The sequence below is a fragment of the Aphis gossypii genome, chromosome 2 (assembly GCF_020184175.1).
Source record: "Aphis gossypii isolate Hap1 chromosome 2, ASM2018417v2, whole genome shotgun sequence".
Lineage (NCBI taxonomy): Eukaryota > Metazoa > Arthropoda > Insecta > Hemiptera > Aphididae > Aphis > Aphis gossypii.
Window position 1 is genome coordinate 58,653,809 of NC_065531.1, and position 72,089 is coordinate 58,725,897.

Sequence of the window (72,089 nt, forward strand, 5' to 3'; positions counted from 1 at the left end):
TAGCACTTATTATTATAAAATTATATATTCAGGGCCGGATTTAGGGGAGGGCAACAGGGGCAACATCCCCTGGGCTTCCACAAAAGAGGGGCATCCACAATAGTGACTTCGGAAAAAAAAAAATCTTTCAAATTACAAATGTACTGTCACCCCGCCGTCCCGTCGAAAGTGGCCAATAGGATTAAAATAAATTTAACACTGATTCCCGATGAGCAATTCCGTGAAATTTTATAAAGCTAGCATGTTTGTATATAACCTTGAATTTACTTTGAAAAAAAATTGTTCATTTTATTTGGAAAATAATGTGGGACTCGGGGGCCCCCACTCCTTTGATGCCCCTAGGCCTCCACTCCTCTAAATCTGGCCCTGTAATATATTGTATGAGTTCTAAGAATCGTAAGCTCTTTGTGAATAATATGATATTATGATGATTTGGCCGGATCCATTTTCCTCCAAAAACGAGATACCGTTTTCCTCCACTAGGTAATGGGGCTTTTTAAGACACAATTCTAAATTGTAAAAGTTTATGATTTAAAATTTTAATATATAAAATAAATACCTACTTAATCTTCTCTAATTTTAAATTCATTCATTTAGAATCAATTAATGTGTTATTCTAGTCCCAACTCCCAAGGCAGTTTATTTTAAATTATTTTCTGACAAATGATTTATCAAATTTATAAACTGAAACAAAAAAATCGTTTTAAATAGTTTAAAGTCTTAGAATATATCTTTTACAAATTTTTATCATTGATTGTTTCACTGAAATGTTAACAATTTTTTTGTAGACCAAATTTTAAATTTTTAATGAGGCATTATACAGAATTTAGCCAGTATAACATCAAATTGTCTGGAAATAAATTTAATTATAACACAAAACATAGACACGAATATTATATAGGACGTTTTATTATTTTGACATATATGTGAACAATATACATAAGTATTGTACAAATAAATAATCTTAAGCGTTTAATTATTGCTTTTATACATCTAAAAGAATAAAATATAATATGTATTATACGCAAGTACATAACTAAATAATATATAAAAAAGTACCATATTGACCATCAGAATAGGTGAATATTAACATTTTCGAACATCAATAAATAAACACACAGGTATCTCTACATATTGTATCATCATATTACTAATCAATAATAATCAACAAATTATATTCGATTTGAAACACAACAATTAAACAAAACAAACACAAAGGCGCCAATTACACACCTATTATAATTTATAATTCATCACTGTTTTGAAATAAAAGCATCAGGCATGTATAATAACAAAAATAGTAATTAAAATTAAATGCTGGCAGAAAAGGATGTTGTAAGTATACATTTGTTATTCATTTTACAAGTCAACAGATAGAAAATAATTTTAAAATGGATTAAATTAGGTAATGAGAACAATTTGTTTCTTTAAATCATTTGTTAATATATTAAATATATATTATATACTATACTTGGTATTTGGTAAATAGATTTTTGAAATTTGACTTGTTTATTTGCATTTATTAAAAAAAAAACATTACAATATTTTTAAATTATTTTAATTAAAGACATCATTGTATTCTTTAAATTGAGATCGATTAGGTAAATGTATAATATTGTAAGACCACAGGAAAATTACTAATTCAGCATTATATTAAAGACTAAACAATTGGTATAATACAATCTCAAATTTATAAATCTAAATAATTTAAGCATTTAGCACAACAAATCACTAGCTATAACATTAGTATACACATTGTATGTCTTTTGACAACAATGTTGTCTCATTAAAAAAAATTAATTACTTTTAAAACAATCAGATTTTATTAATTTAATACAATAATTATTTCCTATTATTAAACTCCTGGTTGAGAAATAAAATCATAATATTATTGTAGATCAACCTTTTTAAAAATATGTTTCAGTATAATACTGATATCAATAAAACAGTTAAATTAAAAATGAACACAACAAAATCTGAATAAATTTATAACAGAAATAAAACATAATCGCTAATATAATTGGTTACAACAAATCATATTTAACTTGAATTATATAGGAAAACCAAAATATTAGCACATTGTGTAATTATGAAATCTATTAATAAATCTTATTTATCTATGAAACTCATTTAGTATCACTCACATTATTAATGTTTTTTTAATTGTATTACTATTTATTTAATCACATCTTACTTGCTATTAGAGATCTTTAACTATATTGGATAATTATAGATCTATGACAGTGACAAATAAATTATAGTTTTAAAAACAAACACTTTTTAAGCATAATATTTTATCATTTCTAAGTAAAATAATTTACAATTTTAGTAAACATATATTTACTTCGATAAATATGAATCATGAGTTAATGAATAATTACCAGATGATTGATAAACTTATTTATCTCTTCAAAAATAATACTCAACAATTCAATTAAATGGTTAGAACAAGAGCGTACAAAAATATAATACTTAATAAAGATTCATGGTTATTCGGAATTGTTTTATATTATACCCAAAATTTTTCATCTACTTAAATATTTAAGGTCTGTCACAACCTACTCCATAAATTACATTATAATTGATTATTTATGATAAAAAAATATTAATTAATATTTTATGAAATTGCTATTTTTACTTGATTATTAAGATGTTTTTAATAATAAAGGTATGTTTTAAGATATCATAAAACATATTTTCTACTTCATTATATTTTTGGCAAAAGAAAAATAAAGTTAACTTGAGAAAATACATTAACAAAACATGTTTTTTTTTCAATTAAATCTCTAAAACAATAATTTATTAATGGTTTTAGTTCATAATAACTAATAACTATCTAAACATTTTTGTGTAAGGAACTTAGGCTTTGGCCATTTTTATTTTATTTTAGGACTATGTGCATGTTCACAACTTAATTTAAGCATTTCTGGATAATATTAGGCTTAACTAAATACATACATAATTATATAAACAACAGCGGGTGTAAAAAATAAAATAATTTTAAACAATTAATAGATTAATAACATTAGTTATACAAAACTTAATAATTACAATATTCAGAGATATGTTATTCAAATTTTCTGATAGGTGTCTACTAAACACACTGTTTGTAATCTTGTAGAATATGTAACAGAACTTATGCACACATTTTAAATATATTATGATAAAATAGTTATCAATTTTTAAACTAAAATATTTAAATCATATTAATTTATTATTATATTATATTATTAAATATAATAATATTTTTTTTTTACAAAAAGCAACTGCAATCAAATTTAACTGAAATATGAAATAAAATAGTATTTAAGCTAATTAATTAAATTAAATGTTTAAAACAAAGTCAGACTTAAGAAGAGTAACAAAAAGTATAAAACACCATACTAAACTTAAATATAATATAAAATAATAAAGTAATTAAGAAATTAAAATATAAAATGTTGGTAAACAAGCACTTGAAGTTGTAAATTAACTCAAAACAAGTATGTTATAACTCCAACACAATTAATTGTATGGCAAGATATATTATAATTTATAGTTGTTTCAATTTTATTTTTAGACAAAGGAGACAAAAAATGTAAAAAAAATAAAATATTTCTTATAGAAATTATTGTATGTTTTTCAAAAAAGATAAAGTCTTTAATTTTAAAACATCTGATATGTGTTTTAAAATATTATGTATTTTTTAATTTATTGCAATTTCAATTTATATTAAACTTAAGCTAACCTAATTTAATCTTAATATTTTATGTTTATATGTATATTATTCTATCTAAAAATCATCTTTGGTAACGATTATCACTTTTAGTACAATTTAAATCTCATATAGATATTATTTATATTATAATGTATTTTAATAACCCCAAAGGTTGTGTTCATAAAATAATCTTATTTTTTTAAGTTGTTTTTTCTATTTTTAAGTAAAAAACTCACATGAAATTTTAAAACTAATCAGTCAAAACTTATAAGGTTATCGGGTAGTTTAGTATCAGGTTGGTGTACTGACTGTGCTGCATGATACAATCGTCTATACCATTGTAAAGCTGTATTGTCACTCTCAGCTCGAAACTTATAAGTATTTCCTAAAACAATAATACATTTAGTAAGTTAAATATATTACTTGAATGTACAAATAAATCAAGTTGAAATATTTACTTTGATCAGGATGCTTGATTAAAAACGTATCTGGATTATCACCAAGACTTATAGTACAACCTTTTAACGGACAAAGCTTGCATGGCTCTCGTTTAAAATCATTTCTATTACAACTGTACAATAGAAAATATTATACACACATGTAAATATTTTGTAATCATACACTTACCCTTTAAATGACTTGGGTGAATAATAAATTAATACCGATGCCCATAGTTGTATCCAATATCGCTGCCAAGTTGTTACAGCTGGTTTTCGTCCATTTTTCAAAACCACTTTACGCCTTAAACAACTTTCTAAACTTATTTTATGCGCTCCTTTCAATGTTCTATTTAAACATAAATTTAATTACATCTCAAATATACATTTTATTCATTATCGCAATAATTTATGTTACTTACTGAGAAGGTGATAGATTTAAGTTAGACAGATCTAATGTATTCTCTTCAATAAGCGAGTCATCGAGTAAATTCCTTGAGTTTACAGTTGACAATATTCCTTCATCAGACTTGTGGATCAAGCTAAAAAAAAAAGTTTGAATTAAGAAGATATAAAAGTAAACCCATTAACTCAGTACTTTATTAGAGTATAAAGATAACATATCCAATAAAAATATCTAATATTATAAGATTTTTACAAGAAAAAAGTGCATTAATAAGGTAGTTAAGTAATAAATTCATAAGCCTCAATAAAATTAAAAATAACTTATTACTAATAAATTATTAGTCATTAAAAGTTAGATATTTATAAAGTAACATTTATTATAATCACTTTATAGCATATAAGCTTAACAGTTTTTTTTTTTTTACTGCTAATATTAAACAACTAACATATTATAAAGTTAATAGTTTAATACATTAATTTTTTAAATACTTTAAAACAGTTAAAAATACACTGTCACATCAAAAACATAAAATAATTAAGTAATTACTATTATTGATGTTATATTATGAATACTATATCATAAATACATGTACATTGTAATATATAAATAAAATAATGATAAACTAAGAATTTAAAGTAGTAGACTATTTTATTTATTTATTTTACTTTTTAAAAAATATCTAGTGTTTAACTAAAAATTACACATTGAAAAGTATTTTAATAAACATTAAATTATTATTTTACATATAAGATATATATTAAAATTATTTTGATGCTTATACCTAAATAAAATAGTTAATATGGACAACTGATTCTTAATTTATTTGTTTATTTTAGTAATGTAGGAAATTAATTTGCACATAATTAGTGACAATATCTATTATGATTAATAATTTTTATTAATATAGAAATAAAAATATAATATTGATAATATAGTAAATACTGTTTTTCTTATCAATTGGCAAAATTATATCAATGAAATATGAAATGTGACTGAATGTCTATACATATATAATCAGTTCTAATGGAATGTTAATATTGTGTAATCAATTCATAATTAAACACAAATTAAACACTTTTAAATTTAATTTCACCTTTATATTGAACATTAAATATGACAAGTTTGAGTCAATATTACTTTTTAATAAATTAGAAATAATAATATTGTATTGACATTGAGTTTTAAAAAATATAAATATGTACTGTAAATGTTTAAAGATTATTGTCTGCAATAAAACAGGATAATTCTGAACAAAGAAATAAAATAGTTCATGATGTGTAAATTGAATAGTCATTACAATAGGAGTTATACATTAATTTATATTTGATACCATACATTTAATTTATTGACATACATATAATATGAATTAATGTATCAGTGTCAACTGTCAATAACACACATTGTAAAATATAGCTATTTAACTCTTAACACCAATCAATAGCTTAATAATCTACAATTATTTAAGAGGGACTCAACTAAATAAAAATTGGTGGACTATTTCCATTTATACAGACAAACAGAAACTAATAAACATCAACTATGAAACTATAATTTAAGCTACACAATGATAGAAATATTTGTTTAGAAAAAAAAGAAAATCTAATCAATTAAAAATATTGTTTTATTAAAAACGCCTAAATATGTTATAATTTTAGTTATACAAAAAAAAAATATGCAACCACACAAAATATAAAATAGTTTAAAAGCACATTAATTATGTTTTTCAGCCAAAAGCAAAAATAAATAAAAGCAATAACTATAAATTGTGATAACTGATAAGTCAAATAAAAAAATATGTGTAAAAAATCAACACTCCAAAACCTCACTGCTTACCTATTATTATTACACACTGCAGATTGATTCACAGGTTTTTTAAGAAAACTACGCGGTAAACTTGCACTGCGATATCTGATTAAAAAATAAATGTATTTTTAAAATGACTAGAATAGTCATTAACAACACATGAACAGTGGATTTTAATTATTAATTTTTTTTTAACTTATAATTGAGTGTTGATAATAATATTTAATCCCATATTTAGAGGCCAAAAATATAAAGTAGTAAGATTTAAGTATTATATCTAAATATCCGGGTATGCTTACTTTGAACAATTTGTTTTCTGTGGCTGTTGCTTGCACAAAGAAAATTTTCTTATTCTCATTAAGTCTGTTGATTTTGCTGGTGATAAACTCAATGAATCTAACAACACTTGATTGACAGATTCCTTAGAACCTCTAGAGTTTTCTGTTTGGCAGGATAAAGGTTCTAGCTTTAATGATAATCTAAACACAACATGACAACATGAAGTAGAAAAGTTAAAAACAAATTAAAACATAATTTAGTACACTGTAGCACATACTTGTATTGGTCATCTTGAACAAACTTATGCAGTTCTTCTATATATCTAATTGAATTTAAATAATCATTTATCCTAGAAGACCGAATCAAATGATCATATCGGCTCTGCTGCATATGTGATATTACTCTTAAAATGTTATTCATTTTCAGTCGCCTTGCTTCAGATTCTAACAAGCCAGTACTTTTATGAGGATGCGCCATATCAACATACACCAAATCAGTCAAAAATACACCTAAACATATACAAATATTTGTAGAAAAATTAATGTATATAAATATACCTTACATATTAATATATTATATTATACATTTATTATTTACCTAAATAAGGTATACATGGTAAACGTAAGGTTTCGAGATGATCCCGAAGATTCCTCCAGTTATTACATTCTGAGAAAACATTGGCTAATTTATCAAATGATTGCCGATCTTTCTTCGACACATTATTCCAGGATTTAGATAATCTAATCAACAATACAACACATTTGGAAATTGGAATTCAATCACTTAATGAATTAAAAACTCACCTATAAACTGATGCACTTTGAAGGGAGGAAATAACAGCAAATAATGAATGAAAATTATTAAGGTCATATAATTTTTTGGAGATCTTTATAAACTGAGTTATCAGATCAGCACGCAGTTTTGGAGTGGTGCCTTTCAATATTTCTTGAACAACCCAAAATGATACCTGAAAATTGAATATGTTTTTAAATTCAATCCAATATTCTTTGTTCAATTTTTTACTTACATGATTGAATTGCCTAGTAAATGCTACTACATTTGGTGCAACTTCTAATTTTTGCTTTTTGTTCCAAGAACATGAAGACAACTCTTCTGGGGATATTTGACTGAATATACTTAAATCTAATAATGTGAGTTGGGCAGCCCAATCTTCTGGAAGTATACCAGGAGACAAAACACCTTTAGCCTTATCAACATCTTTTTCATCGACCGGTGAAACACTATAAGGATGTTTTAATGTCATATTACAAGGAAGACTGTGAGTTTTACATTGTCTTGCCAAACCACTACAAAAAAATAAATAAAAATCATATTAGTACTCTATTTTACACAAAATTATTTCTCAACGTTTAAGTACTCATAAATTAACAATATATTTTATCAGGGGTGGCAAATATGAACGTATTCGCAAGCCACATGGGCAGATGCAATTATTATGCCAAGAGCCAAAATATTTACACATTTTTTATACTTTGATAAATATTAATTAACGCTTACCAAAAAATTAAAATTTATAACAATAGTAAGTAAATTTTGATTTGATAATGAAGATGCGAGTCACATCTGACTTTGACAAGGGCCACATGTGACTCGCAAGCTGCAATTTGGCTATCCCCTTAATATGTTATATTATATTATAGGTAATGTAAGAACGTTTAGATGATACACAAAACTAGAGTGTCCCCAAGTATTATGATATCAAATCACTTATTTATAATAATAATTTTTTAAATGTATTATTTATTTACCATGACATCATCCCGGTACTTGCAATAAAATACCAAATACAGTGACTGTGTAAAATTTGCTGTCCTCATACATTAACGCATTTAATTATATAAAATATAATTTTTTTTTACAAACCTTTTATTTATATTTTATAATGTTAAAACAAGTTAACCTGTGACGGCTGCAAGTTTTCTATTTCATTGGATACTTTATTGTTTTTATATCTCATAATCGAATTATATTGTTATAATTTAAATATTAAAAATCACTTTAATAAAATGTTCAATAAAAGAATTTTGTTTTAAATATAATTGTGTTTATTTGAAAATAAAAATAAAAATTATGTGTTTAAAATAAGGTATAAATCTATTAAAATAGTGAAACATATTACAAATATACTATATTCTATAAGAGTAATAGTAATAAATTATAATATTTTTTTAAAACATAATCATTTATACCCTATTACCCTATACAATTATTATAAATAGTAACTATTAAAAATATAAAATCTTATACATTTTATATTTACAAACAATCATGTCTACTTACCATGTTAATGTTTCTGAAAGACGTCTTCTATGTCTTTGTTCACACGACGGAGTTGAAAGATTTGATGGATGTTTTTTCAGAGAGTTGTATGTGGTTAATTTTCTATACTCTGTGTTGGAAACTAAGTGTTCTAATTTATCATCATCATCGTATGCCTTTGACTTTACTTTCTGTATACAACACAGCATTTTAAGAACTTTTATAAAAAATGTATTAAAAAAATTTGGTACAATTTGTAAAAATAATATAATAAATAAACCACAATTATTATTATTATTTTTTTTTTTTTTTTGTAATACGGTTAAAAAAATATATTTTAATTGCTGATTATAAGACAATTCAATACGAGATGAATTAGAATACTGAATAATAAAATAAATGTACACCGTTTGAATGCATATCTTTACAATAAAATTACTATGTTAAGTATAGTTAACATATTTCATATCAATTAATGATAATAAAACTGGGTATGTATAATGATATGTTACATATTGGTCATAGAACTAAAAGTATTTATTATCTTATTATTATAACAAACCTTTTTAACTTAGGTACCTAATAATAATACAAATTAAATTCAGTGCAAGGTCAACGATATTAAATGGATTCTTTTGCAATTTCATTATTTATTAAATAGAGAAAACGTTTATGTTTATCTAATTTAAAAAAAAATTATTGTGTTTTACATTAAATCTGTAAGCTTAAAACATAATATATGTCAGTAAATTAGACCGATTATTATAAAGTTTAATAGTAATAACTAATAAGTAATCATCAACAAAAGATAAATCCATAATTATTTTACGACACTGATATTTTTTAATAGCCACATTCCTATGTATTATAACATTCTGGAAACAAAGATAGTACAGAATATCCGTGAATTATTAATAGTACTTAAACCTACAATAAGCCATGTATGTAGATTGTAGGTAATAGGTAAGTACTCAACTAGTTTAGACAAAAAAAATAAGCAACACAACATAAAATCAAAGATTCTCAAAAAAATAATATAAAAAAACTATTTATAATATGGAATTCAAAATGAACGTAACATTTTCGTAAACTTAAAATTTTGTATTATGCACCTTATATATAATATGTATGTGTGTGTCTTATAACTACTAGTATTTTATTACTTCGTATTTTAAGTTAGATATAATGCATTTAATATGTAAACATCTTACAACTTAAAAATGACCACGCACGAACACAAGCGGAGTCAAGGGTTCATACCCCCCACCCCTACCAAGAAATATCATAAAAATTATTAAGCATATTTTTATAGAATAAAAGTGGTTTCTGTCAAAGAACATTTTGTTATATTATAAATATAAAAATGCACAATAGTCTAACCACCATCTTACAAAAAAATTAAATTTTTTTTTTTTGTATACGCCTGCAGTGACGTAGAAGCTAAAGGGTACTCTAAGTTATATAGTTGTATAAAATTTAAGAATCGATCAACGAACTGTTGACCTTTAAAAATAACTATAATTTTTATATTTACCTATTATAATAAATTTAAATATTCGTTCCAAGCACCAAATTTAAAAATCATGACTTACCTAACACTTCAATTGCCACATCATTCATTGCACCCATCTAATGACTAATGTCAAGGTTGCATACATTTATAAATGCATTTAAACATTACATTACTACTTCTATTGTCGGATTATAAAGTTTATATATATAATTATCCTTATTTTATATTTTATATACACGTTCTACGTTATTTTAAAATAAGTACACATATTATAGAATAATAACGACATTGGCGCAATGTTAACAAAGAGCTAAACATATGGGTCCATTTTTTTGGGAGGGGGGGCAAAAGGGTTGTAGCCTTTTATTCTTTAAGAACACATTTATTAAAATTTTTATTTTTTTGGAATATATTTTATTAGAACTTCTATGTATACTTAAGGACCATTTTATTATTAAACACTTAGATTTTCTATACCATTTAAAGAATATTTTTTAGGTACTTATTAATAATTATCAACCCGTATTAATCTACCTACAGGCATATTTTAGCAATTTTGACATATTTCGTAAAAATTTGAACTTTAAACACTTATAAAAAAAATTATGACTAACGGTTTTTGAATTTTTAACAACAATAAGAAAAACTTATAAGAAACACTTTGTTTTAAATTTGCAAGTTTTTTTTGGAGAAAAAAAATTTTTATTGACATTTTAAAAAAAATACTTACAAAAATCGAAAATTTTATTTGTCTATAAATAGCTAAAAAAAAAGCCAAAATATTTTAGAAAGTAATATTCAGCAATATTTAATATTGATAATCAATTTTTACAATAAAATTATCGTTAAAACAAAATTTAAACTATTATTATTATAAAATGTGACATTAAAAAATCTTTTAAAAAAGTCCATATTTTTGTCCGTATAGTTATGAAATATTAATTAATAATTATTAATTACAATTATTTGAAAGTTATGTAACGGTATATAAAAAATATCATAGAACAACGAACAACATAACGTGGTAGCGGATCGATATTAAACAATAAGTACTATTCTTTATTTATTCTGCAACAAGACAAACTTAGCTTATCTTTTTAAAATAAGAACCATATTATTCTTTTACTTAAGTTATTTATTTGTTTTACTATTTATCAAGTGAGTTTTTTTAAAAATATTGCAATACAAATCTGAAAAAGATGATTTTAGGATATTATTACACATAGAAATTTTAGTAATTTAGTTTATTACTGTTCTATTTTAAGTTTGGCCAACGTTTATTAATTATAAAATGTAATAAATAAATTTTCAACTATTATATTTTCAATCATTAGAGCCTCAATATTTTCTAATATACAAACCTATATTATCATGAACAATAATCTAATATCCTTATACCTTAGTACCTACTTAGTACTTGCTTAAAATTCAATAAATCAGAAACAATAATAGTTCACATTTCAATTTATAAATAGGTATATGCCTACTTACATCAACATTTTCAAAAAAACCATTTTCATCAAACAAATAAACAATAATTTTTAATAAAAGTAATTTTAATTTAAAAAAAAAAAAATAAATGTTCATCACACTACGCTTCTTAAATGATATAAAAATTAAGTGTTTGAAAATATGATACCTTAGAAGTAAAAAAATTAAAAAAAAAATACTTTTGAAAAAAATGGTGAGTGTGGCTTGGGAGTCACCTGTATAATCTTGATTTTTTCCGATCCACCACTTAAGTAAACGTTTATATACATTGTATATATATTAATATATTATATTATATACATATAATTAATTAATTCGAAATTATATGAATACTGACCCTATTACTTATTATTATATGAAATTGAAAATCATTTTTATACAATCCATCATATTATATAGATAAGAGCTAAGCGAATGAATAACAACAATATAGCCAATATAGGTGCATAAAACAACGGAAGAAAAATATAAATATATAATATTATTATGACCGAGGGTATTTTTCTTTATAACTGGTTTTTATAAACCGAGTGAAACTATAAATTATGAATACAGCTGACACGACAAAAAATATGCATTACTTCACGCTTAAAGAACATCATAATATTTAAACAATTGACTTTTTTTAGAAAATAATTCTGAATACCCGGCATAAAATAAAAACTATATACATTTTATCGTTTTATGACACCAATTACCAAAGTCTGAATTTCCGTAACGCTAGCCGATAATAAATTATTATTATTAATCGTTAGTAAGTCTAAAACGTTAAAATTAATTTAAGGCAATGGCTAACCATTGAATTAAAATAAACACAACCACATTAATATAATTTGTAATTGTGTACCTACACTAATGTTGAATTAAATTTTGATGTTTATAAAGTAATTCTTGATGAATTAAACAAGATACATTGAACTTTAATACGCTAGTAGATACTATAATTTTAAAACAATGTTTGCAGTATCCTGTATCCACCATTTGTATAAACGAATAATTATTATACATGTAAATAATGAAAGACACTACCTAGCAATGCTAGTTTAGCATTATTTAGATACCAACTAAACTTAAGTACTACTCATTATTATTTTAAAAATATACCTTAAAACATTTTATTATTATTATTATTAGTAGTAGTATGCTGAAATAAATTTTTTTAAATTAAAATCCAAAAAGTATAAGTATAAAATCTTTAAATAAGGGAATGAAAAGCCTATTATCTAACTATTACTATACCAAAGTGTACTAAATTACTGCTATAAAATAATAATATAAATATGCACAAATACACATTTCAACAAATAATTTCCCACATTTTATCTTATAAGGTGCCGTATCGGTTAAAAATAACACAACATACTACTATTGATTCCACAAGCCACTAGGCTTTTTTACGTTTTAATCTTATATTGTTATCTTGACTTCGTTAAAAGTTTATACGCGACTTCCATTCGCTCATTATAGCCATAAAATAATAATATGATTTGAATAAAAATATCAAAATATACAAACATTTTTGGAAGTTCGAACTTTCATACCAATAAAACACATTTTGTTTCAAACTAGATTTTAAGTTTACCCATTTCTTTCAAATATGTAATTGTATAAAGTTTCAAGTTTATTATTATTTTTTTATAGTAACATATTTAAATAATAAACAAATAAGTAATAAAAAAATTACTAATTAATTAAATTATAAAACACACATCGTTTTAAAAGCCATACTGAAATGATAATTAACAAATGGAAATCTTCCTCAGACATATTTGTTTTATTTTTTAATTTTTTTTAGTCCTTCAAACCTAGAATGTTTTATGCCTACTTTAAAAAATATATTATAAATCTCTTCTCATTGACAAAACAATATCCAAAAAAAATCTAAGAATAAAAATGATATTTTTTGATTTTTATATATTTCTTCTCGATTCACCTATTTTTTTCATTTTTGTTTTAAAAAAAGAAATATAGGTATAGAAGTACAATAATATGGTTTATATTTTTATACATTTAAGTATTTCTATCCTATAACATAAACGTAGGTATCCAGTATACAAACAAAATAGATAAAATTTTAAAAATATTAAAAAACACGAAACTTAAAATAATAGGTAGGTAGGTTAATATATTCTATTAAATTTGTGAAAGCGTTACCTCAGATACATTGAGCGAAGGGAAATTGTCAATAGAAATATCTCTGGGCATATCTGCATACCTCATCTTTGCCATAGATAACTAATATTCATTATACAGTCTGTAAACAAAAACATATCATTCCAATATAAAACTATAAATAAATTAACTTAAAATAAACATATTTCAATTATTTATTATTTACAAGAAATATTCAAAATCGCATATAAATCATAATAATTAAGGTTTAATTTTCTTATAAACTGAGAGAAAATTAAAACGGTGTTTTAAAAATATTATTTATTAAATCTTGTTGATCAAATTATAAGGGAAATACTTGCACAGAGGTTTGCTCAGTATTGAACCATGTATAATTTCTAAAAATACTTAAAACTGATTGATTAAATACATTTTTATTTGGATAAATTATGTACATAATATGTTATGAGGTAAAATATTCGATTTAACATTTCAGTTTATTTAATTGATTCATAAAAGCAAAAAAGTAATTGTTTTATTTAGTTCATAGCGAAGTTCATAGGTATATTTTAGGGGGAAAGTGTTCGATAAAAATATAATCACATATAGTATAAAGCATTAACACTATAAACTATAAAGGAAAGTGTAAACACCTTAGATAATATACAAAAACATGGTATACACAGTATAATGATAACAGGAAACTAAACCGGTGTAGTATTTGAAAAAAAATACTTTATACTAAATATTGTATATTAATAATCCACATCAATACATCATAATGAAGTATGAATAGGAGTGCCAAAGGTCGAACGACTATATTACATATAATATAAGTTACAATTACCTATAATATGAATTGTTATTCATAAAAAAGTAGTCGAAAATTTCATGTAGGTTATTTTAACCTTCAGTTATCTAACAATTTAACTTACAATTCTAACTAGAAGCTGGACAGTTTTTTTTTATTGACACGAGAACGCAAAGGAAGTATATATACTACAATTATTGTTTCTATTAAAATAAATTGAACTAACGGGCATGTGATATACGATGTAATTTACGTGTATCTATATAAACTAAAATATTATTTTTTCAATAGAATGCAAAAATAAATAACTAAATTAAATGTATTTTAATAATTACAAATAATTATAATTATTACATTGTATATTAGCCCAATCTAAATTATTACAGTAAATTAACTTATGGTCAGATTTAAAGATTTTCATTTTAACAAAAGTTATGAGCATTTTAAAATTATAAATCCACTTTATTAATAAAAATAACAGTAAAATGGTTTATTTTGAGAGGAAAATGTACTGTTATGATGCGTTAAATTGAAACAACACTTTCGAGTACCGGAGTACCTATGACGCTCTCTTAATCCCTTATTTTATTTTAATTCATTTTTTTTACGATGGTGATGCATTGTCACAAAAACTCGTAAAAATCAAATTTACTAAAAATAAAAAGTGCTTTGATACTTTACAATTATTATCATTTTATTTATTTACATATTAAATTATTATTATAATAACTTATTTTTCGTATTATTTATGTCAAACCAAATAAGATAATGAACGAACTACATCCGGTCATTCAGCATTGGTCAAATTTATTCAACCGTCGCCTATGCCTATGTTGTCAACATTAATGTCATATGAAACTGTTGTATAATCAATATTATAATGTGTACATAAAAACTGTATTTTTTTTTATGTTATTATTAACTCAGATTCCATTGAAGAAAAAAAATTTTAATTTCTTAATAACTATAAACTAATGGATAATAATTTCCACGTATTTAATCTCGTTTGGAATCCAGCCAATTAAATTATTTTGTCTAACTAAACCAATTCGATATAAATAACTTTCAATAATTGTATTACATCGACTCTAATAATAATAGACTTTTCTAGTTTTCCTCAATTTTTAGTGAAAACATAGTACAGTAAAAATGTTTCATGTACAAAAAAAAGCCGAAATAATACATTCTAAAATAAACACATTAGTACATTACCAAGTTTTTAAAGTAAAAATTTTTCTTAGATTTAACACAACATAATATAAGTAGAAATACAAATAAATACGATATTTTTTAAAACTTAAAATTGAATTATTTTAGTTTATTTTATAAAATTAAGATCAAGGCCATATTCATATTTTTTTGATCCCGTGATTTATTTATTATACACTCCATTCTAAAATACAATTTTATAAATTATACAATATGATAGGTACTCGTACACACTTTTTCCCCAAAAATATACTTTATAGTTTATACAGTATAAAGTATAAATGTATTAGTGCATAGTTCCCAAGGTCCAAACACCTAACATGTATTAGGATATATTTTAATTTGTTATTTACTTAATATATTGTTTTAAATTATTTCTATCTTCCAGAACTCGTATTTTCAATTCACGTGTATAAATATTACTAACAAAAATACTTGGATAACCATCTTATAGTTATAGATAAAACAGTAATGTCAAATTCATTAATAGTTCTTCATTCACGTACGGTCAATAACCCATAATAGTAATCATTTCCTTTCTGATGTCAATACTGTTATTTGATCTGTAAACGATTTGCAACAAATACGATGTGATGAGATAAAATTATATGATCGATTCTTATAAAACAACTATAAATATATGTTCTTAAAAATTGAACATAATATTATTGTACTTTTAACCAATAATCAATAGAAAAGTATAAATTAAAAACAATGATCGTAATTATTTATTTACCTATTAAATTATAAAAAATATTTTACACATTATTATTACTTTGCTGTTTTGTTTATGCAAACACTTGCATAATAATATATTTATTTGTATACTTATCTGAGTGATAAAATTAACATGTAATAAATATAGAATAATATGATAATTTATTTCATATCCTCATTGTAATAAAAACCTTGTAATTTTAATTTACATATAAGTATAAACTTTTAAGTACATTAAAATTAAAATAACAAGATAACATATTAACATAACGTGACAAATATGTAAAGTTTAAAACATAGTTTAAAATAATAATATATTAATTAATGTTATAATGTAGGTAATATAATATAATACTTATTTTTTTTTTACAATTGTAAAAAATATAAATAGATAGATGTTATGTATATCTAAATATCTAATTTTAACAAAATGAAAATTTATATAGTGATAAAATATTAAATTAATTACTTTAATCAAGCCTACTTAATAAACAATAGAACTATAGAAGACGATAATATGATGTAATGCAATAATCATTATATACCTAGGTGTTCATTTTTAATAAATAATATCTATTTAAAATTTAAATAGTATATTATAACATAATTTAAAATATAATATACATACAGTAACATACCCAACCGGTAGACCCATGGATACTCTGTTTTTAAACACTTAAATAGCTATTTTTTTGTCATGATTGCATTTTTTTAAACATTTACATTATATTACTATTATAAAAACAGTACAGGCTATAATGAACTAAAACAAAATGGAACTAAATGTTCTTATGTATGCCAGTGCCAAGTTGTATTAAGGTATCTGCTATCGGCACTCGTCGCCATTAAAACTACTTGTCAAAAACTCAATTTCTAAAATGTCATCAACTTCTTATTCTAATGCTAGAGTATTTGATATTAGATTGAATTGTACTGTACAAACAGTTCAGCTAATCATTAACTTAAACTTTATAAAATGTGTGGTACCTAATCAATCTAGTTTCCAAAGTTTATGACATAAACATATAAGTATAAAACATGTAGGTATTCTTGGATTAAATACTTATTTCTTCATTGATAAAATAATGGACTTATACTCAGAATACATAAAAATAAAAAATATGTTAAAAGCAACATAAGTTTACATTATCACAGTAAGAAAATATAAATATATACCTACCACAACTTTAGTTATTAAAAAAAAGATTTAATTATTATATAATTTTACAAATTTAAAAAAAAATTGTCTTATGATGATAGTAGGTAGTACTTAGTTATTACCTATAGCATAATTTAGTAGTTAGCTATTATTTTTAGCATGTAACTCGAATAATTTGAATTAGGGTAGGTTAATACTTACTACTTGGTATTATTAGTATTAACCATGAAGTACCTTAAGTATTTTAAATAATATCTGTAATAATATTTAAAGTTTATGAGAGTTTAATAGTGTTCTTAAAGTAATAAAGTCACATTAGTCATGATTAATATCAACCTCAGACGTCTATAGCCATGTTTTCATGTTATTTGCTGCCTTAAATATTGATTTATTTTTTTATTGATAAATGCCTAGATAGATCAATAGTAAAATATAAAACGTATGCGTCAAGCAAACACTAATATTTAATGAATCAATAATGAGCAAAACGGACTCCTTAAACAAGATTTAGTGACCAGCGATTGGTCCATTAAATATTATTATTATTATTATTGTATTAATCAATTTTTCATGCAACCCAGAATTCATTTATCTATCTGATTAGAATTATTTTTTCTTAGTTCCAATTTTTAAATTTGATAATATTCCATTACTTATAAGTATCAAGGTAAGTAGTCTATCTAAAATAAGTAATAAGTAGTTACTTTAAATAAACTTTGGTAATTAATATTTTTCATGCTTAAAATTGTAAATATGAGACTGATATATAAAGATGGAAGTATTTATAAGTAGGTATAACCAATAAGATAAATTATTAATTTATCTGAATATTAAAATATACAAACTAGGTATACCTACAAAAATATGATTTACATAAAAAAATGTACTCATATTTTGACAAATCACAATATTATATTAATTAATAGGTATAAATAGTGAGTAGTAGATATCATAGTAGTCTGTACTAACATTTTAAGACAATATAATAAAATAGAAAAACACATTTAATAGAAAACACAATATTGACGTTGGAAGATCTTATGTATAATGATAGTTATACTTTATTAGGTACCTAGTAATTCTGGTTGTGCTTAATAGTTATGATAAAGTAGCATAGGCCAGGTACCTATTAGAAATAATTAGTAAAAGACAAAATAACATTAAATATATCCGAACATTCTAAGATAAAGTGTAATTAGTGAAGTACTTAAATTAAATATACATGTTTAGATGATTTATTAATACATACACTTCATAATATCAACTAAGAGAGACATTTTATTTCTTTTAAATACGACAAAACAAGTAACCATCTATTTATACATAATTCAATAAAAAATGATTATGATTAATATTATGTAGTTGGGTACCTATAATTTATGATGGGTATTATTTCTGTTTACAAAAAAAAACAAAATTAACACTTAAATTCTAGTTTTATATTTGTGTGTAACCATGAAATGCATGGGAGCCCATAAGTAAAATTTTAGGGGGGTCAAAATAAAAAAATTCAATATTTTAAATATAATATAAATATTATTAAAGATAATAATAATATTATGGTAATATTTATTGAGCTACAAGTTTTTAATATTTTTTGTCCAGGGAGGGGGGGGGCAAGTGCCCTGTATTGCCCCTCCCAATGGGTGCCCATGATGAAATAAAACCATAAATTAAAATGAACAACATACTACCTAGTATAATAAAAGCTACAAATTATACATTACATTCTAAAATAATATTATACTAGGGTAAGTATCAGGTAATGAATAACGATATCTACCTAAATAAATAGTTACAGAACATAACACTAATATAACTACCTAGTATGGTATAAGTTTGATTAGTTTATATTGTTAAGGTTTTGTTTTGTTATCTAGTCCAATATTTGTACGACCCATAAAATAAAATGCATAGTAATTAGAAATATTCAAATTAGGTAGATAGGTAGTTCAGTAAATAATAGGTAGGTAAGTATAAGACGAGGTATAAGACCTCGTCTAATCTAACATAAATTTTAGCATTAAGCAGATGATTATGGGGAAGCACTGCAAAAGCAGTTCTCCTGTGATTGTCAGCTTAAACCAGAACAAATATAGATAAGTAATTGGTAATAATATATTATGTGGTGGGTATTGTAAGCATATGGGAAATATAGGTATAATATACTATTCACACTATACAACACATACAAATATATTATAATATATAAACACAAAAATCTTACAAGGAGTGGTAGTATAAAACAAGAATATAAAATACTTACGCGGTTGATAAAGAATGAAATGCCAGAGCGGGGGTCGCTTGGTATCCAAGGGTAGTTGTTGAGAAGTGTGGTGAACAATGTCGTGGACAAAAGGAAAACCGCGACGACAGGTGTGTTCTGCTGTACTCGTTTTTAATTGGTCGAAGCGGTCAAATATTTTCGTTGAAGTCGACTGCCAGTCGGACGGACGTTTTCTCACAGGGGAGAATCGAAAAACGACGAGACGCGATCCTGAGGAAAACAATACAATAATAATGACTTGAGAACTCGTACCAAGGCGTCGTAGCCTATCGAAAACCGCAAAATCGGAGCCAACAAAACGAGTGCACAGTGAGAAAGAAAAAACCGAACGTTTTAACTAGAAAAAAAAACGGCTCCGAAAGGTCCGGACTCGACCGCACTGTTTACCTGTAGTGGCCAACGGGCCCGGAATAAACGTCTGTCGTCGTTTCACGGCGTACTGAACGTCCGTCACCGGTGGTTGTTGTTGTATGTAATAACGATATTATATTATTGTAATTTATAACGTTAAAATATTTTATTATTATTAAATAATATTATGATAAACACACAACAGTGATAATAATAATAATAATAAATAAGTTCGAGCGCGCACGACGGGCGACACACACGAGTGCGGTGCTTGCCTACTGATCGGTCTGATCGTTATCACTCCGCCGTCCGTCGCGTAATCAGCATTTGGTCGTTCAGTCGTTGTACGAGCAGTAAAACGCGCAAAACACGCCCTCCAACGCGCAATCGGAACACTGCCGACTCGACCGACCGGCTGTCGTCGTCGTTGTGTATAATAATAGTAGTAATATTGAAAAAAAGAAAAATTTGCCAAAGCGGCCGAACGGCAGCTGCAGTAGGTCGCGCTCCACAAAACACAACATTTCGTTATTATTTTTATTATTATATGTTACCTTATACCAGTTATACCTACGTCGTTTATAGTGTATTATTATCATACATAACATATACATTACCCGTGTAAGCATTCATAATAGAAGACGCCGTGATTCACGGCAAAACCACTTTTTTTTTTTTTTTTAAATCAAATAATACGAGTTTTTATATTTTAATTTAATTTGTACTCGTATTGCCATTCGAATAATAATTGTTATCTGAATTTTAAGAGACCATATTATAGGTAATACCATATCCATTATTGGCGTCTTTAGAAAATAAGGTTAAAAAATAAACTATTACGTAAATAAATTGGTAAATTATAATATAAAATTATAGGTACCTACTTGTTATGTAAATTGTAATATTATAATATTTAAAATTTTACGTAAAAATAATAAACAAAATACATTACCTAATTAGTAAATAATCTAATTTAAGTTGTATGAAACTTTTTTAATTTTAATATACCTAACAAATCCATATTGTGGCATGTTTTGATAATATTATTCCAAGTCGATAATTTGTTGACAAAAACGTAATTAAATATTTTGAACTCTAACTTAAGTATAATCTAGTTAGTTACTTTAAAATTGTATGTACATCGTGAATTGTATTGTTACAGAAACACAATGGTTGGCTAACTTGGCTGCTGTAATCCCGAATACATCAACTATTTATTTTCTTTACAAAATACTAGGGTAAATACTCGAGTTAACATTTGATATTTTATCGATCTTATAGAATTCAAACGTCTCTCATCGAAGAATGTGGTAGGTACCTAATTATACTACTTTCACAGAAATTTGAATCAATTTAATTAATTGTATAATTCTTTTAAATAATAAACACAAACACGTTAAATATATACACTTATATACTATATAATATAGGCTATAAGATTATATTATATAGGCATCTTCATCACTCACTTTCACTCATAACATAAATATATTATGTGTATAAATTATAACATAATATAAAAATATCTATTTTATATTCTATAGTAATGTATTATATTAGGTAGGTTGTAGGTATGTAATGTATAGATTATAGATACAAATACGTTTTAGAATTCTTTAAAATTTATAACAATATAATCTCTATGACTGTAATAACAAAAGAAAAAGAAAAAAAACTTAAATAATAATAATAAACATTTTTTTAATGAGCCCGTTCTATTTCTACAGTACAAAATTTCGCTGAGGTCCTTCGATTTAATTATAATTCAAGTATAGTGAGTTCGAGAGCGCATGAGGTATAGAAATATCTTGAACCTTGATGTAACTTTTTGGAGTGGCCTATCTATACTTATATATTATAGTAACTCAAAAACTAAACTCAATGAATACCCAACACGATGTGAATTTCTGGAGATAAAGTACTTTTTTCCTATATTTCTGATACATGGTTATTAATTAATAATTATTTCTTTTGTTAAAAAAAATTTTGCATATTGTTAATAGGTATTTTAATAAATCATTTTTCATAAATGTTTCTTTTGCGTATAAAAATGTAAGACTAATAAAGGTTTATCGTAAGTGTGATTTTAAATTAATTTAATATTTAGTTTTAATTTTTGTCATATATTATTTTTCTATAAAATAAATATAAGTCGCTAATGCCATATGTATGTGACGTATTCCGTTTCTGATTACCTAAAAAAAAAATATCATGACATATTGTTATGTTTCTTTAATGAAAAAAATATATAATTTTACTATACTATATCATATTAGTAATCAGTAATTACTAATTAGTATTTTAGAGTTTAGTTCAGAGGGACAACATAATCAGGGAACCTCCATTGGTTTGTAAAATACTCATACAATCGTACAACTATAGTAAAATAATTAATAAATCATAGTATACACTTTTTTAATACACTTTTATTATATTAATACTATAAATATATACCTATTGCCGCTATTGGTTAGATTTAAAGAACGATTTCGGGTTCAGATTACCGTTCAAATTTCAAGGCCCTAAGAAAACAAGAATTTAAAATAATGTTATTATGACTTTTTACGAATATATTTAGTAATGCAAGCTGTTGCAGTATAAGAATCTATTAAAAAAATTGTATAACAATGTATTTGGAAAAAATTAAAAATAATTAGGTTGCTAAAAATTTTTTAGTCATCCTAGTATATAGAGTAGGTAGTTATGGGTAAAACGATTTATAAGCAATGACAACAGTATTGTTTCTAGCTAAAATCGGTTAAGAATAATAATTATATTGGGTTTTTTAAATTTATATTTGAAATAATAATGACATAAAACAATTCTTAGTTTTATCAAATGTCATTAAAATTAATGAACTATATATAATTGTACGTGTGCTTTATTTTTCCGTTTGTTTTTTATCGGTTACCTTGTATAATCTTTTAAGTTTTAATGCTGAATCTTAATAGTAATATTGTAAGTACCTGCAGGGTCAATTGTCAGTAATGTAATGAGTACCAATATTATATAGGTAATGAAAGAAAATGCAAAATTAGATCACAGATAGATTATTTAAATCTCATAATAATTTAATTAGGTAGGTCATAGGTATATACATAGATATTATACATACCTATACGGCTATACCTATAACAATAATATAAATATGTAATTAGTATTTATGATACAGAATTAAGTATATTCATAATTATGATAAAAATAATATTATGTACCAATTTAATAGTCATAAATAAAAGTATGTGTATACTAGCAAAACTCAGTATTGTAGACTATTGACTAGGTACGGATTCTAGGCGGAGATTGGGGGGTGCTTGGGGGGGCTTAGCCCCCCCAAAAATATCGAAAGCCCCCCAAAATTATCAAACATTTTTCATAGTATATAATATTAAAAAAGGTACTTATTTTACAACGATTGACAAAATCTTGGAACTTTACAAAATATTTTTTTTCCCGAAATGTTGTCAAAATAAATGTCAATATAATAATTATTATACCATAAAATACTAAAATTTGAAGAAAGTCAATTTTTTATTGATCATTATCAAGTAAATCTTCAGTTTTTATTTATAGTATAGTATTATATTATATAAATTAATAATTTTTAAAATGCATAATATTATATAGTTAGTAATTCATATTTAGTAGTTTTGTAATTTAGTAATTTAGTAGTTGATGCGTACTGAAGAGTGAAGGCATGATAGATAATAGAGTGGGGTGTTGAACAATGAACAACAATGAATGTGTTTGATGTGTATGCTTTAAAACCGTACCTTCAGATTTGAAAAACGCTCAAATGCAATAGTTTAACCTCTGTTTATAATTTTTATAGAGTTAATGAAATCAAACAGTTTTATATAAAATAAACTATATGTATTGCATTGGTATACTATATCAGGGTGAATATTACTTGATATCTTGAAGTGGATAAATAATAATTGTTATTAGGGTAATGGGGTGAGAAGTTCTGCGTTTATCATGTAGTAATGCCTTTATTGTACATTATAACATATTCATATATTATTGTATGCTATTATGCTAAATAGGTATCATATAGGCAAATAGACTACACAATATATTCACCTAGTTCATCTTTGCTCTACACACATATTATTATAAAACGACTATATTATTACGTGTTCCACATCTACAATAATAAGGTTTTAAATAAGTCTCTGCACGGAATAACGTAGATGGATTTGAAAATTAACACTATAAATGCTTGGAAGCAAACAACTATTTGAATCGTAATAATAACGTATCAAGCACCTAAATGAACTATGAGTGTATAATATAGTGTCCATAATATATAATATTATATATGTGTATATTTTTCCCTGTGACAAAACACTTTATGTGACACTTTGCAGTATGTAGTTATAGTGGAACCAATCTAAAAGGTCGGATGTCGCATGGGGATGCACAGAGTCGACTTTTTCTCTTGTTAAACAAACTCAAGACAGAGTATATTATATGCTTTGTAATATGTGTTGTACAGTTGATGATTCGAATTTTAGATGTTTATTAGTAATCTTGGTACATATTTATATTTAAACAAAATATAAATAATAACTATGTATCTAGGTATAAATATTAAATTATTATAGTTATAAAATATATTCGAAATATTGGATTAACTCGATGATTTTTATATTCAGCACTTCAGTGAGACAATAATGGTTCTGAAACACAATTTAATTTTTTTATGTCATCAGTTAAGTAGATTATCTACAGTGTGTAGTATAACAGGTTTATTTATTTCAATTAATATTATGTTTAAAGAGTCCGGTTTGGTTTCTATATGAGTCTTAGCCATTTCAGCGCTATTTTTCTTTGCAAACTTTTTCATGCATCATCAATTATCCATTTCATTGAGGCTTAAGTTTAGACGTATTAGTTTTTGTTCTAACGTTCTTTTGATTTAACCTTGTGATATAGTTGCGTTTTAGCTGATTATTAAATATTTGGTATATCTCTTCATATTGAAGCAATAATCATTGTAATTATATTGAGGCATAATATTATATACATATATTTATATGTAGGTAGATGAATGAGTTATTGTAGTTGTAGTACATATAAACTTACGAGAAACTACAAATTGAAATGAGCAACTGCAGTTAAATTTCCAATTAAAAAATAGTCAATGATAAGTGATAAGTGATAGCTTATTAACTTATTAAGCACTATAAAATTGACACTAAAACATATAATTATAAAATATACTTACGAACTACATTAATAGGCATTATAGTACCTATATAAACTTGAATCGAGTTTTTTGATTAAATGGTGAGTATATTAATAGCCAAGGCTATAGAAAATTTTAAATTGGTAAACTACAATTATTTAAGACAAATATCAAGTAATTTTTAATTTTTCAATTGAACTTAAGACATTTGTATCATTGCTTTTATATAATATAATTTGAGATTGCTATTTTATGATTAACTATATAACTAGAATTTATATTATGGTGTAAGTTGGGTGTTTTTTTTTTATCTGAATTATTATTTCTTTTTATTATTTTTTGATTAGCTAATTTGACTTACATTTTACCCTCAAATTCAAATGGACAGTTTTTACTTTTACATTAAATCTTTTAAAGCTTTGTAAAATTGGAACTATATGAGAATGGTTTATAAAAATACGTTAAAAAAAAAAATGTTTTTATCATAATATTCAACATCAACATTTTCGGCAGACTATTTCATTTTTTGTTTTATTTGAGGGTTAAGACTAAACTAAAGACATCAAGAACGTTATAAATGTGTCTTTTAAAAATATTAAATGTGTTTTATGTTATTCCCATAAATTTAAAGTACCTATTGTATATTTATCATTTATGTCAATATATCTATTATTTTATGTTCATATACATATTATATAGACAATAGACATAATGAAACATAGAACGCAAATAAAATAAACCGTTAGGTATATAGGTACTATATATATTGTGTTCAAATCATTTTATTTGTCATTCGAAGGAAATACGGTTGACAATTTATAACGTTTCGAATTTTAGTGCAATGCATTAGGTGTATTATTAATTCAAGTACTAAATAATATAAATTTTATTATCCAAAAAATAAATAACTACAAAAAACAATCATCAAAATATATTAAGAATAAACAATACGATAATTTTATTTTTTTCTGTTAAGAGTTACCCATGATGTATTCTAAGATATGTTCTGTTTTTTAATCACGGTAGATATATTATTATACAGGGAAAAAATGTTTCAAAATTACAGTTTTCGGAGAAATATTCAGATTTTATAATATGGTCACACTAAATTGTAACTGGTAGTGGTACCGGTACCTATACAATACCTAATATATCTTTTGTGTAATAGATATTATAAATATACTTATATACTTACAGTGAAACATACACTTATTGTATCAGATTTTGACAATAGGAAGAAAAATATTGTAAATAAAATATGGCACGTATTATAGGACCTAGGTCACTTCATAGTTTTATCTTATTTTCCTGCTGTGTTTCGACTTGCCCTTCGAATTTATAAAAAAAATACAATATTGTATTTTATTATTCATGTATACGATGTTCCTACACTATATTATATTATTATATTATTTTAATAAAACTACGCAAAATAAATTAACATCAAAATAAACACGACAATTATAATAGTATAATTATATGACATTATAAATTCATTTATTTTTTGTTGGAAATTTGTAATATTTCACCATATTATTTTGAAATATTGGATTCCATTAATTATTTCACTATTTAGTTCTACTTGCGTTACGAGTATAAGTTAGGTGCCAATTTAGGTGATAATTACATATTACACATTAAATTGGGTACATATTTATTATTTATTTTACATTTTGAAACATTATACCTAATACAAAAATATTATAAACTGAAAATGAAATATTATATTATTTTACTAGACAAAAAACAATAATAAAAATAAAAATGTAAATAATTAACCTACTTCAAAATAATATATTCTATGAAATTTTCAAACATTATAATTTATTACATTGATATGATGCATGTATTAATATTTGAAAATTTCATTGTATATGTATCTAGCGATTAATGTTGGAAGATAGGTGATAAATTGATGATAAAAGCGTTATATTATAATCTTTGCGCATTAAAGTTTTAAATTTTTTATTAAAGTATACGTATTTATTTTATAAATGTTTTACATGCGTACCATGCGGGTCGCGGGTGTATTGTCAGTTATTTTCTCTGTTTACTAATGTATAAACATAAAATATGTATGAAATTTTACCTTCGGAGTACATTTTATTTAGTTATTTTTAAGAATAAAGTAAAATCAAATTTGAAAGAAAGAATATTTTTTAGACCAGTCACCAGTAGATAAGTATATAGATTATACATAGTACATACATAATATGTATACCTACCTATACTATATTATATAAGGTTTTTGTGTTTGAATTCTATTTAAACGGTTCGTACGGTTTAAATGAATTATGTTTTGAAAATATGACAGTGCAATAATGCATTCCTTTTAGTAATCAATATAATTATCAATACGTAAATAATACATATGAATATTTAATTAATTTATGAAATACTATATACATATGCATATTTTTTAAGTTAATCAATTTATCGATTTATCATTGTACATTAATGTCGTAGGAGGTTATTCACTACAAAAAAAGGTTTAGTGACCTTTCTGAATTACGTTTCTCTTCCCTCCCCGAGCTATAATTACATGTACAATAAATGTAAACATGATTATTGACTGTGGCCTTTATAAAAAAAAAAATTCGAGGTAGATAAATATAATTTGTTTCGTTTCTGAAATGTTGGTGTAACTAAGAATAAATACACATAATATAGAATTGGATACAAATTATTGGATACATAAATTGTAAAACACGTTTTCGTTTTTAAATAACCTTAATATAGTATTATAGCCACAAAAGTATAACTAACATATCAAAATTGAAACATTATCACTCGTTTTGTATTTGAAACATAATTATACTACAGGTAAATTACGCAGCTATATAGGTATAAACAATAATTTTTAGAAAGATCTTAAAGTTCAAACTTTTAATCGAATCTCTAAAATGTATTACCTTGCTGTAGTAAACTCCAATCACACGCACAAATTCCCAAACTAATCATCGAACTATTAATGTATTTATGAATAAACTATCTGATAACTGATAACTCTCGACGAAGACTAAAAACTAAAAAGGAATATGGGACCTTTTGTTTTAGCATATCTCAATAATTAACATATGTGCAGGGTGTTACTACTGGATGACTCTCAATTTATATTATTCACCATTCATATTGTATTCATTGTTATTAAACCTGCTTATTGTACAAAAATGTTGTGTGTAATTTTTAGTAGATTTTCACCCGGACAATAATGAATAAAACAAAAAAATATATGTATATAAAAATAAAGATATAGATAGGTAGGAAGTATAATTTTTTATTTTTATCAACTATAATAAATACAACTATTAAGAGACATTTAAAAAATTTAACTTAATAGAATATAGAGTATTTATTTAACACATTAGCCATTAGGTACCTATACCATCATTTTACAAAAAATTAAAAAATTAAACTATTACTTACTTTAGTAGTTAACAAACCATAGAAAAAGTATATATGATATATTTCGATTGATTGATAAATTAAATTAAAAGCTAAATAATTATTAAACAAAATAGTTAAAGAATATACAAATCGTGTTCGTAAGCCCATTATAGATAAGGTGGGTGTGTATATTACCTTACATTATATTGTAAAAGATACACATTAAACTGTAAACTCATCAATAACCTTTTTTTTTTGTCAATGAAAATTTACAATTCTTAAATTATAGTTAAAATATTAGGAAACATAATGTTTTAATTCAGGGATTTTCCGAGGTTCCTTGTTGAGGATTTTTTCTTAGCAATTTTTATTCCGTTTACTATATAAATACATGTAAGTAGTAGGTGTGTAATGTGTATACAATTTTTTCTTATATACATATGAAAAAGTTTATTAATAGTTACAATAACTTACTATGGTTTGTTATTAATTTTCAAACCAAAACTGGTTATCAATCGATATTGTAAACGTTGTTTACACTAAGTATTATACCAACAATGAGTCATTGACCAAACATTACTCTTTGTAGAAGCTCGTTTAGGTCATATACTCATATTATTATTAGTATAATATTCCCCGTATGCATACAAACACTTATATATATATAAATTTATAAACGTATACTATAGCTTAATTTAATAATATAATATAAACCTATAGTCGACTTTTATAATAACTAGAATATAGACTATTGTTGGTTAGGTTAGGTCAGCGGTTCCCAATCATTTTATATCCTTTTGACCTATATGTATAGAACACCAAATGCAAGTTTTAAAATTAGTCACACAACATAGATAATTGCCATACGTTCCTGTTGGCTTGAATTGTCATGGTTTTGAATATAGCGTTTTGGTGTCCCATGTCCCAACTCCCAATGGGGTATTTTGGGAGAAATAATTGTCTTGGAATTAAACTTTAATAATTTGTGTTTACATTTTATCTTAGCATTATAGTTTTAGTAATAAAATTACTATAACTATGGTGCATCATAGAATCTTAGCATCCTAAGGCTGGTGGCTGATTGTAGAGGAGTGTCACAATTTTCCCTAAAAAATTTTTGTCCCAGTTTAAAAAAAATAAAATAAGGAAACTCTAACACCCCAATAAGAGTAAAAAATCCCTTTAGAACACAATTATGAATGTTATAGCTTATAAGTAAATTCAATAATTTTTATTTTTAGAAACTAAATTACATTATGAAGTATTAAAATAGGATAATAACGATAAGCTAACGTTTACTAGCTGTACAATAGGTACTACAATAAATAGTTTAAATAAAATATTCATTATTTTATTTTGCAAACTTCTCATTTTTTTCTTTTTTTTTTTAATTGATTACAGCATGTTTTTTAAATTAATATTAATTATTTATCAATATTTCTAATTTCATTTTAAATGTTTTTTTTTTGTTTTTACATAACACCTATATAAGTTTTCCGAGTACCATTGAGATTCCTATACCTATTTTATATTATATATTACGATTACATATTAACATAATGCTCATAAACCCTTCATTATTGAATTACATGCATGGATAGACGAAATCGTAACCCGTAGGTATACTATGCATAATATCATTGTATTCAGGAGTACTTGACAAGACTATGATTATTTGAATACTGTGGGAAGTTGCCTTTTTATGAAAGATTAAGTCTCAATTGTTTTTTTTCTCGTAATTTAAATGCTGGTTTATTATTATTATTATTTATTACACATTTTTGCGTCAATAATAATGTATACCTTCTAAAACTATCTGTATGTACTTATTAGACACCGAAGTGACAATAGCTGTGTTTTCTCTTCAAGACGTTGGGTAAGTGCATTGTTAAATACACACAAAGGAGTTTTAAATATTAAAACGTAGATATAGTATACACCTCCTATTTATTGCATTTCATTAAAAAAAAAAACCTGAAATCAAAACTGAACTTGTCTGCAGTAGGTATAACAACAAATTATAAAAATCTGTTTGTTCATTAAAATATGGTGCCGTTTATAATTTTATACAATTTCTATTTGATCTCACTCTTACGATATTGTTTTAATTATCTCTATGTTGGATACAGAGGTGTGCACTACAATTATTTATACATTTTAAAATAAATTGGTTTTGACTGAGCTGTTTGAAGGTGTCGATATAATATGTTCTTGATACTTCTGAATTTACTAAAAATGTATCACTGTATTGCAATACAAATTCCCATGGGAATTTTCTAAATCAATATTGAAAAACTTACATGAAACCCTTGAAGCACTTTTACTAAAAATAACACATCAATAAATTCAAGTTTTATAAAACAACTTGCAGCTTGATTTGTTAGTTAGACTGTCTCTACCGTTATTAAATATTCGTTATTGTAGGGTTTTTGACTTTTTGTTTGATACCGTGGTTCCGTCCCAAATCACTCTATATTATACAATAATCAGTTAATTTATTTGTTTTTAAAAAACTATACCAATTAATATCGTTGCGCTGCTATAAGTTCATAAAGGTGGTAAACTATATAAACTATACTAAACCATATTGTATATGTGTGTCTATAAAGTTGTTTAAAATTAATCAAAAACATTTTAATATGTATAAATATAGAATCTGCTTAGATACGTATCATGTATGTGTGAACGTAAACCTACATAACCTGTAACCCACGCGCACCAATACTAGGTATTATATATATATATTCAGTGGCGTACCTACTCGACGTTTTCCCCCTTGCTTTGACGCTCGAATATTGTCAATGTTAATTTACCTTCCGTCGAGACTTGACACAATTACATCACCTACGCTCTGTTCTATATGTAAATATGTAAACGTATAGTGCACATATTTACTAATATGTATAGTATAGATGTTTTCTTGTACCAACACACCCCAAGAACATACATGACCGTTTATTATCTACATATAGATAAATTATAAGCTACACGGTAGTATTCATATTGCTGAACTATAAATAAACGCACAAATAATTAATTTCAGCGGAAAATGTTTATACATATTATGTAGATACTTCGTGTAATAATAGTATAGCTATAGGGATTATATACCAGAACGGTATTATTATATTATTGTGCGAAATTACATAAGTAAAACTCTTGGGAGGGATCTCCTGCAGTGGCTGTACCGGTGACGCCGTGACGGGGTGGTATATGTGTGGTAGCGAAGACGATCTTAAAACTTAATGTCTTACGTAATATAAAATGTACAGTTAGTGTCATTAAATACACGAATAATCGATGACGGGCAAACTTAACGACAGCAAAAAAAAAAAGCAGCGTAACAGTCGTACCTATAGTTTTTTTTATTTTTTGAACCGACCGGCTTTTTTCGTTTGGTTCGAATCGTCAATTCTAACCGTTATTAAAACACTACAAATTTCAGTATTAAACGAAATAGAAAAATAAATGTCGTAGGTGGGTGACACATCATACTTTCGTCTTTCGACCTTCGTAAACGTCACATACACTATCATAGTATATAGCGTGTGTGTCATCGTACTGTCGTATTATAGAACACGTATATACAATATATAATAGTATATATGCAATTTTTATAGGTACCTAACTACCGATAGTACGAGCTAAAAACTCGATTTAAATAAAAATTGAAGTAAATATCGTTTCGTATTATATTATATATTGTGTAGTTACCATAGTTGAACCATAATTATTATAATAACGATAAAACAAAAGCATATACGTATAACATACCTATGTATAATAAGATTTTGTGTACCTACATTTTTTCGTGCATGCATAAAAAGTTTTTTAAGAATCCCGCCGCAACATTAGTTACATATATTACTTCACTTGTTGCGATTACACATTAAGTACCTAAAGGAATACGTCGTCAATCTACATTATAATATAATCTAATGTTAGGTACCTATATCCTTCAATCGTGTCAGACTGTAGTAAAATTGCTTGGTAATTACCTACTGAGTGTATTATAATATTAATGGTGGCCTTGAAAGCTTAATCCCTTTGAAGCTTCGACCTCAACCTATGCAAATATTGAACTAAATCATTTAATCATCTACCTATTTTAAAATGTAATGCAAAAAGTACAGAATATATACTATATTGTGCGCGAAGGACGCCCCATCTAGCAAAATCTATAATCTTATAGGTTACAAATAAATTTTTAAATAAGAAAAAAAAATAATAAAGAACTAATAAAATGCTTTAATCTAAATAATTGAATAAGTACCTATATTTGTAGTCATTTAAATAAACCCTTATAGTTATTTATAGTTGAAATAAAAAAATTGACCACTTATCTTTATATACCTACAAATAATATTTTAAAACAAGAACTTTAAATTAGATAAATTTTTTAATACCTACGAAATGTGTATCAATTTTGATTATTGTTTCAATAAATGTGAAATCTTTTTGAACTCTCACTCTATGAACTATGAACATACTCTTACTTACCTTCGTACATTGTGTTTCTAGTTCAAGTTATTATTATACGTCTTAATGTGTAAAAAAAATTGGTTTTCCATTTTCCAATATGCATTGTTTTTTCTTTTTGAAATTTTTTTTTAGCATTGTTTATTTATTTTTTTATTATTATTTAATTAATATTTAACCAAAATACATCAAAATTAATCAATTAACGCCCACGCCGTCTAAATAATAATACATTTTATTCGGGAAGTATCACACGACATGGATGATGGTGTTTATTTGAACATTTGCGGTAAGCATTCCATTCATATATTTACACACAGAAAAAAACATTCAACGATGTTTCGAGAACAGAACAAAATCAATAAATAAAAATAATAAGTGAAAAAAAATAAACACGCTTTAACATTGAAATTTACATATATAGGTACTGAAAAATATAATAAATTTTTTTTCATACATATATATATATATATATCGTATATATAATATATATATATACGACAGAATTTGACTCTAATCAGATAGTGGTCTAATGCGGAATATTGAGAAGACGACAGTTTTCTCATTATACAAAACTGCCACATAGAAAACGATAAACAGCGTCATGTTCGTAATAATAATAATAATAATAATAATCATAAAAAATAATTACGAACAAACAATAATAATTAACTTTGCGAATATCACAACTGTTAAAACTAACGTTTACACGTAAACAAACAAAATGCAGATCGAAAAATTGATAACAATCAAAACAAATCTTAAGTCTAACCTGTCCCGGGGGTCAATTGCTTTCGGCCTTGTTGTCCGAGAACCTAACTTAACCTATTATAATAGGGATAATATATAGATATGTAGGTAATATTAAATATTAAAATACCTGTATAAACATATGTTGATAGACCGCGACCGCGTCTTCTCAAAATGGTTTTGTCATACCTATGAGTTAAAATGTAATATATCAATTACATCAGTGACCTTTTCAAGTACGCTACTACGCTAGACACCTACAGATTACAATATACAACAAAGCGACTTGGTACCTTGTTTCGTACATATTCTTGTTTTCTGTTAAAATTGTTTGAAAAAATTGAAGTATTCGGTAGTTAAATGGAACACTTGTGTATATATTAAATAGGTATGTTATGGATGATAATATCTACTCGAGTCTTGAATACATTCTCTATTGTTCAAACAACGTGAATATTGGTGTACTAGACACATCGAAGTGTAAAATAATCAAACCAATTCGTAACAATAGCAAAATGACAGTTGTACGGCAATGTAAATTGAATAACAAAGTGATGAAGTTTGTATAATACATATTATAATAAAAACCAAAAGAAATACAAGTGTCAAGTACATATGGAAAAAAAACCATCAAGTTTTGTGACGTTTTGAAAAAAACAATGTCCAGCAATGGTAATTTTTTATTTTATTTTAAACATCACGATCCATCAAAAAAAAAAAAAAAGTTATATTTTTTAGACTTAATAATGTATTATGAGTATCAAAATGTAGAAATAAATTGTAATGTATGAAAAACTAAAATGTACAATGTGTACCTATCTGAATTTATATAATTATTAAATAGGTATCTAAAAAGGATTTTATAAGATGTTAGGTATCTGGAAATCGGCATAATCCGCGAGGTTTTGGATACAAATTATTAATATTTTATACCTACTCCATAATTATTATTTTGCAGTTATACATTATAGTTACAAATTTATTTTAATTTTGATGTGATTTGCAGAAACCTCTTATTAATTAAAAACACTCATTCATTCACGTTTCTGGCAGGCACTTAAAATAAACAAATAAAATATACCTATTATATAATGACTAACAAAAAATGATTTCATAAAAATATATTTTGATTAATTTACTCCAAAAAATTTAAACTAACTGCTATATTTTAGCCAAATCAAAAACCGACGATATAACGGTTATAATAAGTGATATAATATGTAATTTGAGAGGCGGGTTTAAAAGGCATTTGCTCCCTTGAAATAATTACTAAGATTCCGTGGCACTATGTTCGACGAGTAAAATATTAATTTTCTTATATAGCTTAATGTAGTGTTTGTAGCAGAGGCGTACCTATATACGAAAAGTCATAGAGGAGAGTTTTGGGGTGGTTTCGAGTTTCAACTCTCTCTCCTAACCTATTTCACCAGAAATTTATGATTGATGCGATTTACAGTCATTTATGCGTAAAATAATTGTAAAACTTAAAGGCACAGCATGGGAAAAATGCATGCGTATTTTCGATTTAACAATATGTCAATAAGGAAACCGAATCACTGGAAAAGTTTCGCAGACCGCAGTTGTAATAATATATCAAATAATAATAACTACCTACCTATAAGTACCTACTATTTATTTATAATTTTAATAATATATTTAAAACTAATAGAAAGCTTTTTTAAATACTGAAATTTGCTAACAAAATAGCTAGAAAGGTCTATCATTCATTATTCATTCAATCATTTATCAATAGTTTTTTGTGTGGTTTATAGTTTATTCAATAATATTGTATCTTTTCCATTTACGTTAATTATATATTTAATGTAATACTATAAACTTTTTCGGACTTTATACATATAAAGTAGCTATCACACGATCAGTATGATTGTTGACAGTATTTACATTTCTGACAGTGTATTCTTCACATGGTCAGTAGGTTATTGTCATCACTCAGTTTGTTTGGCATTCGACTGGTAAAGGTGCAAACTTCGTTGAACAACGATTGTCAATTACTTTGTTCTTTGTAAACGTGTCTTTATTTATTTGAAAAAAGTAATTTTATAATAATAGACGAAAATCGTCGTAAAGCGTGCATAACAATAAATTATTTAACGTTTTCTATTCCAAGTAAACGGATAACTAATATGAAGCGATGGGTAAAAGAATGGATTAGCAAACGTAAAAAGTATTGTCATTTAAATCTTTTAAAATAGAAATCCAGCTTTCCAACCTAAAAGACTGACTACAAGAATTATTTTTGAATGAACATTAACATCTATAATAAATTATTAAACATGGTATAACATGATAGAAAAATCAAATAATATTAACCAAATTTATAAATAATTATTTACGTTCTAACCTATTTTTATACTAACATTTACAAAACCTGCACAATAACCAGGTAGGTATGAAAAAACTATACAAGAGCTACGTTTATTAAAAGGGTACTAATCAATTTGATCGTTTAACAAAAATTGTTTTAAAATATAAAAATGTTATTTATGTAAAATAATATATTTCAGCTTCCGCAGATTAACAATGATATACAAATAGAAAAGTGTGGTCATGGCCAATTCAATGTGTTTCGTTCACTTTTTTGTATATTATGTTAAAAGAATAATCTCCCCTAAAATTCTACTCAGTCTTAGTCGTGTATGGCTATCGATAGGTAGCTGTTGTTTGTGATGCTGCGAGTGTGTGTACATAAAAATAAGAAACGAGAACGCTTGTTACGATACGATATATGTATACAAACCTAATATTATGTTTTAACAAAATATCAAATATAGACGGCGACACAATATATATTTCAATTAAACTCAATCAAAACGTGTCGGAATTCAGCATGTGTATACTTATGTTATATCGCAAAGGATATAATAATGCGTGTTTCTGACAACGTTGCACAAAATACAGGAAGCGGGATAATTTATTGGACTGGAGGAGCTGGGGTTATTCAATTTGATATAGTGGGTCAGTGGAAAGGAGATAATCATTGCGCCCATTGCGGGTTTCTGAAAGCGAGAAAGAGGAAATAACACATTAATGATATATTATATATATATATCGTACGTTCGTACATCACATATTATTAATACTTATACAAAATCATCATCAACAGTGACCAGTTGGATCTGTTACCATCTTCTTAAAAAATATAAATATAAATACTAAATATTTTATTATAATATAACACAAAACAAAATTTACCTACTTATTTTTATGTCAACTTTTGTTATTAACACAGACATAATATGACAACATATTCTATGTTAATATTTAATAACAATGTTGCGTACGATAAATCTTTGTACACATATATATTAGGTATATAATTATTAGGAAATAAATATAAAATGTTATGAGATAAGAAAGGTCCGGCTAGCGGTCTTCGGTGACAATCGATCGGACTTTGTACAGTCGAGAACGAAACGTTTAACTTGCAGTAAGCACGCGACGTAGCCGCTCGAAAAACGAAATAAAGTAAGATCGTATATAAATAATTAAGACTTGTTTGTTTTAATTAAGTTTAACCTGAGCTATCGTATTCAAACAACTAGGTATATAATAATGAATAACCGTTTTATGTATAGATAAAATACATATTATGTTTCAATATTATTTGTGTATATAAGGGTACTATTTATAAAAAATGTTTAAACATTGTATTATGTATTTTAGTATTAAAATATCAAAATGCAAAAGCAAATACTGAAATGATATTTATCTACCCATCTGCTAATATTATACATATTAAACGTATAATACCTGTGCTGTATTATTATTTATTTCTGTTGCGTATTTCAACGATTTTACCACATATAATAATATACTGATACCTATAACTAAAAGGTAATTAGCTCAGCTCGAATAAAACCGTATCCACCTATAGATGATACTACCTATAATCAATATTCAATAATAATATGAACTATTATTGCTCTCCGACTATCTGCCCTAGTATTACGGAGCATTGTATACAGTGTATTAATGTATTATAATATCTACTTAAATGCCTACATAGTGATGTATGAACACATCGAGCACTACATAATATCGTAATCGTATGTATAGTTACTAATGTAACTATAATAATTATAATACGACGATGACACAATATAGTTTTCTTTTACGTAGGTATAAAAATAAACCTATATTGTGGTATCCACGCGTGTTTGTAAAAAGAAAAAAACACTATTCACAATAAACACGATTGTGCCGATAATATTTTACCGATTGTGATACAATAATAATATAAACAATAAATAGAGGCACCTACACGGCTGTCGTAAATAAAATATGATACATCGACGTTATATTTTCAATGCGTGTGTGTTTCGTATTGATCTATAACGATAGTCAATATCATTCATTTACACAATAACCATGACCATATGGATGGAACGTCATTAAATTTAACAACGCTCGCGCACACGATATGTATGAAATCATAAAACACTCAAAACGGACGGACGGACGGTTGGCATCCAGAAATAGTAAATACTTACCTAATTATAAAGAATAAAATTAAGTTTGATTGATGATATATAGTTCTCAAATAAAATCATAGATATTAAACATATGGATATGGAATTCCTATCTCCGTTATTCACTAAACGTACGAGTCTGTTAAGTCCATTAAATGTAGAGAGCCAGAGAGATACGATGATTCTCCGTGATTCTTATTTCTAGGTTTCTCCCTCACACTCTTACAATTTTGAGCGACTAAGAATTTTACTAATATTAAGGAACTATATGACGTCAAGGTCGTCAAGTTTTATTAGTGCCGTTTGAATTTTTTTTTTGATAAGGGAGCCAAATGCCAAAAGTTAAACATACTAATATCGGTTTTTCATCGTCAGGCCATTTTTTTTTCATTTTAAACTATTGTAAATACATGTATTATTTATGTACTACGTAGGTTTATGTTTATGTATGGCACAATATGACGTATGGAATCGAGCAGGTCTTATAAATTTAATATTTTAAGGAATTGAAAAAAATGGAAAGTCGGAAATAGTTTTTATCCCGCATAAGCACCAATAATATAGCCAGTGCCCAGTATAGGTGCACCTTAACATCTATAAATAATTAATAAACTACCTATATTATATTATAGGATAGATATTAATATATTATTATACATTACCTACCTCCATACGCATTTATTGTGCCTACACAGTATCGTTTTTGATAATATTTTATTTTAATTTATATGCATATTGGTTGTAAGGGTGTTAGTAAATAGTAATGACTGGCAAATAATAATTAATAAAACGCTGAAATTTATGGTTAATTTTATCCCTTTTTATATTATTAAAGCTGGACAGAAACTATAGTTATAAAGTTAGAACCATCAAATTCTTAATATGTAGAGCGACTGTTTAATGTAGGTACCTGTAGGTACTATTATAGTACTATAATAGTCTATAAATAGTCATCACTTAACTGCTTAGCTAGATTCAATAGGTATACAGCTGACAATACATTTAAAAAAAAAAATAATTATCAGTTCCTTCTAATTATTTATCAATTTTGCATTTGATTTAATTTACATTTCTTCTGTATAAAATGTTGTACAGTTGTAGAATATTTAAAAGAATACTCGGTATGTGTCTATTGTTTAGTTTAGCTAAAACTCAACTGTTTTTTTAGGTAGGTATCTACAGTGGCGCAAATTCACGGAGGTAGTTGCCCCTTCCCATAAAAGTAAAATTTGTGACTTACTAATGTGTATCTACTGTGATAATTTTGTTTTGAATCAGCTAGATACTTTTTAAGTTTGAACACCCTTCTGTAAAAATATGATCTGCAATAATATACTACCAACAAAATATATTAGGGTGAGTAATTTTAATTTAATTCAGTGCTGTTCTCTAAAAATGTATATTTCAACTTTATCAATTTTTTTAATACTTTGAAATAACTTTTAATTTAAAATTTAAATAAATTACTCATTTTAAACTTTAATTTAAAACTAGACTAGAATCAAAAAATTGAGGATTAAGCAAAATAAAATAATTTAATTAATTGTAAATGCATCAATGTGATATGCCAACTGGCATTATTATTATTGCCAAAACAATTAAAATAATTTTGTAATCATTCATTGATTTGTAAAAAAAAATAATGTGAACCAGTGGCGTTCAATGTCCCAATAAAACTTGACTTAGAGAGTTACATATTGCGGTTTTCATTCTGGAGAAACATTCAAATTTTTTTTAATCTTTCCAATTTGCTGATTATTTAAAAAAAATCCTTAAGTTGTACCAAGAAACTAGCCTATGAAGTATTTAAGATCCCTGTTTTCATTTAGTTTAAATCTGTTGCCATAGTACTTTAATACATTAACTTTCATTTCAATCAAATTTTACATTATTTAATAAAACCTGATTTTGTTAACAAATTTATAAACATACATACAACACCAATGAGGGAATGATCCAGGTCATCAATTTTGAAAAATGTTCTATTTACATTATATCTGAATTATAATAAATGTAATTTTGATTATTTAATTCCAAAATATGCCTTGATTAATTCCAGAAAAGAACTAATAAACTTATTAGTAGGTAATGTAATAATATAGCTAATTATGGCTTATGGGTAATGTTCAGAAGTGATACAAGCTTAGAGAATTTCATTCAGTCATGTTTTAAGAAAAAATAATTTACAATTTTAAAATTAAAATATATAAAAACCTTAAAAGATGCCTTAGATCAGGGGCGACCAAACAGTTGATCGCAATCGACCAGGGACAATTTTAAAGTCGATCAGATTAGAATTTATTTTTAGGGTTATGCGCCCTTATATTTCTTAGTAATTATAATTATTCAAAAATAAAAATACAATTTTAATGGAAGTCGATCCTCAAAGGTGAAGTATATTTTTAGTAGATCATGACAAAAAAAAGTTTGGCCACCCCTGTCTTGGATAATATTGTTTGAACATAAAAATAGTAGAGTAAAATTATTTATTCTTTACAACAATTTGCTATTACGTTTTATAATAAAAGAAACAATCTGTATAAACTATAAGTATTTAACATTTATTTTTCTTTAAATTGCTTTTGATTTACTGAATGTCTATAACACTGATATAGATAGTCATAAACTCGTAAAATAATTATATTTTATGATTTATAATAACTGTTGTAAAAAATAACCAATAACAATTAAAATTTAAAATATCTTAAATTAATTTAATGTCTAAATTAGTAATTACTAATTACGCACTTGGAGTGAAAAAATCAATAATATCACATCAATAAACCAAATTGTAGGTAATTCCAGAGGATAGATATACTTAAATAAGTGTAATTAGTAATTAATAATTTATAGTTATAAATTAGTTTATACTAAACTTATGAATATTATGTAATTAACACAGGTGTTATGTCAAATAATCGGTCATAGATATTTTACTTTAATTTGTAATTGTTATTACTTATTAGTTATACTTGTATAACATTAAGTATAAACTACTACTTTATAAATACATAATATATAATATAAATATTATGTTCTTAAAAATATAATTAAAAAGTGGATTTGTCTGTAATAAATAAATAAAAATAAATAATATTTTATTCAAATTAGTAATCACTCCATCTTTTTTGAATTAATGTACATAATATACAATTAAGAATAATCAAAATATACAATTAGTTGGTAACATGAAATAGGTAAGTACAAAAAAAAATTATAAATGTTAACTCAAATGAATATTTATAATACATTAAAAAAATATATATTTGTGTATACTGCATAGGTACATTTGACATGAAAAATAAATACACATATAAATAAGGTCATAAATTACTTAGTAACTAAACATATAAATTAATTAATACAATTGCATAACTTTGGTAATGAACACATAATTGGAACTTAAATTTACTTATTATACTTTACCAGTCTTTCTTTCATACAATGCTGAAACACATTCCTGTACATAATGCAAGCAGGACGTTTTTATTAAAAATCCACCAGCAAGTTCTTGAGAACTTTCTCTTCTGATGTATTTCATATATCCTAATGATTCTAATTGTGTAATTTCTGGACATGCAGGACCATTAAGTTGATGAGAAATTGGCTCATACTTGAATAATGGACCTTCCTTTATTGAAATTGGCATAGAAGACTGATTGAATTTGACACCGGTTGAAAACTTTGTGAAGTTTATAGGTGGTTTAGAAAGAGCTTTTGGTTTAGAGACAGGAATCTCTTCCTTTTTATGTGTATATGTGTTAACAATGTCCCTAGCATCAGAATTAGAACGCGCTAAACTATCAATTAGTTCAGAATCTACACGAAGTTTTTTATTTCTTTGTTCAGCTTCATCTCTTAAAACTTCATCTCTTTTATACTGAGAATGCATCTTTTCTTCTTCAATTAATTCATCTAAGGCTTGTTCTTCACGCTTCAACTTCATTCTGTTCCTCATAATTATTTCTTTATTTTCTCTTTTATATTGATCAATACGTTCCCTTGTTTCAGTTACATTAATATTTCTTACTAAATTATAAATAATATCTTCAATTTCAACTAAATATTCATTATATTCATCTAAAGATTCAAAATCATCTTCAGTTTTATTGTAATCTTGCAATATTCTTTTTCGTGTTTCTACTTCAACATCAACAGAAGCGTCTTCAAACTGTTGAAGTTTAAAACCATTACGCCGTAGAGGAATGAGACATTTAGGGCAGGGACCAGAACCTGAAACAGTAAAATGATCATTATAAGTAATTTTGAAGTTATATAATAAAAGTTAAGAATTATAATATGTAGTATACAAAATTAATTTGAGAATAACAATAGCATTGATTTAAAAAATACAAGCAGTTACAACAGTTTATGCTTATTAACCTAAATATATAATTATTAATGATGCATAAAAAAATTTTGATTAATTTAATACTATTGGCTTTTATAAAGTGCTGTTGATGCTATTGGTAGAGGTACATTCCTTAACATATAATAAGAATAAGATTGAGTAGATATTTATGTCCATTATAAAAATAATATTTTAAATTACTTTGAAAATATATATTTTTCGTGATTATAAATAACATGTTTAATTAAATACCCAAGTTAAATATTTTTATACAAAGGCACATCCAAGAAAATTCTAAAAATATTTTAAGTTTTCACAAAAAAAATTGTAAAACATATTGGTAATGCAATAAACAGTATAATAACTTTTATGCGACCGTGTATGTTGTATTTCTTTAGGCATAGATTTGAATCAAAGCTATCTAGCTTGATAGCCTGATCTTCGAATAGCCATAAAGTAAATCTAAATCATTTAATTTTCTAAAGACCACAATAAAACATTCAAATATATATATATATTAAAACAATTAACTAAATTAGTTTGGTATTTAATTTGTTAGGTATGTTAAGTACTTAATATTCTTCTAAATAAGAAAATCAACACAAATAACTATCATATTTATTTGATTGAGTTCCTGTAAGACAAATTGGTAATGCTTGAAAAATATAAGAAACAAAATTCCAGCGACCGTATAAGTCAATTATTAATATAGGCATAGTTTTGAACAGAAGTAATGAAAAATTATCAATTCTCTGTCTTCGACCTGCCAAGACCACAACAACACAAAGAAATAAACACAAGCTAGCTTTTACTTGTCTCAGAATGTAAATACCTAATAATCTTTTAAATAAAAAAAAAATCAACATCAATAAAAATCATATTTATTCGATTGAGTTCCTGTAAGACAAATTGGTAATGCTTGAAAAATATAAGAAACAAAATTCCAGTGACCGTATAAGTCAATTATTAATATAGGCATAGTTTTGAACAGAAGTAATGAAAAATTATCAATTCTCTGTCTTCGACCTGCCAAGATCACAACAACACAAAGCAAAAAACATAAATTAGTTTTTACTTGTCCCAGAATGTAAATACCTAATATTCTCTTGAATAAAAAAAAAATCAACATTGATAACAATCATATTTATTCGATTGAGTTCCTGTAAGACAAATTGGTAATGCTTGAAAAATATAAGAAACAAAATTCCAGCGACCGTATAAGTCAATGTTTAATATAGGCATAGTTTTGAACAGAAGTAATGAGAAATTATCAATTCTCTGTCTTCGACCTGCCAAGACCACAACAACACAAAAAAATAAACACAAGCTAGCGTTTACTTGTCTCAGAATGTAAATACCTAATATTCTTTTAAATAAAAAAAAATAACATCAATAACAATCATATTTATTCGATTGAGTTCCTGTAAGACAAATTGGTAATGCTTGAAAAATATAAGAAACAAAATTCCAGCGACCGTATAAGTCAATGTTTAATATAGGCATAGTTTTGAACAGAAGTAATGAAAAATTATCAATTCTCTGTCTTCGACTTGCCAAGACCAGTACCAGATGAAGATATAAATGTAAACTAGTCATGCCTAAGATTAGGATAATGATTATAAAATATTTAACTAATAAATTGTAGGTATATCAACTAATTTATATACTTAAAAATTGTTAGACAAATTGGTAGTGCATGAAAAATATGATAATTAAATTTCTGCGACCGTGTTCGACTATTTTTATTATAGGCTTAATTTTGAACAGAGATTATTAATAATCATAATTCTGTCTTCGACTAGCCAATTATTATGGTTGATTTTTAAATCTTATGTTATAATAGCAATACAATACCGTCCTGCAATATTTATATAAAAAAAAAAAAGAACACTAGGGTTGATAAGTTTTAAACAAATGGCATTATTATCACAAATAATTTGTTTTAGACTTGCTATTTCCTCGAAAACGGGATATGTATGTTAAAGATGAAGCGATAATTTTAAAAGACTCCTAAACTACTAAAAATATAGAGATAATGATGAAAATGTGATTATTTAAATTCTTTATAGGTTTATAGCAGACATTATATAACTGCTTTAAATAGACAACAATCAATAATGTCATCTAAAATTTAATATATTTTTCTGTTTTAATTTGTACAATCAGATACCGATACGCGTCGCAATAATAAGTATAATAGAATAAAAGCTACAGAAATTACAAATAGTATACCCCCATCGGAAGAACTATGACATTTATACATTAATTAGGTGAGCAAGTCATTTAATATTATTATCATAATAATACACCAGAGGCAATGACTGATGTCACTTCCTAGGCACAATCAACACGTATATTAACACAATTTTTACCTTTCATAAACGCCACTTCGATGCAATTCGCGCACATGGTATGCCCGCACACGTTGAAGCTGAACACGAGGTTAGGGTTCCGGAACTTGGAGCTCATGCATCGTACGCACGCGAGCTCCTCCATGGTTGTAAATTTGGTTTTCAATTTACAAATTAATAGAATTCTGGCGACAGCATGCGACGTAGTATTCGTAGGGCTTAAGAGTACGGAGGTAAGGTCGATGCAGCGTTCCGGCGTCCACCCCACAAACGAGAAACGAAAAAAAAATGTAAAATACAATAGCAATATTATAATCGACTTACTTAATTTAATAATAGTTATTAGTTAAAAATAAATGAGTATCTATAATGAATAATTGTTGACGTGCGATCGCCCGGAATGAAGACCGCGACGAGGACGTCTTATTCCACGATTCGAAGTTCCATCGTCCATCGTCCACGACGTGAGAATCTGAGATAAAAAATAAAAAAACCAGTAACCACGCGCGACGTTGATAACCGTCCGCTATGTTCATGGAGTGAAACATGAAAAATATATGACGATATCAACAACGGCATCTGGCGGAAAATATCGACATTTGAATAATACTAGTAGAAATGTAGAGCGGATTTGTAGTATGGAAAATAAAATTATTAATTAATTGGTGTACAATGTTTACCTGGTTTATTACGAGTTACTTATCGCTAGTTTTAGAACTACAGAAATATTTCACAATTTTCAATTATTTTATATTCATAAACATTTTTTTTTTATAAAGACAACTAGGTAATGGTGGCTTTTTAATACTTAAATTATTAGTCGTTGACCGTTGCAAGTTGGTACCTGCTAATTAATGTAAGTGCTCATTAATAATTACTGCAGTAATGCATTTATTATTTACTTATATGACTTTATGTCTTTATGTACTTAGAGACTGTAGGCTATTAGACATAAGTTCAAGTTATAAGTTATAACTAGGTATTATAAAATAATGTGAAATAATTATAGTGGCCAGTGGGTAACTTGATCTCAAGTTTTAAATTTCAATGTGATGTACCTCTCGTCCTCTTCTCTCTATATTGTATCTACTTCTATCGAGTTTTTAAATTTGTAAATAATATGTTTAAACTTAAACTTAAATAGGTAGGTGAAGATTTTTAATTTATAGAAGATCACATTGCGTAACGATTACGTCATAGGTACCAAAATAAATTCTTAGATCTTAAAACTTAAAGTATTTTATGCTACACTTCTTTTAATATTTCAAATTAAAATTACAAGAAAAAAAAATGTGAAATTTAAAATTGTCGCATCTATGAAAAACTCACTTCGTGATTGGTATCGCCATGGTGCCGCGTATAGGTAGTCAGTTGGTGTTATCATCATGATTTATAAGTAACAGAAATAAAATTCTTTTTAACAATGTATTTTTATCATGTATGATTTTCAACTTGGGTGTTATGGACCTTGTTAAGTAGTAGTAATATAAATATTCACGGGAAAAAGAAAAAAGAAATAGAGAATTATTAATTTTTTTAAATAAAATTGTATAATCATCACCATCATGTGACCGCCTTCACCTACGTCGCTATAATTATTTACAGCATACCTACTAGCTAGTACTTACCTACCGCAAACTCCATATATTTCTATTATTTTTGTATTTCTTTAGGTATGAAATGTCAATTTCATTAAACATTACAGTTAAAATAAAAAGTATAATTATTATTTTTCTACGTACCTATTGTATTTTTATAAGCACTTATTTTTCTTCTAAAATATACAGTTTAAAATTTAAATTGTTTAATATTTTGATGTTAGGACGACATAATATTGAAATCTCTCGATTAATGGAAACATTAATCTAAAAAGATCGAGAACCACTAATATGTACCATATAATTCGATTGTAAAAACTGTTTTAAGCGGAATAACTTTTCTTGTACCATATATTTATATCAGAATAACTAAAATTTGACATCATATAAGGAAGAACTTTATATGTATCGTAGCGTTTTTTTATTTCGATAACATGCATACAATTAAAGTTATTAGGTTTTTTTATTAGTTACATTAGGTTTTTTTCATTTAATAATTAAATATAATTGGACAATGTTATAAAAAAGTAAAAACATTATGATGCTACGATATACGCGTACATACCTAAGTTCTTCCATATACAATGTCAAATTTAGGAAAGTAGTTCTGAAATAAATACGGAGGGAGTGATATCGCGAAAAACAATTTTTAATATGTGAAAATATTATAATATTATAACTGTATTATTATTATATTATATTGTAATAATAATTATTTTGTGGTGAAAGAAAACGTCGTTTCCTCTCCACTACATTGAATTATTGAAGCACTCATGTATTCATCGTCTTCGTTTTGTTAGACAAATAACATTGTCGTTAGTCGATGCTTCTTATCGTTACTAAACTTATTATGCACATAACTAATTAAGACTCGGGGTTTTTGTAACCTGGTAAAATTACCTGACTTCAATATATATTTTTACGATAATTTTCGATAAAATTTTAAAATTTTCCTGCAAAATTTTACGACATCTATAAATCTAAATTTTATAATACAAAGCAAATACAGCAGTTTAGATTATTAAGACTTGAATACCGAACGATTCGATATTCTATAATCTTTGTTGTAATTTAATATTATTAAATATTATTGTGCAATAATAAAATTGGATTTGAAGTCTGTGAATGTATCATACTGTCTCTATGTGATAAAATATAGTAATTCGTACATAAAGTATAACCACCTACGAATCCATATACAAAGTACGTTATAATAATATTTCCAGTTGCCACCCATAGTTGGATTATTTAACCAAGGCACCTATTTAATTCAGACGGATAATTAAATTTTATAGCACATAATATAGGTAGGTGGTACGTTTGTACAAATCATATATAGGTGCTTATATATTTATTATACATTGGAAACGTATTGAATGCAAACTCATCATGGTGTGATTTAGTTACGTAGCACGAACTTGTTCCGTTACTGAATATTATATACTATCTATCTATATACCAATTAGGGTTCCTGCCTTAATAATATGATAGGTATTTGTATGCCAACTGTACATTCTGCTATTAAATTGATAGATTTCAACCTAATCCTTTAGTACTTTCAGCTTTAATCATTCAGACTTTAAAGTAAAATTTGATTGTGAAATAGACTATTTAGTTTAATTTATATAATATTATATGCATTTTTTTTCTTTTATTGATCTTAAATACAACCCGGCATCTGTGGCCATTAGTTACTGCTATGGCCTATGGTGGCACAAAAGTTAATTACAATAGGTGTACATTATGTTATCGTTATGTATTCGTATTCTTTATCGATGATTTTAATTAAACTTATTTTATTGTATTGTCTTTATTTTATAACATTTCATACCTAATTCATATTTATAATAATACCATATAGCATATATAAAATATTGATCAACAAAACACATTGAAAAAAAAACACGATTGCCTGATGTTTAATTTAAAGTTTATTAAATTATTAGATTACCTACATCTTTAATTTAAAATTAATAAATTTCAATAAATACTCATTATTTAAATATTAAGATTATGTAAGTAATATTTATCTTAAAATTGATCAAAACTAATGTAGTGAAATGAATAAAAATCATTGTCCATAGTTATAATGTTGTTTAGTTTATTAAATTGATTTTAAAATACGTATAATCTAAAAAAAAGTTATCATTGTTAAATAAATAATCAATACGATAGTCATATAACCATTATTCATTATAATCTATGTGTTCACCAGGTAGTGTTTTATTAATGTATTTTATAATAATATATTGAATCATTTTAATTTTGGAATTGACAAATTCAATAAACGTATTTTATATTACGTTTCGTATTATTGAAATGTATTTGAAATTAAAGATATAATTCTTTAATCAACGGTTAACAATAGTATTTTGTCCCACATAGGTAATATTGAATAATAATTATAAGTTAATGTGAATATGTGAATACATTTTGTGTGAATAATATCCAATATCCAAATGAGTTTATTTTAATTTTTAACTTTTAAATAATATAATATTGATGTACTTATAAACGCATGTTCGTAATTGCTGAACAGTATGAAAGTGTCAAACATTAATCTTGTACTTTATTCATGGTTCTTATAGTTTAAAATGATGTGTGCGCATATAGCCTATATAGCCACATCATAAAGGTAATGGCTTTCAAATTATATTGTAGGCTGTAGTGAACAATATATTATGTACATTATATATTACTTATTTTTATATAATACACATATAGATATAGTTCATAGATACTACGTTTTGGAAAAGATCTGTTAATTTATTGCTGTTATACATTCGTGACACTGTGACTCTTATAATATGCTTGTGTAGATACGATAATAATTAATTATGACAGTACATAATAATATATAATCAACCGCTAGATATAGGGATTAGGATGATGTGACTCTCCGACCAGGATCAGTACTTTAAATATTTATTTAGGTAATAGGTAGGTACTAGGTATTGCATTTCGGTACGTTGTGAACTTGTAAATTATTATACATAATATTACATCAATATGACAGTATTATGTAGGTACACAAATATAATAATAATATAGGTTCCTACATATTATTAATTTTAACTTTGCCTATGATTATCGATGTTTTTCGTTAATGATTTATCAACATTTTTAGTTAGAGACTTCGAAATATACCTACAATACCCTGCCACATTTTTAATTTTGAAAGAATTTTTGTGTAATTATTTTAAAATAATTTATTTTTAAAAGTAGTGTAAGCAATATGTATAGTTATTTTTTTCTCTAATAGTTGAATTTTATTATGCACGTTCTGTATTTTTCTGCAACATTCGGGTATTAAATCTGTTCATGTTTACTTTATGAATCTTATAAACAAAAATATTTTCACCGAATTGTACTTTTTAATATTAGTAACAAATAATTAGGTACAATCAATCAGAGTTATGCATTTGCAAATTCTAACATTTACTTAATGCTTACAAAATATTTGTATTATTAAAAAGTAATAATTGTTATTAATTTAAAAAACTAAAATTGTTTTGAAACTCTGATTATTTTAAAGTATACAGATTTTATATCATTTCACAAATACAGTCTCTGCTAGAGCGTTTTAAACTTTTAAAACACATAGCTATAGTCTCGGTTAAAGCGTTTAAACACACCTAGAAAAATCTACATTTTTTCACCCCTCATTTATTTATATAATATATACTATTTTTCCATTAAAATATGTTTATTTCAACCAAACAAAAAAAAAAAACCTGTATAGGTAAGAGGTAGGTATTTTATATGTATTTATACATACAAATTAGTTGTTTATATAATATAATAATGAACTAGATCAATACGATTATATACTAGTAAACCCTTATTAGTTAGAGTTAGTTATGTTTGTGCGTTAGTAAAGACGAATAGTGTAGGATGACCAAATTATCAAATCGAATTCAATGTATAGGTACAAAATTAAAATTGAATATTATTACTTTGAATAATAGACAACAGTGGATGCGTTTGTGTTATCATAAAAATAAGACTAATGACAAAAAAAAACAATTAACATATTATATATTTAAAAAAATAATTCAACTAGTAATAAATGAAATTACATATTTAATATCTGTTAAGAACGTAATGTTAATTTTTCTAAAAACTAATATGGCAGGTACTAAAATTTAAAACAAATTTTTTTTACAATTACATAGTTTACATAATTCACATAATTTTACTCGTACATATACATTATTACTTATACCATTAAGTATATTTAAAAAATTATTTTTGTATTCATTTGAAATAAGTAATAATAATAACATTTTTAAATAAATTCCAATTTTTTTTATTATTTATAATGACCAGCTTGGACAATATTGATACGATAATAAGGCAATCATTTAAAATTCTATTTAATACTAATTTCTGATATGATTAAGTATACTAAGAAAAATATTCTACTTCGGGTTATAAAATTTAAAATATATGTTGTTATTCAAAAAAATGAAAAGCTTAAAAAATGATGAGGATAAAACAATGTAAAAATAATGCTTTGTAATGACATCAAAAAATTAATGTTATGTAAGAATTGTATTTTTAAAACTTTCAAAATAATGAGAGTAGTCTCTAAAATGTTGACTCTTAAATGGATCACCAAATATACCCAGGACGATTTGGAGGTTTCAGGTTTACCTAGTTCACTGGATAGTCGTATACTCGCATTAGCGCACTACACAATACTATTATATAATGGCTAACCGGTATCTAAGTTCTCGGCCGAATGAACAACGTATAAAGGTTTCTGTACGAGGCTCTTAGTTATTAGTTTATATTCGTATATAATATTATATATCTATTAATATTGATATCGTATTATATTCAGAGAACTTTCACAGTCATAGTATAATACAACAGTATGACAATATATATACACAATCTTTGAATGGGACTGCATCGGTAATTTTGAAGAACCACGCCCTACCAGTAGCACAACCAGAAATATATTGAGGCTCTTTTCTTTTTCATAACACATATTTTTGATAGTTAAATAGTTAGATATTTCTATAATCTACAGCAAAGGGAATTGAAGAGTTACTTTTAACGTTAGCTTTTAAATTGTAATCAAGGTTAATAGATTAAACAGGTTGTCTCACAATTATATAAACAAAGCAATTTCTTGGTCCGTACTACTACTGACGTCATTGCAGGGACAGCATTTGACAACAGCAACAGCCGTATAATGTTTCATAGTATATTTATTTAATAGTATTGAGTGTAATAATATTGCACTTTCTTATCGTTTATATTTTAGGTTTTTATGTTAATTTAATTAATAATATCCTGATTTCTATATCATAATTTTTTGAAAATATTATTGTGCATGTAAAATATAATATATACCTATGTAAAAAGTTTCAAGTCCTCAAAACAGTATTTTTGAATTGCAATACTTAATAAATAACTTTATTCTTTTTTTTTTAAATTTATTATCTAGTTTCGTCCCAATTTAAATTTAAAATGTTTATAAGAAAAACATTATGATTATAAATTTTTAAATTTTTTTGTGTCAGTATTAATTAGTTTGGTACTAAATAAATTGCTAATTTTTGTGATTAAGACGAATTTTGTAAAATTTTAAACTTCAAATGCATATAAAATGTCAATGGATTTTTATCTTCAATAATTTTAAATAACTATTATAAAAACCTCTGAGAAACTTTCTATACATTTTTCAATTTTGTTGATCCGAGCAAAATTATTTTTATTAACTTTTAAAGAAAAAAAAAATCGAAAATGTTAAATGTCTATAAATAGTTCAAAAAAATAGTGAAAATATTTTGAAAATAAAATCATGTTGTGTATAAAATTATAATTTAAACATTTGTCAAATATTTTTAGTTACTATGGTTATTATTGTTTTTGAATTGCATCAAAAGAAGAAAATAACTCTTCAAAAGGCGACAAAAATAATAGTATAAATATCAATAAATGCATAATATGAAAATAATAATGTACAATATAAAATATTATAGAACTGCATCGATATGCACTATGTAAACGGATGAATTTGAAAATACCTAGACCATATTTTTCGAAATAATGAGTGTTCGCCATTAAAATAAACCACCCTTTTATATTATAAATAGTTATGATAGAACATGATTTAAATCGTTTGAACGGGACACCATCATTATAATATTATAGAAGAGCGTCGCATTGAGTTTCTACAGCAGCAAGCAATTTATAGTGATAAATCTTGACATTGTCACAAAAAAAAAAAAAAAATTATAATAGGTACGTACAATATTATAATATATTATTTGTGGATATACTCTACGAATCTGCGATAAAAGAGCATAATTATTCGGTAAACGGTGTTCTTGAAAATTCTACGCCTATATGTGACGAGTTTTTTTTTTGCTTAAATTTTAATATTTAAATATTTTTCATTATAACAATATAATATTATATCAATATTGAATTTATAAAAAATAATAATATATAATTAAGTGAAAAAATACATAGGTTTAACGCATTAACTATTATATTTAACAATACAATACAATATTATAATATTATAATATAAACCGGTATAATATATTGTGTAAAGTGGAGAGATGATTTTAAAAGGATAAATCTACGTTTTTATGCTTATTGCAGTTAAAGTGATATAATATTATAATAACATATCTATGTGGTACAAATTTTTCTTTAGAGAAAAATAATATCTAATTTAGGTTGTACGCATTGCATATTCTAATTAGGTTACGCTATCAGTATTATATTATTATATACGTAACGAGCTGACACCGAACGTGTATATAAACATACCAATAAATTCATTACGGTTTTTAAAGCTTTCTACGGCCAGCGTGTCGGTAGGTACAAGTATAACAGTGCAGTCTAAAAGCTTTAATATATTATGCTTAACGCATAATGAAATGATTTACAACTCGTTTTCCCTGAGGAATTTATTATTATTATATTCGACTCGCTTGTTTTAACACCGTGTTAATAATATTATTACGGTAAAATAATATACGCGATTTCAAACAAAACAAAACACTAAAAATAATAATTTATTTTAATCTCCAAGTTAATGATTAATATTGAAAATAAAAAGTTTCTTCTTTAATATGTTTACAACAATATAATGATTAATATTATATATTTATATACAAAAATACATGTCGGGTAAAATTTGAAACAGGATTTTCATTTGTCTGAGTTTTTGTACTTTTAGTGATATTTCATCCTGACAATTTATTATCACTGTCATGATCGGGTTGAGGTTTGGGGTGATATTATTATAGTGCATTGCTAAATTATTCTCAAGTGGTCACCCATTTGAGAACAATAGCATCAGTCAAAAACTTGCTAGTACCACTCGATCGCTCCATCGTAAACACGACTGCGAAAGAAAATATATTTTAAGTACAATTAAAATAATATAGATAGAAACCATATTTTAAAATTATAAATAAATAGTAATAATCTGTTATAAAGGTTTAACATACCATATACTATTTATCATATTATATGATTATAATATGTATACAATATTATAATGTGGTAACGTTAAAATTCATGAAATAAAAATTCAATAATTTTAAAATTAAACCTAAATAATAATAATTATAATGTAATAGAATAGACTATATTACTATAATACACTGTTATGGTCTTGATATATTTAAATGTATTATATATAAATATATTTATATTTTTTAAAATGCATTTTGACAATTTGCTATTAAACATCCCTATAGTAGGTATTGGTCGTCCATGCTTTATATTTCAATGTCAGGTCAGAGATGGCATAGAAACGCTGGTCCTTGGTGGTCATCAATAAATTAATCTATTACAGTAGTATAATACTAGTACAGTGGATACATACGTGCAATATCATCCTCCGATGAAAGCAGTCGCACTGGCGGAGTGAATTCGCCATCGCCGAAAATTTGTGAATATTATCAGGCGATAATTTCAATATAGATATGGATGTACTTATAAGTGAAGTCCAATCAAGAACCCTTCTTTGGGATAAAAGTCTGGATCATTATTCAGATCATCTATACCACATTATATCAAATTGTCGCAGACCTTATACTTTATTAGGTCTAATAGACATTAGACCAGTATCGTAAAAATAGCTTAGGTATTATTATTATAATATAATTCTCGGTAGGTATATGATGTAGATTTTAGATTCTGCAGGAGTATTGTGAACCATATGGGACACAATACACAAATATTATGAGTGTGTGTGACGAGAAACTTGGACTGGCCATGTTATTTAACCGAAGAAAATCACACGATTGATCGAGTACACTAAATCCTATTTTAGCGAGTTGCGTAATAAAGAGGTTTGCCGTGAGAAACACAGTTCAGATGGGGATTGATGGACTGAATAGGAACGACCGAGTGCCACTAGCACCACGGGAAGGAGGGGGTAGACAGAGCTTTTTGAAGTTTTTCGAATCCGATCGGTTAATAAATCCAAAGTCACCGAACCGTTCAACTGTGGCACTGTTGATCCACCCCAAGTCCTGCAGGCTGCAGCCGCCGCCGCTACTGGTTTAATAATAATCTCGCGGGCATACGGTTGATGGCGGCAGCGGTGTGGGCTGCACAGGCAGTGAGAATAAATAAAACAATTTTACATTCGCACCTGTTAGCAGAAGCAATAACAGCAGTCAGGTTTCGTACTGCTGTAGGTGTATAGAGATATTTTCAATTTATTTATTTATTTTTATTATTTTTATTTTATAAAATATATACAGATCGCGTTATTCTGAGCAAAGTATAAGTACACTAAATATATAAATAAAAACTTTAATTTCCGTTTTTTTTTTTTTTTTTTTTTTTTACCAGAACTAAACAATTGACGATTTAACTAGAGATTATCTATTTTATGAATGTCTATTTTGGGTTGAAGGTAAAATATTATAATATAGTTTTATATGGCCGTTGAGTGTTACAATTGTTATTAAAGTTCGTACTTGATAATACTAACCTATGCTAGAATGACGTTTAATTAAAACAATAAGTTAGTAGGCAGTAAAAGTTAAACTAGTAATTTATTGTAAATAGAACAAAAATAATATGATGCACCAGTTTAATACATATTATAGTAAATAAATGATAATACCTACTACACAATGTTAGTTCATAAAATTTGTTGCCTAGAGTATGTATAGAAATATTCTTTATTATATTATAAGACTAGCCAATAGATTGGTAATCAAACATTTGTAAAAATCATACTGGAGATACATAAATATAATTTATTAAGTATTTCATAAATGTTTGTAATGTTTCGTTTTAATTTTCTTTCGTATAACTTGGGTAATTTAGATTTACTGAAAATTGAAAATAAATTTTAATGAAAAGCAGACGTCAGTGTAATAATTTTAAATTCATTAATATCCCTGTCGATTTTTAGTGATTTCATAGAAAATGTTATAACAGATTTTCAATAGCTTATTTAAATTTATTTTTTTAAAAGGATAAGAATGTTAACTATTTTTTTTTTTATTAATAGCCACTAATATTTTCAATTTTTTTATCCAGAAACGATATTTTTTTTTAAATATTAAGGTAAGAATGTATAAATATCGAATATTAAATGAATAGTTTCTTATTTTTAATCATTTAAATTTGAGATTTATGAAGTAATCCATAAGTAAACGATTTCTTAGAAAACCTCTGTGTTTTCACTTATGTTCACCACGTGCTGTAGATAAAATTGGTAATTTACTGCGCAGTGAAAAAAGCCTTTTTTATAGATATTTATAAAATACGAGTATACACACACATATATATATATATCAATAATTTTTCTTTGTATAAATAATATTGTTTGAATTTATTTTAAATTAGTTTAGAAAATTATTTTAATGAAGTAAATTATAAATTGATTTATACATTTATTATTTATATCAAGTTTAATTTATAGTGAATAATAATAATAATAATAATGTAAAGTAAATGTTAATGTTGTAAAGTCATTTATATCAAGAATATTTAAAATACAATTATTTTAGAAAATGCAATTTTATTTTTAAATTAAAAGCAGTTAAATTAAATTATAAAATAATTATAAAACGAAATTCGGCTTACTTTTGCACGAACATGCTTTATTGTTCACTATTTGTACTGACGCTTCTTGAACTAGTATTAACGAAGTGTTCATTAAACTTTAGGTTAATTTTTCTTTAGAGTTTTTTTAAAACAAACTTTTTTAAACTCGTTAACACTGAAATACAATAGCTTTTTGCCTAAAAGTCATAGAAAAAATTACAATAAAATTTGTGAGCTGTACATAATTTTTAATTCGTGGTTATAAATTTATAACTTTAAAATAAATAATATGTAGAAATAATTCAAGGTAATATTATGTAATTAATTGTACCAATGCCATAGGTAATTGGTTCGTCTTATTAGAATGTTATACATTTTTAAAACTACAAACATTTAATAATATTTTACTTTTATATTATTTGATCTTTTGTACGAACTTTACTAAAGAATTAATAATAATGTCAATAAGCAACAAACTGATTTTACATCAATAATGATGGTGCGGAACTAAGGAATGAGCAGGATATGCATAAAATATAAAGACAAAAACAAAAGAAAATATTGTTTTAATAATTTAAACATAAGTATAGACTCTATACTACAGAATATCTATATCGGTATGTTTCATACCTTTTCTTGTAAATCTTCCATATTCTTCAAATAATTTAAATAAATAACATTTATTTTCAGTAATAAATTATTAGTTCCGTGTCATAAGTCAAATTCTTATAATCTTTAAATAGTCGTATGATCATTAAAGTAAATAAAGTACTTATAGCTCAGATTTTTTTTAGAATTGATGTTCGAATACATCTACTAATGTATTCAAATAGTTCATAATAGTATTACTGAATACATCACTAACCTTTTAGATATTGAGCTAGTTAGTTGAACTAAGTGTTAGACGAGTTACCGATATTCGATTTAACGCGATGGGGTGTAAATAAGTATCAACTAAACATTTTAGCTTAAGTGTCTCATATGATTATAATTAATTCAATGCAAATGGTCAATGATCACCATAGAATCAATAATCGCTGTTTGTGCAGTAGATGGTTGAACAATACATAATGTTATATCTAAATGGATGGATTATCTAAACCTGCTTAGTTCAACTCCTAAGTTGTTAGTGATAATAATAATGCACAACCGCTGTAATTTTAAGTATTTATAATTTTTAAAAACGTATAAATATATTTGATTAGATTATTATTATCATGAATAATATACCTATTGGAGTTTATTTTTTTTTTTATTGAGTATGATTTTGTTTGATTATTGCTTAGTTTATCTAGTCAATTTATATACAATATTTTTCTCCACTATTTTATAAATTTATAAATATTTGGATTGTTTTCCAGGTTAAACAGTTTTTAAAAATTAATACTTTTTATTTGGTTTGCTGCATAATGTAGGTAAATATATATTTTAATATTGTGTTATAGATAACAAATAATAATTAACTGTATAAATTTGATATTACATTACATAGGATTCGCTGACTTAATGTATGTTTTTTACTTTGTATTTCTAATAACTAAACAAATAATTATGACAATAATAATAATATACATCTGTATAGTTACATAATATTTTGTGAATTTGAAAACAATATTAGGCTGGACATTTATATAATTATTATAAATTGATTTATCTTAATAATAATAATATATTATGATCGGATAACATTATATGAATGATAAATTTAGTAACATAACTACTGAGACTACATTTTTCTAGTATTACACTATAATATTATACACATAGCATGGTATAAGTATAATGTTATACATGAAAGTAATATTTCAATATTACAATATAATTCTATGCAAGTAAGTAGGCACAACAAAGTGAATATGTGAAATTAGTGTATAACATAAAGTCGTTCCTGTTATTAATGAATAATGATTGAATGCAATACATTTAAAATAGCTGAAAATTTAGTAATATTATTAGACATTGTTTTATTTTATTTCGTGCATTTGATATACATACATATATATATTATGTGGTATAATAATTAATAATATAGTTGCAACTTATAAAAAATCTTTTTGGGTACAATATTGAAATCTCGTACACTCTTCAATTACTCATGTCTTCTCAATCCTCTTATTATCATGACGCATTAGTTATTTCTAAGTTCTAACAGTTACTTTTGAAGTTATTGACAATCATTCAAACTCCCAGTGTTCTCTCCACTCCTGAATCTAATAACTTTTTAACTTTTTTAAGTGAAGAAGAAATGTGCTGATTTTATACATTTTATATATTTGTTAAAATAATACCTGTACGTGTATTGTTATTTTTTTTTTAATACGTTTCTATAATTTAATTTTTTTTAAATTAATTTTAGACGCAAAGAAATCAATAGTGTAATGTTTTTGTATGTTTATCTGTAAGTATAAAATTACATTAATTTAAATAAACTGAAAATAATTAGGTTGCCGTAAACATTTTACGATGAAGTTATAATGTATTATACACTGTTGCATGTTGTACTCGTATTCAAATATTTAAACGAAATTAAATTTTTATTAAAAATCATATATCTTATGATACATAATGTTTAAAAAATAAAATAAAAGAGATTATAAATGTACGTCTTGGTAGACTGAGGTTTAGTTAGAGTGGAATTTTTTTTCGCGTTACTCATAGGTTATTATGTAATTTATGAGAATAGCTCGATGTTTTTATGTACCTATTGTGTATATTAAAAAAAGAGAAATAATCTATTGGCATTTATTCCATTGTTCGTGTATTAGAAAAGCACATAAATATCAACTGAAATGAGCGAGAAAAAAAGTAAATTAATTCTTAGATATTTTATAGATTCCGACGTCTTAATTTTTTTAACATGCCGACGACGACGCCATCACAAGCGTGATCTATGTGTAATACACGAGAACACAGCATGCCACCACTGTTGTCTGTTCGTCCTTCTATACCGCCATAGTTAAATAATTTAACTTATTAAAACTATTATTGTATAAGTAATATAATTAGAGCAGGTACTCTGCGTATATTGCGTTCGGTTCTTATTATCCTTCCAACGATGTCTGATTTCTAGTTAAATATTCTAGTATCACGATTGATGAAATTCAAACAGCCAAAACGACCTGCAAGAGATTATATTATTTTATACAAAAAACTATCAATTTCCATTTTCCGGAATGGGTATAATTATAACGATGACATTCTCCAAGAAGATTTTTTTTTCAGTTTACTTACTCGAAATGATTTTTATCGGGAACCCGTTCAAAAAAGAAAAAATAATTTTATAAGGAATAGATTTAAAAACAAATGAACGAAAAAATTTTTCGTAGCGTTCTAAAATATTGCTTATAATATTGGTACAGGTTTAAAGTGGAAATCATAATTGTTACTATGTGAATGTTTCAAAACTTTTGAATCAAAATATATAAAAATATTGAGCACTTCACCATCATAAAATGCCAGTGAATTATAATACAGGTAGGTACGTTCTGCGTATTATCGTTGACAGTAATTGAGTAAAATTATTTGGCGGGAGTGTGGTGGGAGGAGAACTAATATTTAAAAATTTCCAAATAGTAAAAACTATTATAAAAAAAAAGAAATATGATTCAAGCTTATCGATACAATTTAATAATACAAAGATTAAAAAAAAATACTTTGAATTTTAGTTCAATGGCCCAGCTGTTGTTTAATTCTCAACAACAATAATAAAAAAAAACTAAATAAATCTTGCGTAGGTATACTTATATTATGGAGATCGATAGTGGTTCTTAATAAGAATTTAAATAATAGCAGATGGTTGCTTTCATGCCAGTGGTTTGTCGTAAATGGAAAATAGAAAATTTTCTCTCAGTGAAAATATGTACCGTTCTTGCCATGGCAATATTTTAAGTACTTTTCCACGGATAATAAAATTATAATATAAAATATTAAAATGGGATAGCCCCCCTCGTCGATTTTCAACAACTTTCTACACAGAACGAATAGACAATCAATGTACAATAGTATATTTTGGTAGGAAATAGCAATGAAATTACACGAGTCAACCCTAAAATAACTTAACGGTTAACAATAAGTACTTATCGATCGATGATCAGTATAGTCGACGGTTAGGTATTCGAGCAACGAAAGTGTTTCTGCATACCATCGTAATAATATGACTTTACACGGTACCGTTACTTATTTTCATAATTTGTTGTTGGAGTTTAAAAAAGTTTATACTTATAATACTTTTATAAATTATAAATATGTTTTTATAAATATATTATACATGGGGATTTATTCAAATAAATACACTCATTATTTCAAAAAGTTTTATTTGCTTTGAAAATAATTATATTTTTATATTTTATATTTTTTATTTTATTTCAAACTAGTAGTTAATTAGTTGTAAGAATTTAATGTTAAGATGAGCGAATAACTAGTGGACCAACATTTTATAAAGTACCTCAGTATTACTCTACTCAGCTCAACTAAAGTACTTATAACTAATTAACTACTCATTCAAGTTATTTTTTCAGTTTAAATAGTGATTAATTTAAAAAATTAAAAACAAAATTATTTTTTCAAAAATGTTAGTTTGTAATGGCATCAAAAAATATTTTTAAAAAGTTAAAACAATAAATGTGTGTATTAGTATTGATACCTACTTAAATGAATTATTTTTTCGTATTATGTACTTATTTATTATTTGTATTTAGTTCTTATGCTTAACTGATATGTTTGTTTTTACTAAAGTAGGTACTTGAATAATTAAAAATAGTTTCGAATATTATTAGTTTTTTGTATTTTTATTTATTATTAAATATTATATATTTAAAATTGTACACATTCTCCTTAACAGGTGTTTTCTATGAAATAATGAATGTAATTATACTTTGTTCTAATGAAAAAAAAAAAAACAAGCATAATTTTTTCTGTCTATTGTGTATATACTGTTCAATGGAATTATAATCGTTATTCCAAAAACTTAGTTAATTAAAAATTCGATTAACTTATATTACTCGTATGATGCTGATTAATATGATTGAAACGGTTTTTTTTTTCATTGTCGATGTTTGATTATATACTGGACGTACTTACGAAATAGTATTTTTAATTCGATTGAAATACGGTCGAAAATATCGGTGGAGAAAATAAAATATACCAGTTGCTGGACTGGGCGCGAAAGACTTTACGGACGGTCTAATCGCGTTGGTCATTGTAAATAAATATAAACGAATTTCGATGAATCCATCGTCAATCGTGATCACTGGTGGACGGCCAACTATCAGCATACGTGCAAAGAGTCCCGAACGATTGTGATGTGGTGTGCATATGATGATTTAATATCTATATACACTATCTCTGTTATATTGTATCAAAATTTGACCTAAAGTCGGTGCGGGAAACTCGTTTTCGGATATCCCACCCACTCAACCACCAATACACCCACACCTTCAACTCCTGTCAAATGATTTTTCATCAACTGGCCGCAGTCCACAATAGAGTATTTAATATGTCTGACGCGTCCAATGTCCGTGCGATCCGTCGGAAATAAAGAGAAACCGGACGTCCGACGTTAACCTTGCGTTGTTTCGAGGCAACAAAAGGTCCATTTTTCTAACCCTCTTTTTCGTCGAATCCAATACACTATTTCTATAAGTTTTATACGATCACCGTTTGTTTCTCTATTTCTCTCCGTAGTCGTATTGGCGACGATATCGGCCAAGAAACATCTTGGCGATGGTGGTACACGGGGGAGGTGCGCGTGTAAGGCCACCGATGGATATCTGAAACTTGACGGGCAGGGTGATATAAGACCAGATAGATGCGGCAAGCACCAAATACGGTTTCGGTAATTACCGGGCAATGCCGGACAAGAATACGAATCACTGACTAACCTAACCGTATACATTTGATCTCCGATTCACGGTGGTAGATAACCAAAACTAGTCATTTTTATATGGGATTAATCTTAAATTCCACTAGGAAATCGGGTTTATGTCATTGTCTTTGTGTCCCTAGTGTGTACATCGGGAATTGGGCACTGTCTAGTTAAACACAAACACTGAAGTTGAGTTGATTATTTTTTTTTTTATCCTACGCATCATCGTTTTAAATTTATTTTTTATAAACGTAATTTAATACTTACTTTATTACATTATAGAAAACTGTTTAAACGTATTCGTATTAAATATTTTTAATTATTATGTCGGATTAGAAAATGTAGGTAAAATTTTAACTTTATATTTTTTTTGAGTATTAGTCAAAAGTTAAACTTTTGACTTTTTTCTATAGTAATTTGTTCAGTTAATACGTTACATTAAAACAAGTTTAAAAGTTGGTAAACGTGCCCGGAATTAATTTTTTTTAACAACAAACGCTCATTAATTCGAAAAGTATTTACTTTTTAGTTTTTTTTTTTTTGAAATTGTATATTATTGTGACCAGCAGTTCCTAAACTATGTGCCACAAGCGTGTTCTAAAGGTGGACCATAGTGACTTTGATACGAATATAAAATGTTTATACATTTACAATTTATTTCAATTATTTTTCATTATATTTTTGATTCGTTATATAAATTACCAGTATCTATAAGTTATTAGTGTATTAGTAATACTTAAAATAATCTTATAAAACAGATTATTTATCTAGTATAAAATTGAGTCCTACTATTTTTATCATTTCACAAATTTCACAAATTCATCCCCGCACTTTATTCCTAGAGTACGCGTGCTTTATATGCCGCGTAAATGCAGATCACATTTTACGCACGACTGTGTGAGATCGGTTTTGTTCAGTTTTATAAACTTTGTATTTTAACTTGAAGTTGATATGCATACCAAGATGACGATATTTATATTGATTATCAACGAGAATTACATTTTTATTTTTTATTTCTCCTCGTAGTATTTACAGCTGGGTACCACGACTGAATTTCGCCTATAAAAAGTGGATCCAACTATCTAAAAGTTTGGGAATCATTTTAGTTGATATAATTAAGAAAACAAATTGCTTACACGAGACCGCCTCGACTTTATCTTTGCAATATCGGTGCAGTTTCTTTTAGAATATTTAAATATAGGTATAATTTTACTTTTTAAACATTATGATGTAATGATACAAGTTTTACAAAAAAAAAAAAAAATATTCTGCTATTGCACAGATAAAGTCGTCGTCTATCTTGAGTAAAAACGTTGTGTCTTAAGTATGTATGTCTACAACCTTCTGAACTTTTTTCACTTAGAATTGATTTTTTTTCGTTGGAAATAATGATAACTGTATGGCGTTCTCTCAAATTATAAATTATTTTACATTTCACTGGCATAGTTCAGCCTTTTTTTTTGATTGAAAATTACTGTAACTATTTTTATTAATTGATAAATACCTATAATACTTTTAACATCCGATATAATATGATATATCTATGTAAATGTGCGCAAGTGTACAAATACAATATTATACGTATTACAGCTTATACAAAATAAAGCTTAACAGTTTTATCTAGATTAAAAAAATAATAATTTTCAAGTTAAACAAATTAATTTCTTAAGTGTACTGTAATGAAATTAGTAAGCTTCATCATTATAAGAGGTGATTTATGGTTGTGATGGATTTAACATAATAATGAATTATTGATCGTAAAAGAATATTTTAAATATTATATAAATTTAAACATTTTACGTTTAAAGAAATTAAATTATAATTAATCAAATAAAAATATTTAATCAAATTATGGTTTTTATGTATTAATATTAAAATAAAATATTTTTTTTTCAGACTTTTACCTATCTAAATTATTCAATTTGAAATTTACACAAATCGTTTGAGTAAAAATTTATGATTGCAAATGTATTGTACTAGAAACGAAGATATTTTATTTGCATATGATACACAGTTAACTAAAAGTTGCATAACTATTGATATGAGATCACAAGTTAAAATTTTTTATTTATAAATCCAATCATTTTATGTACGGATTTCAAAAATAAAGGATTAATAACAATATATTATGTTTGTATATTATATTTGTTAAAAAAATTTTTGTAGAAATAATATTATTTTTTTCAAATGTCTTTATACATTAAGGGAACGTCATCTTCGATAAACTTTAATATTAAGTTAATTCAAATTGCTTTTGATATGGATAACTTAAGCTAGCAATTTATTTAAGTGGACACATTGGTGTTTTAACTGACACGAATATTTAATATCAACTTCAACTTTTCAACTTATGGCAGTTGTTTTTAAATTTTTTGGAAATCACGCATGCATTTTATAGTAGGAAATTAGTCAAAATAAAAAATTATGTAGACCCCAACATTGACTCAAGTACCTAACAAATTATTTCAATTTCAATTTTTTAATTGATTTAATTTCTGAACAGTTTATTAAGTAGATACTTATTTATTTTAGCATTTTATATAATCTATTTCCTATTTTGTCAATGTATTATTTTATACTTATAGAAATTGAGATTTTTTACATGAAGTAATTTTAAACTTTTATAATTTGATCGTACCTACTATTATTTTGTTTGTACTAAACTATGTTAAAATATGAATAAGAACTGGTTATGACCGTTTCATTCTTTGAATTTGTTTTTAGAATTTTATATGAAATCAAACCATAAACGACATAAACGCCACATTCGTGAAATTGAAATAGTTCTGTATTATAAACTTATAACTTTATCATCATGTAAGTGTGTGACTTGTCAAACAATTTTTAATATGTATTTATGTACCTATAACAAACTATTTTAATTGCATCTTTAATATTTACTATATAATATTATAAACTTTATTTTTCGATGAAATGTTTATAAAACTTCGAAATATGATATTTAATATCTTAATTTTACATTTAGCTATTGATGATTTTACGCTATCGGGTTTTCAACTATGATTAAAATAATAGCTAAACTAGAATAAATTACATTATTTTTTGTAATTATTTATTTTCTTATTTTATTTTCGACTAGCTATAAATTATTATAAATATTGTGAAATATAAACAGACCAAGGTATTTAAATGTACGTTTAATGTTATATTTATTTTATATGAATAGAACACAAATTCGTTCTTAGGATTATTTTTATTTAAAAATATGCAAATAATAAAGACTAAAAAACGAGCAGTTAATGATATCTATGCACAACATTGTGTATAAAACGTCGTACAGTTAATATACAATTTTTATCAGAACTATTGAGTTTCTTTAATTTTCTATTTTTTTTTTTTTTGTTTTTTTTTTTTTTGACGGAAGTTAACAAGGAATGAAGAGATAACCATAAATTATAATAATCGTCTTAATTAGTTTAACTCTAATTATCAAAATTTATACTTTGAATTATTCAACAAACAAAAACAACTGACTCCGATGTTGCCCGTAGCAACAGAACGATTTCTCTGAAACTGACCGAGGAGAAAAAAATTATGGGATGATACGTACAGGCGTACAGCAGGGAATACCTTTTTATGGAAATAAAGTTTTGGTTTAGAATATGTATCAAATTACGATAATAGTGTCTCTATTTATAAAAATAAATAATTATAAATGTGTAACATTTTAGATGTCATATATAATATATTATGCATTTATGCATTATAAGAGTATGAGCGGTCGTGTCTCTATTTGTTATCTAATAAGATTGTTGTCCCATTGCATACTATTATTGTTATTATGACCTAATATTTTAGAAATAGCGATTCAAAAAAATTACATTTGTATTTACAAGTACTATGCATATAACATAGTACTGCACATGCAATAAAATTGAGTCGTTATGCTGAATTTCAAATTTGTGTACCTAAATAAGTTATTTTGTTGTATACACCACAAAAAGCAACAACATATGGGTATCTGGAATTCAGTACCTACATCAAGTGTCTAATACGGTTTAAATCATGTAAATCGTGGCGGAATAAATTAATTAAATAAATCAATTTGTATACATCTTATCGACAAACATTCCTAAAAATAAAGAAAACCCGTCTACGACATTTAAATCAAAACGTGACATTAGAATTTTTTTAATTTATGTTCATAATTATAATCATATTTAGAATTAGGAATTTTATGTCCATAAAAACTAAGAAAATTCCTTATAAAAATACCATATAAATTTAATATAATGTACTTATGAATGCTCTAAAATTAAAAATATAGGTGTAGGTATTAAATCTTTAAAATTTAAAATGCATTGTATGTACAGAAATATATTTTAAAAATTATTTTGTATTATATTTTATCGATTTGACGTTGAATTTAGTATATTTGTATTCAGTGATCATAGATAATTATATTTAATTACCTAGTTATTTTTATATTCAAATGAAGATAAATCCTGCATGATTTTTTCATGCGCTTCTTCAAAACTGGGTAAAAATAACTATAAAATAGTTATAACTCACATCATTAGGAAAAACTATGTCTATTTGATCAACCCAAAAATTATACCTAATCAAGTACGATTAATATGTTTAAATATCAATGTGAAATGTGAGTGGATGAAACAAAAAAAAAAAAAAAACGTATTCTCGCTGTATTAGCGATACTTGCAAGATTAACAATTATTCTAAGCTAGAAATGTTATTGGTGAGTATAATGATATAAATCATTGTATAAATATTTAGTTATGCTACGAGCATATTACATTTTAGTTACGACTTTGTCACAACTGACATTTTAGTGAGTGCTTTGACTTTGGCATTGAATGGGACAACGATTGTCAACCGTACGCCAATACTACTTAGGCCTTAAATACTCGTATATTATTTTAATATAGTGTAATATATATACTACTTAAGCATACAAAAAAATTTTCAATTTAGTTTTTACCTTTGACTGTATCCACATCGCAATACCGTTTTGATTTATTTGTACACCCTGCTGCGGTTTGGTTTTCTTTTGTATTGATTATATTGCGTAATAATAATATATATACTTATTATTAAAAAAGTTATTTAAAATCTATACAATACAATATTAGTATAATGAGTAAATTTGATAAATGGTTATTGACAGAGGTTGCGTTTATAGGCAGGCACTTAACAATGCCAACTAACCAGGTACTTTTTTAAACTCTTTTTTTGAACGACTACTATACCTGATTTTTATCCGAGTGCAGTTCGACCATTTCTTGGTAGGTAATAAGTGCAATAATTCATCTATCCTTTTTTTAGGTATTATTATTATTTATTTTGTTCATTCTAGTAGGTCTATAGGCTACTGTGGTGTCTTCTACATACATCACCGGGAAGTGAGATACCCTAGAGGATAGTTGTTTGATTTATGATTTACTGCGAGAGTTTATGTCAGTAAACAATTTAAAGTATTGTAACTATAATATTGATTAAGGGTAGGAATTAGGTTTTTTTGAAGATAATTGTTTGTGAAATACCAAGGAGAAGACTATGGTACCAATTGGAAGCAAATGGATTAAAATACTTGAAGCGTTTTGGTATTGGATGGCTTTGCAGAACCCTGTAACTGAATACCATGTTTTATTTGTTGTTAATGTAAATCATTCAAAATATAAATCCAATTCATTATTGGTATATTTTATTAAACTAACAAAAACTAACGAGACACGAAAAGTGCATACACTAATAATGTACATAACTGTCAATACTGTCATAGCTTGAAATTTATTTCACCCTGTTCCAATGACTAACAGTATTTTACCACCTTGTCCAATGGTAAATCTTCTCTTATGAGTCTTGCTTGAAGATCCTTGTCGCATATTTCGAGTACAATTTGTGCTCATAACAGTGCTTCTTCTGTTTCAAACAGAATAAAATAAAACCTCAAATATAATTATTATTGTTTCCACATTAGCTCATGCATAATGACATTATTTTATTTAGCCCTGCAGTGTGACTGTGTGAGATATTAATGTAATATCCCTTCGCTGCTGAAGGCTAAAACTAAATGTACCTAACTATCCTGTGCTGACTAAATTTCATAAATTATTTTAATTTTTTTATCACCAATTTTAATAGATATATACACTATGAATTAAAAAAAAAAATTTTGTTCTAAACTTAGCAAGTTATAGATAGTTTTCTTTATGACAAAGTATAAAGGTATGTCAGCAACTTTGTGTTACGCATATCCACGGGAAGTACCCCCACTTTTTACCATGTGTTACTTTCTCCATCTCTGAAGCGGAGAACCTAACTCACAGGAAAAAGTGGTGATGCGCAGACTAGATTAAAATTCGTATTGTTGCTGACATACCTATATATTTTGTCATGGTTTTTTTATTCGTGACCAATTATGGTTCTCAAAAGCACAAAATATACGTAGTACGGCACTTTATTAACGATAACAAATTGAAAACTGTGTAATAAAACAATAAAAAACACGAAAAAAGGTATAAAACAAATAGGTAAATGAAACACTATATTATTTTGTTATTCTGAGAGGCTATTGGCTAGAATTATTGATATAGAGCTATAGGTATAGTCCATAGTCATAGATATTTTTGAGAACCCCTTGGAGTTCTATAAACTATAACATTTAATAACTCCTTGGATATTGGTGATAATTAAATTCTGAAAACGGTTATGAACTGCTGGAAACACATACATAAAAATGGAGTATTTGTTGTTATTTATTTATAACCCATCAATTTTAAATTAAATTGACGCATATATTATGCATCTATAGCAGTGAAAGGGATATCCAATGAAATATGTATATACGATTAACGTTTAAAATTCTTGTTACTTTATAATATAGTGCTTAAAAATCGTGTTGTCTATTACAGTGTGTCATTGATACATTAAAAGCATCCAGGGAATACTAAATAACTTTGACGTTAATAATATTAGACTAGACACTCGCATACCGAGTACAGTTTACCTAGGTATATTGAGTTGAAATATTAAAATAATACCTACCAATATTTTGCTTTCAAGATTTTACTTATTTTAATGTCAACATACATTTTTAATGTCTCATTCTAATCTAAATATTTTTTTAAGTCCTTTGATGTATGAAAATCAAATTTTTAACGAGTAGTTAACGAGTTATAAGTATTTAAAGTATAGATTAGCGGAATGCAGTAGTACAGGGGTTTCCCGCAAAATATGTTGATCCAATATTCCGCTCATGAAAACTTTAAACACTATTATAACTAACAAACTACCCATTCGTTATGCAGAAATTAGGACGAAATACTCTGAATAATACTCTAATTAAAACTATAAAATTAAAAATGTATGGTGTCTTTTGAAAATGAAAAAACTTAAACAATTATAATATTTATAACGATAGAAAATAGTAAGAATGTATTATTTTTTTTCAAAAATGTTATTTTGCAATGATTTAAAATCACCTATGTAAAACAAATATTTCCAAAAAATTCTCCGTTATAAGTTAAATGGATCCACTTTCACGTATGTCGTATGTGCATAAAATATATATCATACTATAACTTAAGTCGATATTAATTAAAATAAGACCTCTAGATCCTTCATCAGTGGAATAGATATATTACTAATTTAAAAATTTAACACAACAATATTTCAGATTTGGTTTCGGTGTATACTGTATAATGGCTCTGAAATATTATAAGAAAATTACGAATTTGTCTACAATATTTTATTGCCGATTGCTATACCTTCCATAAAAATAATTAATGCTTACGGTGGTTACAAAATATCTGCATTATTAGCACAACAATTTGAAATGTCACATAATCTTACATAAGTTTTGACGACGTCATTTTTCAAAACGAGATATAACTGATAATGATGCCAAGTATAATAAACTTATGAGAAAATTTCGTATCTGTTTTAGATCTCAGACAACTGTTCGAAATATGCTTATAATTATTAATCGTACGCATATTGCATTCGTGTAAAGCATCCTGGACATAATGTCATTATGAATCAGAGTTTATATTTACCCGATGAGCTCTAGTAACGTCATTATTGTCGTGGTTCCATCCAAATAAACCTAAATGATTATGTTGTTTTGGTAAAAGCCAATAATGGAGCATTTATTTAACATATTTATGTCTATGACGGGTTTTGTAGTGACTTCTGAAAAAATCTGATGTAGGTTATATTGAAAAAAAAGACTGAAAAATTCATTAATTTTTGGAACAGACGAGTTTCTACTATACATAGAGATAAGTCTCTTAAAAAAAAAAAAAAAAAAATAATGAATAAATCATATAGATACCGATTCTAGTATAAATAAATACATCATAGTATTTTGGCAGGCACCATAAAATGGTGCTCTATGTTGCCAAAATGGTAAAAGCTGAGTGACCTATAATTTTTAGGGAAGAGTTTTTCGGCAATATCTTAGATAAGTGCAACAATAATCCTTCTATTTGGATTTTAAACAATATGAGTTAGTTTTTTTTTTGTTTACTCCTTGAACAAGTGTAAAATGTATTGTATTTAATTTTGATTTGTAAATTAATTTGATCAATTTGAGTGTTTAAAAAGCAAAAACATTTTCTAGCTTGTCGTCTTTAATTTGGAACATTAATATTGAATATAGTTTACTCTAATAATTATAATAAAAACGATATAAAATAAAATATATAACTCGTTCAATATCAAATTCGAACTCAAGTATTATTACTATTTATTAAAAGATTGTTCGCAATATTAATTAACTGTAAAAATAAGAGTCGATAAATTTTTATAATTTTGATAATGTTACGAATCACTAAAATAAACGGTAATGAATACAGGTAGGTATTGAATATAAATTTGCTAATTCAGTTAAGAATTGATGCTAACTAACTTTTTTTAATTTTAATAAATTAATTCACAAATTATATTTACGACAACCCACTAGTCCGCCAATAAATATAAAAAAGCTTTAATTACCGAAACATGTAAGTACACAATAATATTACCTCAAGATGGAAACCAAATACAAAA

At 25.6% G+C, this 72,089-nt stretch overlaps 2 protein-coding genes across 4 annotated transcripts; both read right to left on the reverse strand.

Moving 5' to 3' along the window:
* Positions 1 to 891: 891 nt before the first annotated feature.
* Positions 892 to 20,945, reverse strand: LOC114129941 (ras-specific guanine nucleotide-releasing factor RalGPS1-like). Of its 3 annotated transcripts, XM_027994815.2 has the most exons (14): positions 20,589 to 20,945; positions 20,181 to 20,411; positions 14,061 to 14,160; positions 8,924 to 9,093; positions 7,650 to 7,929; positions 7,426 to 7,589; positions 7,220 to 7,362; positions 6,900 to 7,131; positions 6,643 to 6,822; positions 6,374 to 6,448; positions 4,557 to 4,676; positions 4,325 to 4,483; positions 4,156 to 4,268; positions 892 to 4,082 (listed from the first exon to the last, which is right to left on the reverse strand). In XM_027994815.2, exons 3-14 carry the CDS (start codon positions 14,133 to 14,135, stop codon positions 3,952 to 3,954), a joined length of 1,842 nt encoding a protein of 613 aa, XP_027850616.2. In that variant the 5' UTR covers positions 14,136 to 14,160; positions 20,181 to 20,411; positions 20,589 to 20,945; the 3' UTR covers positions 892 to 3,951. The 3 variants fall into 3 exon arrangements, with proteins under 3 accessions (XP_027850616.2, XP_027850617.2, XP_050056771.1); XM_027994816.2 differs by lacking the exon at positions 6,374 to 6,448 and having other exon boundaries at positions 20,589 to 20,944; XM_050200814.1 differs by lacking the exons at positions 20,181 to 20,411; positions 20,589 to 20,945 and adding an exon at positions 16,392 to 16,410.
* Positions 20,946 to 41,930: 20,985 nt separating this feature from the next.
* On the reverse strand, positions 41,931 to 46,033 carry LOC114129949 (CDK-activating kinase assembly factor MAT1). Its single transcript, XM_027994826.2, has 2 exons — positions 45,573 to 46,033; positions 41,931 to 43,082 (listed from the first exon to the last, which is right to left on the reverse strand). Exons 1-2 carry the CDS (start codon positions 45,694 to 45,696, stop codon positions 42,265 to 42,267), a joined length of 942 nt encoding a protein of 313 aa, XP_027850627.1. The 5' UTR covers positions 45,697 to 46,033; the 3' UTR covers positions 41,931 to 42,264.
* Positions 46,034 to 72,089: the final 26,056 nt, after the last annotated feature.

What these genes read in the sequence shown, in the direction of transcription:
- LOC114129941 (XM_027994815.2), bottom strand. Translation starts at nt 14,135, where the DNA reads ATGGCAAAGATGAGGTATGCAGATATGCCCAGAGATATTTCTATTGAC. An exon ending in TTACTAGGCAATTCAATCAT is followed by an intron (nt 7,590 to 7,649) that starts GTAAGTAAAAAA and finishes TTCAATTTTCAG; the next exon opens with GTATCATTTTGGGTTGTTCA. An exon ending in CAGAAAACAAATTGTTCAAA is followed by an intron (nt 6,449 to 6,642) that starts GTAAGCATACCC and finishes TTTTTTAATCAG; the next exon opens with ATATCGCAGTGCAAGTTTAC.
- LOC114129949 (XM_027994826.2), bottom strand. Translation starts at nt 45,696, where the DNA reads ATGGAGGAGCTCGCGTGCGTACGATGCATGAGCTCCAAGTTCCGGAAC. An exon ending in CGAAGTGGCGTTTATGAAAG is followed by an intron (nt 43,083 to 45,572) that starts GTAAAAATTGTG and finishes TTACTGTTTCAG; the next exon opens with GTTCTGGTCCCTGCCCTAAA.